This window comes from Aquarana catesbeiana, linkage group LG07 (assembly GCF_042186555.1).
Source record: "Aquarana catesbeiana isolate 2022-GZ linkage group LG07, ASM4218655v1, whole genome shotgun sequence".
In the NCBI taxonomy this organism is placed as follows: domain Eukaryota; kingdom Metazoa; phylum Chordata; class Amphibia; order Anura; family Ranidae; genus Aquarana; species Aquarana catesbeiana.
The window spans coordinates 272974109-273046197 of record NC_133330.1 but is presented as its reverse complement, the minus strand read 5'-3'; the positions used below and the strand labels follow the sequence as shown (position 1 = coordinate 273046197).

The window sequence follows — 72089 nt, the reverse complement described above, 5'->3', positions numbered from 1 at the left end:
TTGAGATACCATGTTGCCACTTATGGCTGGCTATCTTCTCTTTCACCCAGTAGTGATGTGGGCATGGCTCAAAGTAAGTGTTTCGGCCATTTGTCAGAACCTTTGTCTTGAATGACGAAATGTCGGTAGGTCTCTTCATTTTGCCTATACAGACATTGCCTATGATGATCCACCCTAGATCCAAGCGCTGAGCAAATGGGGCATCTGGGGGTCCACTGACTTGTGTACCTTGTGAACTCTTAGTATGTCTCTTCCTAACAGAAGAAGGATCTGAGCATCTTTGTTAAGTGGTGGTATCTCATTTGCTACCTTCAGGTGAGGGTGGTGGAAAGCAGCAGCTGGAGTAGGGATTTCTTCCCTGTTAGCAGGTATCTGATTGCACTCAACAAGTGTAGGCAGGGGTAATTGCAAGTTACCTTTGAGAGAAGATACCATGAGTCCATGAGCCCGTCTTCCAGAAACCACTGTAGTTCCACTACAGGTACCCAAGTTGTAAGGATGAGCTTCGCCTTTTATTTCAAGTAGATTAAACAGCTCTGATTTTGCAAGCGATCTATTGCTCTGATCGTCTAAGATAGCATACGCCCTTAGAGTCTTTTCTGGTTGGTCCTCGTCGTATATATTCACTAAGCATATTTTAGCACAGGACTTATCACAGCGGTCTTCTCCACAAACTTCAGTGCAGGATGAAGAAATTATGGTAGAATTAGGGACTTGGTCTGTATTCTCCCCGCCATGGGTTAACCTGGGAGGAGAGTTAGCAGGTTGTGTAGAGCTGGGCTCAACCGGATGGAGGGCTTGCACATGCTCTTCAGAGCCACACTCTATGCACTTGATGGATACATTACAGTCCCTTGCAAAATGTTCTGTAGAAGCACAGCACCTGAAACATACCCTAAATGTCTTTAAAAGCTCCTTACGCTCTTCAAGAGGCTTTTTCCTAAAGCTGATACATTTTTTGAGGTGGTGTGGCTTCTTGTGAATGGGACACTCTCTGTGAGGGTTTTCAATTTTTCTACTCTGTTTGTCCGTGGCCACAACTGTGGTAGGAGTGGGAAGGATGCCAGTCTTTTTCATGGACTGGTACTCTGGTACTCATGAACTGGAGACTGGTACTCTTAGGAAAGGGTGAGAAGAGACTGTACTCACTGTAGGAAAAGCTTGGATCATTCTTGGTCTTTGCAATGTTCCTGATGAATTCGCAGAAGAAAGAGAATGGAGGGAAGGAAACCTTGTTCTCTTTTTTGTATGATGACCCTAATGCAGACCATTTCTCTTGTAAACCATACAGGGGCTTGGAGACTATTGGGTTTACCCCTTTTGCAGTGTCAAGGTAACTGAGTCCAGGTAGTTTTGGGTCTGCCTTGGCTAGCTGAAGCTCGAGGAGAAGGTCACTCAGTCTCTGGAACTCCTTGTTGTTCTTCCAGATATCTTTGGGAAAGTTTCCAGACGCATAAACAAGGCATTTTCTATAGCTTCTGGACTGCCATAACTTTGCTCTAGTCGATCCCATGCAGCTGTGAGGCCTGCTGTAGGATTGTTCATGAAAACCGATCTTAATGGCTTAACACGTGCTGCACATAGAGGACCAAGCCATCTGATTAGTAGATCCAATTCTTCAACAGCTGTAATGCCAAGATCACTGATTGCAGTTCTGAAAGCACATTTCCAACTTCTGTAGTTCTCAGGTTGGTCATCAAAACTTGTAAGACCAGTCTTTGTGAGCTCTCTGCGAAGTATGTACCTCACAAACTCTGCTGTCTCAGTTATCTCTGCCTATATGCGAGATGTTGTTGGCTGAATGGTGCTGATTGCACTATCTTTGACATTGTTGTTAAAGGACACAGGGAAATATGGTGCAGCAGATGCTTTCAGGTGAGTTGCTTGCTTGAAGTCAGTGGTACATTGGTTCAAGGCTGTACCGGTGACCGGAAATTGATGACTTGCTTGCAGCTTGCTCTGATGCTCTGTGACGTAAGAAGGAAGGTTAGGTAGGTAGGCAGGCAGGAAATGCATTGGAGTGATTTTGCGTGCAGGAAGTTGCTGGAACCTCTTTAACCACTTGACGACCGCCGCACGACGATATACGTCCACAGAGCGGCACGGGCAGGCAAAAGGACATACATATACGTCCTTGCCTTCCTGCGGGTGGGGGGTCCGATCGATCCCCCCAATGCCAGCGGAGGTCGCCTTTGGTCTGGCAGCGATCAGAGATGAGGGGGGGGCCATCCGATCGTGCCCCCCCCCCGCGATCGCTCCCAGCCAATGAGATTCTTCCCCTGCCTCTGTGTAGTACACAGAAGCAGAGGATGTGATGTCATCTCTCCTCGGCTCGGCAGTTTCCGTTCCGGCGCCGAGGAGAGAAGTCTGAAATGTGAGTGCACCAAACATACACACACAGTAGAACATGCCAGGCACACATTACATCCCCCTTTACCCCCCGATCCTCCCCCGATCACCCCTCCCCCCCCTGTCACACTGACACCAAGCAGTTTTTTTTTTTGTGATTACTGCATGGTGTCAGTTTGTGACAGTTACTGTGTTAGGGCAGTTACTGTTAGCCCCCTTTAGGTCTAGGGTACCCCCCTAACTCCCCTAATAAAGTTTTAACCCCTTGATCACCCCCTGTCGCCAGTGTCGCTAAGCGATCATTTTTCTGATCGTTGTATTACGTCACAGGGACGTAAATATTTAGGTTCGCCGTCAGCGTTTTATAGCGACAGGGACCCCCATATACTACCTAATAAATGTTTTAACCCCTTGATTGCCCCCTAGTTAACCCTTTCACCACTGATCACCGTATAACCGTTACAGGTGACGCTGGTTAGTTCATTTATTTTTTATAGTGTCAGGGCACCCGCCGCTTATTACCGAATAAAGGTTTAGCCCCCTGATCGCCCGGCGGTGATATGCTTCGCCCCAGGCAGCTTCAGATTAGCGCCAGTACCGCTAACACCCAGGCACGCAGCATACGCCTCCCTTAGTGGTATAGTATCTGAACGGATCAATATCTGATCCGATCAGATCTATACTAGCGTCCCCAGCAGTTTAGGGTTCCCAAAAACGCAGTGTTAGCGGAATCAGCCCAGATAACTGCTAGCACCTGCGTTTTGCCCCTCCGCCTGGCCCAGCCCAGCCCACCCAAGTGCAGTATCGATCGATCACTGTCACTTACAAAACACTAAACACATAACTGCAGCGTTCGCAGAGTCAGGCCTGATCCCTGCGATCGCTAACATTTTTTTTGGTAGCGTTTTGGTGAACTGGCAAGCACCAGCCCCAGGCAGCGTCAGGTTAGCGCCAGTACCGCTAACACCCACGCACGCACCGTACACCTCCCTTAGTGGTATAGTATCTGAACGGATCAATATGTGATCCGATCAGATCTATACTGGCGTCCCCAGCAGTTTAGGGTTCCCAAAAACGCAGTGTTAGCGGGATCAGCCCAGATACCTGCTAGCACCAGTGTTTTGCCCCTCCGCCCGGCCCAGCCCACCCAAGTGCAGTATTGATCGATCACTGTCACTTACAAAACACTAAACGCATAACTGCAGCGTTCGAAGAGTCAGGCCTGATCCCTGCGATCGCTAACAGTTTTTTTGGTAGCGTTTTGGTGAACTGGCAAGCGCCAGCGGCCTAGTACACCCTGGTTGTAGTTAAACCAGCACTGCAGTAACACTTGGTGACGCGGCGGGTCCCATAAGTGCAGTTCAAGCTGGTGAGGTGGCAAGCACAAGTAGTGTCCCGCTGCCACCAAGAAGAAGACAAACACAGGCCCGTCGTGCCCATAGTGCCCTTCCTGCTTCATTCGCCAATCCTAATTGGGAACCCACCACTTCTGCAGCGCCCGTACTTCCCCCATTCACATCCCCAACCAAATGCAGTCGGCTGCATGAGAGGCATTTTCTTTATGTCCTCCCGAGTACCCCTACCCAACGAACCCCCCCAAAAAAGATGTTGTGTCTGTAGCAAGCGCGGATATAGGCGTGACGCCCGCTATTATTGTCCCTCCTGTCCTGACAATCCTGGTTTTTGCATTGGTGAATGTTTTGAACGCAACCATTCACTAGTTGAGTATTAGCATAGGGTACAGCATTGCAGAGACTAGGCACACTTTCACAGGGTCTCCCAAGATGCCATCGCATTTTGAGAGACCCGAACCTGGAACCGGTTACAGTTATAAAAGTTAGTTACAAAAAAAGTGTAAAAAAAAAAAAATATATATATATAAAATTAAAAAAATAGTTGTCGTTTTATTGTTCTCTCTCTCTCTATTCTCTCTCTCTATTGTTCTGCTCTTTTTTACTGTATTCTATTCTGCAATGTTTTATTGTTATTATGTTTTATCATGTTTGCTTTTCAGGTATGCAATTTTTTATACTTTACCGTTTACTGTGTTTTATTGTTAACCATTTTTTTGTCTTCAGGTACGCCATTCACGACTTTGAGTGGTTATACCAGAATGATGCCTGCAGGTTTAGGTATCATCTTGGTATCATTCTTTTCAGCCAGCGGTCGGCTTTCATGTAAAAGCAATCCTAGCGGCTAATTAGCCTCTAGATTGCTTTTACAAGCCGTGGGAGGGAATGCCCCCCCCCCCCCACCATCTTCCATGTTTTTCTCTGGCTCTCCTGTCTCAACAGGGAACCTGAGAATGCATCCGGTGATTCAGCCAGCTGACCATAGAGCTGATCAGAGACCAGAGTGGCTCCAAACATCTCTATGGCCTAAGAAACCGGAAGCTACGAGCATTTCATGACTTAGATTTCGCTGGATGTAAACAGCGCCATTGGGAAATTGGGAAAGCATTTTATCACACCGATCTTGGTGTAGTCAGATGCTTTGAGGGCAGAGGAGAGATCTAGGGTCTAATAGACCCCAATTTTTTCAAAAAAGAGTACCTGTCACTACCTATTGCTATCATAGGGGATATTTACATTCCCTGAGAGAACAATAAAAATGATTAAAAAAAAAATGAAAGGAACAGTTTAAAAATAAGATAAAAAAGCAAAAAAATAATAAAGAAAAAAACAGCAATTGCACCATGCATGTGAGGTATCACCGCGAAGGTCAGATCGAGGGCAGTAATTTTAGCAGTAGACCTCCTCTGTAAATCTAAAGTGGTAACCTGTAAAGGCTTTTAAAGGCTTTTAAAAATGTATTTATTTTGTTGCCACTGCACGTTTGTGCGCAATTGTAAAGCATGTCATGTTTGGTATCCATGTACTCGGCCTAAGATCATCTTTTTTATTCCATCAAACATTTGGGCAATATAGTGTGTTTTAGTGCATTAAAATTTTAAAAAGTGTGTTTTTTCCCCAAAAAATGCGTTTGAAAAATCGCTGCGCAAATACTGTGTGAAAAAAAAAAATGAAACACCCACCATTTTAATATGTAGGGCATTTGCTTTAAAAAAATATATAATGTTTGGGGGTTCAAAGTAATTTTCTTGCAAAAAAAATAATAATTTTTTCATGTAAACAAAAAGTGTCAGAAAGAGCTTTGTCTTCAAGTGGTTAGAAGAGTAGGTGATGTGTGACATAAGCTTCTAAATGTTGTGCATAAAATGCCAGGACAGTTCAAAACCCCCCCAAATGACCCCATTTTGGAAAGTAGACACCCCAAGCTATTTGCTGAGAGTCATGTCGAGTCCATGGAATATTTTATATTGTGACACAAGTTGCGGGAAAGAGACAATTTTTTTTTTTTTTTTTTTGCACAAAGTTGTCACTAAATGATATATTGCTCAAACATGCCATGGGAATATGTGAAATTATACCCCAAAATACATTCTGCTTCTTCTCCTGAGTACGGGGATACCACATGTGTGAAACTTTTTGGGAGCCTAGCCGCGTACGGGACCCCTAAAACCAAGCACTGCCTTCAGGCTTTCTAAGGGCGTAAATTTTTGATTTCACTCTTCACTGCCTATCACAGTTTCGGAGGCCATGGAATGCCCAGGTGGCACAAAACCCCCCCAAATGACCCCATTTTGGAAAGTAGACACCCCAAGCTATTTGCTGAGAGGTATAGTGAGTATTTTGCAGACCTCACTTTTTGTCACAAAGTTTTGAAAATTGAAAAAAGAAAAAAAAAAAAGTTTTTTCTTGTCTTTCTTCATTTTCAAAAACAAATGAGAGCTGCAAAAGAAAAAGTGTCACTTTCCCGCAACTTGTGTCAAAATATAAAATATTCCATGGACTCAACATGCCTCTCCGCAAATAGCTTGGGGTGTCTACTTTCCAAAATGGGGTCATTTGGGGGGGGGGGGGGGGTTGTGCCATCTGGGCATTTTATGGCCTTCAAAACTGTGATAGGTGTGAGCAATATATCATTTAGTGACAACTTTTTGTAAATATTTTTTTTTTTTGTCATTATTCAATCACTTGGGACAAAAAAAATAAATATTCAATGGGTTCAACATGCCTCTCAGCAATTTCCTTGGGGTGTCTACTTTCCAAAATGGGGTCATTTGGGGGAGTTTTGTACTGCCCTGCCATTTTAGCACCTCGAGAAATGACATAGGCAGTCATAAACTAAAAGCTGTGTAAATTCCAGAAAATGTACCCTAGTTTGTAGACGCTATAACTTTTGCGCAAACCAATAAATATACGCTTATTGACATTTTTTTTACCAAAGACATGTGGCCGAATACATTTTGGCCTAAATGTATGACTAAAATTGAGTTTATTGGATTTTTTTTATAACAAACAGTAGAAAATATCATTTTTTTTCAAAATTTTCGGTATTTTTCCGTTTATATCGCAAAAAATAAAAACGGCAGAGGTGATCGAATACCATCAAAAGAAAGCTCTATTTGTGGGAAGAAAAGGACGCAAATTTCGTTTGGGTACAGTATTGCATGACCGCGCAATTAGCAGTTAAAGCGACGCAGTGCCAAATTGGAAAAAGTCCTCTGGTCCTTAGGCAGCATAATGGTCCGGGGCTGAAGTGGTTAACTTGAAGCTGTGAAGCAGTCTCTATGTTGTCAGAAGCATTGGAGACGATGGAGTGTACACTGCAGATGCTTAGGACATAGTCTTTAGTGCGTTTAGGGGATCTTCCATATCTGCTAAGTTTAGGTTGATGCTGTCTCTCACTTGCACCTTCGTCTGCACTGATAGCTTGCTCTAGGACCCTTAGCTTTGCCATAGATGCATCATGTTTATACTGTTCATTTAAGATTTCTATAGTTGCTCTTTGACGTGCTGTGTGAGCCTCCAAGTTCTCCAACTCTGCTCTTTGATGTGCCTTCTGAGCTTCCAACTCTGCTCTCCTTTCTGCATATGCAACCTGCACCTTGCTGGCTTCTGCTTCAGCGTGGGCACTAATAAGTCGCTCACTGAGTGTTGAGTATCTTGAACTATGACTTCTAGAAGACTTTTTAGAATGTCTGGTGGAACAGATCTGTGAGATGCAGTGTCCTGTAGCAGCTCTAACTTTGCTTCTGCCTTTAATTTGGTTTGCTGGATAAAACTGTCTCTTTCTAGATTAAGAGCCCTGAAACTCTTTAATTCCTCCAGTGAAACTTCTGTGTTCATATTTTGTAAGACATTAATAAATTTGTTACTGGTAGACTGATAGAGCTCATATGAAACAGAAAGTTGTTTAATGGCGCCCTCTAGTGTCAGTAGTTCACATTCAACAGACACTGTATTAGATTCAGAAACAATCTTCTCCCAAAATAGTTTCAAGCTATTAAACCATTCAGTTCCTAAAGTTTCATAATTCTCCGTTACTTTCCAAGTTGGTTTGACTGAGCGTTTGGGTAACTCAGTTGGCTCAGGATCTTGTGCTGGGGTTGTTGTGTGTTCACATTCAGAGCTGTGGTAACTCATGGCGGATAATGTCTGAGTAATAAGCAGGCAGGATCTGTGTGCTGTAATATGACCCCATGCAGCCTGGACTCAGGTTATCAGGCTTCCACATGCTGTTGACTCATTTGTTCTTGCAATGAGGGCAGTAAATCTTGTCTGTATCAGTACTGTCATGCAGAAATCTTGTTCTGACTCAACTACAAAGTCATAAACTTTATCTCCAGCTTCATATAGGGCTTACATGATCTGGTGTTCTATGTATCCCTTGCATCAATTCAGACAGCTTAACTCAATGAATAACTCACTGTATGGAGAGACAGATGATGAATCCTTTTGAATGTTCCGTTTAATGATGGATATTCATAGGTAGAAAAACATGGTGTTGTAAGTCACATGTAAAGATGTTACAGCAATGATGGTATACTGAGCAATGAACCAGAGAGAGGAAGGGGAGGCGGGTATACAGAACTATGGTGGGAGAGAGAATTCAGTTAGACAGAAGGAAACAGAGATTAAAGACACAGAACAATAATAATTACATACTGTAACACAACAGTCAATATAAGGGCTAATTCACAACAGACGCTGGAGACAGACAGGAGACAAGGCATTTTGCCTTGTCATGCAGTGGGACTGCGCTGGAATAGTCACCCATTGCAGGCCCACCTGCAATGAATGAATGAACTCTAAGGATTTTCTAGCAGGGGTTGTTATCTATTAAATGAATTACGATAAATTAAATTTGCCACTCATAAACAGGAGGATGTTCTCCAGGAGGCCTTCTACACAGAGGAACAATATTTGACAGCACTCAGTCTGGGGATTCAGTGAGCTCTTTATTAAGCTGGCCAATGAACCGGGCATCTATTAGCGACTATAGTCACAGCACAGCAACAACTTCTTTTAGACACATTTTTACATAATTTCATTGCAAGGTACATAAGAAATGGGACACTGATCTACAGTAGGTTCCTATGAACCAAAACAATTTGAAGAAAATCTCTAAAAAGCAAGAGACTGTTCATTGATTGGAGAAAGTGTGCCTAAAATGGATGTCTGACCAAGCAGGGTGATGTGTGCAGCTGAAACACGCAGCGACCCCACGGGGGCACTGCTACATTTTGGAGGTCCCACCGAGATCCACCGTCACGGTTAACCTGCTGCCTGTCTAGGGAATTAACTAGGGAAAAAGACTGTGTGTTTGCCTGCAATTCAGCTTTTACAAGTGCCGTTGTCAATAGCAACCATCCAGGATTGTCAATATTGTTGTTCCTGCTACCCAGTCCACCCAACCAGTGCTGGGGAGGACACTTGTACCTATCCTGTGATTCAGTGACTGTAAAATATGTGCCGTCACCCGTGGCAACCACGGCGGGAGATCGCGCCCATGGATTACAAATATGTCCAGCGCTCTGTTCGGTGTGGACATTTCCGACTGGATTACAGGAAACTTGAACTTTGCTCCAAACTCCTGCTTAAAGAAAGTAAAGTGTGTGTGAGAATGTCTACTGTTACCCTGTTCCTGCCCACCGTTTTTGGAGCCTGTCATTCGAGGAGGGGCTCCTCCTATCAGGAGCAAAAAAGGGACTGTTCACAAATTGTACATATGTGTTTTGTTGTGTTTGTTCTGTTTTTAGGTTAGTAGTTGCCTTCTGACCTAACAATACAAGCAGAAATATATATATGTGGTAGTGTGATTTTCTCTGCTGGAAGGATCATAACCCCCTTTCATTGGTGATGTACAGTGTACAGGTAGCATGTAAGTGTAGGATGTTATGAGTTATGTCTTCTTTTAGGATCTACAGGGATAGGGCGGCTATCCATCTCCATCATTTCCAGAGGACAAGAATTCTGTGAGCAAAGTATTTTTCCTGAGGAAGAAATGCTCTGGCTCAAAAGTGTTTCATGTGTCTAGCTGCAGGGACCTGTAGCTAGGGTTGTATATCGGTGATGTACAGTGTATATAATTGAGAAAAATGTACATATTTATTTTTTTACATAACTTATTTGTGACATAGCCTTGTCCAAGTTGTTTTCCTTCCCCCATCCACCTTATTACATGGGATGCCCTTTTCTATTTTTTTTTCTTAGCTGGGGACCAGCTGTATTCTGGTGGGGGTTGAGTGTAGCACCTTCTACCTTAGGTAGTAGGGGTGCGCATCTTCACTGGCCTCACGATTCGATTCGATTACGATTATCAGGTCCACGATTCACGATGCATCACGATTACTGCGCGCGGTTTTCATCCAAAAAAATTAAGTAGTCAGAAGAACTCCATTTTTTAAATTTTATCTGTTCTTAAAAAAAAGACAACACTCCTTGCATGTAGCAAAGTGTACACAGTGCAGACAACTTAAAGAGGAGCTCCAGACTGCCCCCAAATGACTACAGAAGATGGTCAGAGACTGCAGACATAGTACAGGAGATGATCAGAGACTGCAGACATAATACAGGAGATGATCAGAGACTGCAGACATAATACAGGAGATGATCAGAGACTGCAGACATGATACAGGAGATGATCAGAGACTGCAGACATAATACAGGAGATGATCAGAGACTGCAGACATAATACAGGAGATGATCAGAGACTGCAGACATAGTACAGGAGATGATCAGAGACTGCAGACATAATACAGGAGATGATCAGAGACTGCAGACATGCTGGACATGGTAAGGGAGGTGCCAGACTGTCCTATCCAAGATGAATAATACCCCGCCCCCCTCACCACTAACCTGTCCCCATATAATACTATTACCATAGCGCTCCCCTGCCCCGTGTCACCACGGACCAATTCCCATCCTTCTTCCCCCACCTCTACACAGGGAACATGCAGATAGGGCAATAAAACAAAAAATTGTGTGCAGAGCTTTGTGGTGATAATAAATGCACAAAAAAGTCTTATTTATTCAAAGTAATTCCAGTGCTGAGTGTTCTCTGCTGTGTTCAAATCATTCACCAGAAATCAGGAATGGCACAGCAGAGAACACTCAGCACTGGAATTACTTTGAATAAATAAGACTTTTTTGTGCTTTTATTATCACCACAAAGCTCTGCACACAATTTTTTGTTTTATTGCCCTATCTGCATGTTCACTGTGTAGAGGTGGGGGAAGAGCAGAGGTGTCCTCCATGCGGCCCCCTTACCTGGCTTGACATGCCGCGGCTCCACTCTCCTCCTCGGAGCTCCATGCTCCACAAGCCAGCCACCGCCACTCTTAGCAGCAGCAGCTCCAGCCACCAGCGCTCCATGTCCCCGCGAACATGCATACAGCGTCGCTCCCCGCAGGGCAGCAGGGGGATGACGTAAGTCAGAGGCAGCATGAAGGAAAAGCCGGCGCGGCTTACTTCTGCGGCTCTTCGGCGGCTTTAGGCTCCCTTCGGTCGCGGAGGCGGGGCATAACGTGGCGCGAGGATGACGTCATCCTCAATCGATGCCTTAAAGCTATAGCATCGATGCCGCATCGTGGACGGTCGGATGCCGATGCATCGATTCGGCGATTAATTTCAGCAGCCCTATTAGGTAGGTAGGTGCTAGAGTAGTGTTTTTGTGAGTACTGCCAATGCAGGTAAATTTAGGCAGGCTTAGCTTAGTTTGTTTTTGATCTGGGGGCAGGGGAGTGGTTTTAATGTAGCAGCAGGTGACTGAAATGTGCCTCAGCTCTCTGGCGCCTCCTCTGTTTCCAGTGAGAAGGTTCTGGAAAAGAGGCAGGGCAGAGGGATGGAGTGACATGGGGTGTATTTGGGAGCCCTGACCAATCCCCAACTAGGATTGGCAGCGGGCAGGCCTCCTATATATATCTTTATCTATATATACCCATGGTCAATCTGTTGTGGGAGGAGTTGTCGGTGGAAGAACTGAATGATGGCGTGTTAGGTTGTGGTGGCCCTTGAGGGACCCCCTTTCTGGGGGGGTGACATTGGGCCTGGAGCTCGGGACCTGGGAGGGAGCCTCTCTATACACGGTCATTGAGAGGTGTCCAGGAACAGGAGTAGGAGGAAGACAGTGGGGAGCAAGGCCAGCAAAGTCACTCAGGAGGGATCCATGCCGGGGTCAGTGAGTGAGAAGCACAGTGAGAAGCTCTGGGAGAAACATGCCAGGATTGGATGTGGAGCCAGAAGGAGAGACTGTGGTGTTGTTGAAGTCAAGTCGCTGCAGCCAGGAGGGTTGGCAGGATTTGCACCGGACTTGCTGGGATCAGTAGTCCACCAAGTATCAGTTAGCACAACTATCCGTTGATGGTTGCTAACACAGAGGGGACTGCAGACCTCCGCCTGCAAATGGCTACTACATACCTCCCAACATTTTGAGATGGGAATGAGGGACACCTACTAACAAACGTATGTAGGCATAGGACATGATCCCTGCTACACCCCCTTAAAGGAGAATTGACCAAAAAAAGGGTTAATTAAATCCACAAGGACTTTTTTTACCACTACTATTCCTTTATATTGGCTTTTAAAATGTACAAATGCAGCAATTTAGAAATTGGATGAAAGGGTTAGCACTGGAAACACTTTTTGAAAGATAAAACATGCATTTTATATACAACTATCAGACCAAAATGAGGGACAAATGAGGGGGAAAGAGGGACAGAGGGACATTGCTCCAAATCAGGGACAGTCCATCGAAATCAGGGACAGAATTGGACAGTAAAAGGAAAGCAAGTGATCTCAAGTAGTTTGCAGGAGGAGATGTGAAGTAGCAGAGACTGTCAATTTAGATTCAACTACCTTTATTTCCACTAAGAAAGATTCATCATTTGGGCATCCCATGTCCCTTTTCCCCATCCAAGTTTAATCCCTTAATAAAAACAACAAAAACAAGCAAGAGACTGTTCATTGACTGGAGAAAGTGTGCCTAAAATGGATGTTTGACTGAGCAGGGTGATGCGTGGAGCTGAAACACAATCTACCGTGCTTAGGTTCCACTACATCCCAAATGGCTTATATGAGAACCCCACCTGTTCAAATCCAAAAGAGACCTTCTCCATATACTATGGTGTTGCCCAAAATGAATTAAATATTAGGAAGATGTTCTACTTACAGTCAAATTTTTCATGTGACCATTGGACCCTGGAATTTGTATTCTGGGCCTCTCAGATTATATCTGCAAAGGGATACAATTTTGGCTCTTAAAAGAGCACTGTTCCAGGCCCTTAAACTACTCTTCATATACTGAAAAGCAACAACATCTCCGTCCTTAATGGAATGGATTTAAACTGAAGAAAATTATTTTAACTCACTACAGAACCCCCCAAATATTAAAAAATAAATACATTTGAGGCCACAGAACAGACAACACAGGTTTATTTGCTCTTTACATAATTTTCTTTGTTGGCTACACCTTAACCTGGGTACATTCCCAACCCTACACTACTACATTATTTAGCAAACATACACTTTATAAATGACCGAACACTCCCCGGTACGATCACCTCCTGCTTTTTACTACAACCCCAATTCCATAAAAGTTGGGACACTGTGTAAAATATACATAAAAACAGAATGCAATGAATTGCATATCTCATAAACCCATATTTTATTCACAATAGAAAACATCGAAAAACGGGGTTAAAAGAGGGACCAAAGCAAGGACCTCTCCAATAGCGTCCTGCCTCTTTTACAAGAAAAAAATGGACTATTGCGGTACCAGAAGGAAGAGACCTAGTTAAAAAGTATAAATTTATTTCAAAACATGATAAAAAGTCCTACAAGGGACATTGATTGTACATAGATTGGACATACAATAATTATTTTACAGCATAGTTGATACTTAGTTGGTATAACTAGTGCCCACACAGATACATGGACAGAAATTGTATGGTGTGATACTTGCAGACGTGACCTCTACGTTTCGCGGTCACAGCCGCTTCTTCAGGAGGCGTCTGATAGTATATAGTCTGAGAATGGAGAACAATACAGTATCAACATAACAAAATACAAACATGATTTTACAGAGAATACACAATTAATATTGGAGAGCATAATTTAAGATATTGAGGTTTTAGAAATTGCACTCACCAAACTATAACCAAAGAGGTTTTCTGGAGCGATATTGTGAGACGCCCTCACGAGGCGTTCCCCCGGGGGCGGGCCAGGGAGGCAAATTAAGGTAGTACTGTTGTGAAAAAAATCAGTAAAAATAGAATTTTTATATAAAAACTAGTCTGGCTGGTTGAGGGATCACCCGGGAGTGTCAAAGTGAGGGTACAGGAAAACAGGGAAGGTACCAAAGAGGAGGGAGGAAAAGGGGGGGGGGGGGAGAGGGGGGGGAAAGGGGGAGGAGGGAGGACATGAGGGAGAAAAGAAAAAACAAAACAAAAAGGGGGGAGAGGGGGGAGAAGAGGAGGGGAAAAATGGGGGGAAAAAAGGGGGGGGGGGAAGGGGGAAACAAGGAAGGGAGGGGGGGAGAGGAAAAGAGGACGGGAACTGGGGATAAGGGGGAGAGTGAAGAGAGGGAAGGGAGAGAGGGAGGGGGGGGGGGAAGGGAGGAAGGTGGTGGGGAGGAAGGAAAAGAGAGAATAGGGGAGGGAAGGAAAAGGGGGGGAAAAAGTGAGAGGGGGGGGAGGGAAGGGGGGAAGGGAGGGGAAGGGAAAGTGGGATAGGGAAAGGAAGAAAAAGAAAATAAGGAGGGGAAGGGGGAAAAAGGGAGGGAGTGAGGGGTGTGGAATGCAACAGATATCCCTATATACCTAGTGACAAGATTGGGAACCACACAGAGCTGATAGGGAAGAAGTTGATAATGATAAGGAAATTTTACCTATTATTGTATATAATATATAATGAAGCCCAGATCTGAAGGCTGCCGACACCCAGACTGGCGTGGTTATAGCCGTCAGTGGCTGAAGCGCCACACCGTACCTTCACAAGGAATCACTGTAGGAGGTATATAGGTCCATACGGGAGATATTACAACATTTATAAACATAGATGGCCAAGCATTCCATGTCCAGCAGGAGAGGGGGATACCACATAAAGATAATGGAACTCCCCATCCTGCATGAAGAATGTGAGGTAAATACTTACAGAGATTCCTGGTGGTATCGGTGCGGTGCTGGGTGTCCGTCCACGACTGTCGGCAGCTAAATCTGGGCATCTTAAATGCCTCCAACCCGGAAGTTTCGACGGCGGAAGAGCCGCCGCATATACTTCCGGGTCCGATCCTCCACTGTTGCGCAGGCGCGGGCAGTGGCCCAGCGCAGGCGCACAGCTCAAAATCGGCCAGTGCCTAAGCACTGGTCGAGAACGAAGCGGCGGCTGGGTTCCAATTAGCCCAGCCCACCGCCGGAGGAGCGCAAGCCCGCCACAGGGGGAGAATTAACTCCTCACATCCCCCCAGAGCAGAGTGGCAGGTGCAATTAAATAATGGCTTGAATGCACATAATATCACAAAAGGGTAAGCTGGGAGAGGAGAGCGGTGTATAGCTCCACAGCGGCGGGGGGGGGGGAAAGAAAGGTCCCCGCAGCTGCAGAGATGCACATCGCAGCCTGTCCCAGAAGAATGTACAACAATTGTAATCTGGATAAACATGACCTTAATTAATAAAGTACACAGTCCACTGGATTATTAAAGACAGCCACAAAGAGAAAACATTAAAAAGAAAAACAATGAATTGAAATTTCTTTTATAAGTATAGTGATATACACTATATATGAAGAGTCTGCTGGTATATAGTCCTAAGAAGAAACCTGAAATCTGGGGAGTCCAAAGGATTTTCCTGAGAGTGGTATTTAATGTGGTTTTATTATTTATTATTGGGTCACAACAGGGACTGGGGGGGGGACAAAGGGACAAATTATAACGAAGTTATTCAAGAAAGTATTTATATGAATGTGTCTCATTGATGCCGGGAGGACCACATGCATTAAGTCGCTCAATCCACAGGGATTCACGTCTTAGAATTTCGCGGTCCCAATTGCCCCCACGGGGGTCTTCAGGGACGACGTCTAATACAGTAAACCGGATATATTCCAGATTGAAACGATGGTGAATGCCAATATGGCGGCCTACGGTAGTAAGCTTGCCATTCGTGGAGGCGTATAGGTGGTCCCCCAGTCTCTGCCGTAGCTCTCTAATTGTTTTCCCCACATAAAAGGCGCTGCACGCGCAAGTCATCAGGTAGATGACTCCACGCGTGCCACAATGAGCCGAGTGTTTGGGGAAAAACATTTCGCCATTAGGAAGTAAGAAGTGTTGTCCTTCTTGAATCCAGGGGCAATGTGGACACCTCCCACATTTGTATGTGCCTCTGGGTTCCGGAGGACCAGGGGAAGGAACCCTATAGTGACTGTGTGTTAGTCTATCCCTTAGAGAGGTGGCCCTTTTGAAGACCAAATCGGGGGTGGGTTTGATGTATTTTTTGAGGGTGTGATGGTCAGTTAGAATATGCCAGTGATTTGACAATATTTTTCGTAGTTGTTGGTGGTGAGTGGAAAATTTGGTAATGATCTTGGTCATGTAAGGTTGTTTAGGGCGTGGAGGGCCATATAGTAGTGTTTGTCGGTCTAAGGCTAGAGCCTTATTAAAAGCTTTTCTCAGCACGGTACGTTTATAGCCTCTCGCCAACAATCGTGTGCGGAGGGCATTAGCCTGTTTGTAGAAATCCCCGTCCTCTGTGCAGTTCCTTCTCAGTCTAAGATACTGAGCAAAAGGAATACTGCGAACCAGAGGACGGGGATGAAGACTAGAAGCGTGCAGCAAAGTATTTCCGGCAGTAGGTTTACGATAAAGGTCAGTGGTTAGGTGACCAGTAGAATCCTTAGTAATCAAAACGTCTAGGAATGGAATACTTAATTTGTCGCAGGAAAAAGTAAAATGGAGATTGAAAGAATTAATATTTAACTCTGCAATGAATGTCTGTAAAAGTTGCTCGGTGCCTATCCAGATGACGAGAAGGTCATCAATGAATCTAAACCATCCTAAGACATAGTCCAAGAATGGTTCCAAAAGGTCATCACTGAAAACCATTCGTTCCCATCCACCAAGGTATAAATTCGCGTATGAAGGGGCACAAGATGTGCCCATTGCAACGCCTTGGATTTGAAGGTATATTTGATCCATAAAAGAAAAATAATTCTTAGTCAAAATAAATTCTAAGAGTTTTAAGATGAAAGTATTGGTGGGCCAGGTGTGATGGTCCTGTTCCATCAGAAAGGAGCCAGCCATCCGGACGCCCTGCTCGTGGGGGATGCTCGAATACAGAGCCTCGACATCGATAGCCACGAGGAGGGCGTCCGGAGGGATCTGGATCCCCTCGATGTGTTTCAACAGATCAGTTGTATCCTTGATGTAAGAAGGTAATCTCATAACATGAGGTAGAAGAAAGGTATCCACCAATTTACTAGCGTTTTCCGTTAATGAACCCTTCCCAGAGACGATAGGTCGACCTGGAGGTGCAGATAGATTCTTGTGGGTTTTTGGTAAAGCATAAAATGTGGGGATACGTGGGTATTGTACATTGATGAATTTATAGGTATCATCATCGATGAGGCCCTCAAGGAAGGCCCCACCGATGAGTCCCCTAAATTCATCAATGGTTTGTTGAATGAAGTGGTTTTCAATGGGTCGGTACCAATTGGGATTGGAAAGAATATTGAGACACATGGTCTGGTATTGATGATGAGTCATCAATACCAGATTTCCACCTTTATCAGATTGCTTTATGACTAAATTGGTATTTTTTTGTAATTTAGTGACCGCTCGAAATTGTTGTCGGGTCAGGTTCGAGGGTGATGTTTGCCATCGTTCCTTTTTAAGAGATAAAATGCATTCATGCAAAAAAGATAGAAAACATATCAAATGTTTAAACTGAGAAAAGGTACTATTTTAAAAATTTAAATAAGGTAATTTTGAAATTGTTGGCAGCATCATGTCAAGTTGGGACGGGGCCATGTTTACTACGGTGTAGCATCCCCTCTTCTTTTAACAACACTCTGTAGACTTCTAGGAACTGAGACCATTTGCCAAGGTTTTTCCAGAGGAATGTTGTCCCATTCTTTCCTGATACAGGATTCTAACTGCTCAACAGTCTGTGGTCATCTTCGTTGTATTTTTCATTTCAAGATGCGCCAAATAGTCCCAATTGGGGAAAGGTCTGGACTGCAGGCAGGCCAGTTAAGCACCCGGTTTCTTCTACTATGAAGCCATGCTGTTGTAATAGTATGCGGTTTAGCAATGTCCTGCTGAAATATGCAATACCTTCACTAAAAAAGACATTGTCTGAATGGGAGCATATTCTGCTCAAAAACCTAGATATATTAAAGGGGCCCTTCCAGATGTGCAAGCTGCCCATTCCATATGCACTTATTCCCCCCCCCCCATACTATCAGAGATGCAGGCTTTTAAACTGAGCACTGATAACAAGCCAGAAGGTTTCTCTCCGCTTTAGTCCGGAGGACTAAAGGACAATGCTTAAAGGACAATGGGCTAAATGCCCATTGCATCTGGCCTTATACTGCATTGTGATACATTTTGCATGTACTGTTATTACATGTCCTTCAATAAATAAAAATTTAAGCCACCAGTACCCACTCAAAACAGAGTTGGCCCTTAGCAAATGGCAAAAATTGCAGCAAAGACAAATCATGTGGTTCCGCCAGTTTAAAAATCCAGAGACAAATACTGGGTTTGCCTTTGTTGACCTCCCCAGCTGAAAATGCTAGTTACCTGGCAGCAATGCTGAGCTAGTGATTTTAAGGAAACCTTTACTAAATTAAATATGGGGGCTGCCACTGCTGACTTCAGTCTTAAAATGCTTGTTCCCAGGCTGTCATGCTGATCCAACGACTTCCATACTTTCTGAGCCACTCACCCAAGCCAGAACATACATATCAAGAAAGTCAGAATTCCTAATCCGCATAATTAAAGCTGTAATTATGTATATGCCATTAACATACCCAAACCCATGCTCTGCGCAACACTAGGGATGAGCCGAACACCCCCCCCCCCCCCCCCCGGTTCGGTTCGCAGCAGAACATGCGAACAGGCAAAAAATTTGTTCGAACGCGCAAACACCGTTAAAGTCTATGGGACACGAACGTGAAAAATCAAAAGTGCTAACTTTAAAGGCTTATATGCAAGTTATTGCCATAAAAAGTGCTTGGGGACCCGGTTCCTGCCCCAGGGGACATGTATCAATGCAAAAAAAAAGTTTTAAAAATGGACATTTTTTCGGGAGCAGTGATTTTAATAATGTTTAAAGTGAAACAATAAAAATGAAATATTCCTTTAAATATCATGCATGGGGGGTGTCTATAGTATGCCTGTAAAGTGGCGCAGTTTTCCCGTGTTTAGAACAATACCACAGCAAAATGACATTTCTAAAGGAAAAAAGTCATTTAAAACTGCTTGCGGCTGTAATGTATTGTTGAGTCCCGGCATAATAGATGAAAATCATTGAACAAAACGGCATGGGTCCCCCCCAGTCCATTACCAGGCCCCTAGGGTCTGGTATGGATATTAAGAGGAACCCTGCACCCAAATTTTAAACAAAAATGGCGTGGGGGTCCCCCAGGCACTATATACTCTGAAGAAAATTGGGCCTTATGTGTTAGTGGTACCAGAACACTGTAAGCCCTCACAGTTACTCTTGGTGAGTGCAGGAACGGGCCCTGCTGTGAAATACTATATCAAAAATTGTAATTACATGTCCCTGTTAAACAAAGGCAGAAAAATTGGGCCTTTGGTGGTGGTGGTACCAGAACACTGTAAGCCCTCACAGTTAATCTTGTTGGGCGCAGGAACGGGCCCTGCTGTGAAATAATATATCAATATTTGGAATTACATGCCCCTGTTAAACAGGGGCAGAAAAATTGGGCCTTGGGTGGTGGTGCCACAACACTGTAACCACTCACAGATACTTTTGTTGGGTGCAGGAACGGGCCCTGCTTTGAAATATTAGTTAAAAAATTGTAATCATATGCCCCTGTTAAACAGGGCAGAAAAATTGGGCCTTGGGTGGTGGTGGTGCCACAATACTGTAACCCCTCACAGATACTCTTGTTGGGCTCAGGAACGGGCCCTGCTGTGAAATAATAGATCAAAAATTGTAATTACATGCCCCTGTTAAACAGGCAGAAAAATTGGGCCTTGGGTGGTGGTGGTGGTGCTACAACACTGTAACCCCTCACAGATACTCTTGTTGGGTGCAGGAACGGGCCCTTCATTGAAATATTGGATCAAAAATTTTAATTACATGCCCCTGTCAAACAGGGGCAAAAAAATTGGGCCTTGGGTGGCAGTTCCACAACACTGTAACCCCTCACAGATACTCTTGTTGGGTGCAGGAACGGGCACTGTGTTGAAATATTATATCAAAAATTGTAATTACATGCCCCTGTTAAACAGGGGCAGAAAAATTGGGCCTTGGGTGGTGGTGGTGGTACCACAACACTGTAACGCCTCACAGATACTCTTGTTGGGAGCAGGAACCGGCCCTGCGTTGAAATATTAGATCAAAAAAATTTAATTACATGCCCCTGTTAAATAGGGGCAAAAAAATTGGGCCTTGGGTGGTGGTGGTGGTGCCCCAAACCAAAAATATTGTTGGAAGCTAGCACCATCAAGATTTAGGAGGTATAGGATAGTCAGCATAGGCAGTCTTTAAGGGATCCCATATCCATGGAAAATTCAATTGCTTACATCAGCATCAGGTGCTTGATAGCTGCTGATCCAAGACTGATTCATTTTTATGAATGTGAGCCTATCAACGGAGTCTGTGGACAGGCGCACTCTATGATCCGTTACAAACCCCCCATCAGCACTGAATGTGTGTTCAGAAAGAATGCTGGATGCAGGACAGGCCAGTAGCTCAATTGCATATTGAGAAAGTTCTGGCCAGTGGTCTATCCTAAAGACCCAGTAACCCAGTGGATGCTCTGTTGGAAAGGTCTCCAAGTCTGTTCTTGCCCCTAGATATTCCTGCACCATGTAAAGAAGACACTGGCGATGGTTACTTGAACCATTCAGACCTGAGGACTGAAAAATTGTTTAAAGGCATGGGTCACCCGGCCACCTTCTCCACCAGTCTTACTCTGGCTGAACGAAGCCTCAGCAACACGTTGTCCAGCAAAAGGAAATTGTAACCTCCCAGGGTCTGGAAATGCATTGCACAAACCTTTCTTCAAGTGCTCCTGAAGATGTTTCATCCTCTGCTCCTTCTGCGAAGGCAGGATGAGTTATGCAACCTTACCCTTGTAACATGGATCAAGAAGGGTTGCCAGCCAGTAATAATCCCTCTCCTTGATACCACAAATCCTAGGGTCACAGGATTTGCAGAATCAGGGAGGCCATGCAGCGTAAGTTTGCAGAGGAATTCAAATCTGAGTCCTCTGGGTCAATAAGGATCACATGATCTATAACAACCTCCTCCCAGCCATATACAACTCCTTGGGTTTCTGGGGACTGAAAACCATCCCTTGAAGATTGCTGCTGAGTGTTATCCTCCACGTCCATGCTGACACAATCCTCCTCCTCCTTCTCCTCTCCTTCCTGTGTGTATCTGAATAAAGGGGGCCTTGAGAGGTAAGGAAGTCTCTTCTTCCTCCTGCTGTTCTGCCTCAAGTGCCCTGTCCATTATTCCACAAACCGCATGCTCCAACAGAAAGACTAGAGGGACAGTGTCACTGATGCATGCATTGTCGCTGCTCACCATTCTTGTGGCCTCCTCAAATGGTGACAGGACAGTGCATGCATCCTTGATCAGTAGCCACTGGCGTGGCGAAAAGAAGCCAAGCTCCCCTGACCCTGTCCTGGTTCCATACTCACACAGGTACTCATTGATGGCCCTCTGCTGCGTGTGCAGCTGCTGCAGCATTGTCAACGTTGAGTTTCACCTGGTGGGCATATCACAAATGAGGTGGTTGATGAGCAGGCTGCATTCCCTTTGAATGTCAGCTAGCCGAGCACTGGCATTGTATGACCGGCGGAAATTACAGACTTTTCTGGCCTGCCTCAGGAGATCTTATAAGCCTGGGTACCTGCTCAAGAACCGCTGCACCACAAAATTCAAGACGTGTGCCGAACATGTTTCAAGTGTCCCTGTCGGAGGGCGGAGAGATGGATGGTGCCATTGTCACATACAACCATTCCTGGATGAAGCTGGCGTGGCATCAACCACCTCTGAGCCTGCCCCTGTAGAGCTGACAGAATCTTTGCTCCAGTGTGGCTCCTGTCTCCTAAGTAGACCAACTCAAGCACCGCATGGCATCTTTTTGCCTGACTGCTTGCGTATCCCCTTGAACGCTTACAGAGCACCAATGGTTCAGAGGACAAATCTGCAGAAGAGGCCATAGAGGAAGAAGAAGAGGAGGGAGTGGAGGAGAGAGCTGTGACAGAATCACCACTAGCATTTTGGAGGCGTGGTGGCGAAACAAGCTCCAACAATACTGAACCCTGTCCTGCATCCTTCCCAGCTGCCAGCATAGTTACCCAGTGTGCCGTGAAGGAAAGGTAACGTCCCTGCTCATGCCTGCTGGACCATGAGTCAGCGGTAACATGCACCTTACTGCTGACCGTCCTGTCCATCAAGGCCAAAACATTGCCTTCCACATGCCGGTAGAGAGCTGGAATGGTCTTCCGTGAAAAGAAATGGCGTTTTGGAACCTACCACTGAGGTACAGCACATTTCACAAATACACGAAAGGGGGCAGAGTCTACTAGCTGAAAAAAGACAGCAGTTGCAGTGCTAGCAATTTGGCCAAGCTAGCATTCAGATGCTTAGCATGTGGATGGCTGGGATCGAATTTCTTTTTATGGTTCAGCAACTGGGGTAAGGAAATTTGCCTGCTAAAATCAGATAGTGATTTACTGCAAGCAGATTGGCTGCAAGTACTTGGGACACCTATTGCTATACCTTCATTCCTCTCAGTGCAGGTTTTTGAGAATACTGGAGGTATAGTGGGGTTAGAGATGCCAGATGAGGAGCAAGAAGTCTGCCTTTTTCTTCGATGTGGGTCTTTCAAGTGCTGTTGCTAACGGACCGCAAGGAGGTCGTCATATGTCTGGTCAAGCATATGGTGCCTAAGCGGCTGCTGTTCTGGCCACACTTGATCCTCTTCAGACATAGGTTGCAAAAAGCAACGGTGCGATCTGCTGCACACTTGTCGAAAAAGGTCCACACCAAGGAACTTTTAAAAGTCAGCGCGGAGTCAGCAGCGCCCTGCACCTGTGGAGCTCTGCGGTGTGATGCAATAGGGTGGCTGCCCTTAAGCTGCCCCCTAGAGGACATCCTGCCTTGTTGGAGTTGTGCCTCCTCCTCTCTTCTCTCAGGCACCCAAGTAGAGTCAGTGACCTCATCATCCCCTTCCTCCTTGTCACTGGAGTAAATTTGGCAGTATGCTGCAGCTGGGGAAACATAACTACCAGTTTCTTGTCCTTCTTGGGCACCCCCTCTCTCTAGGCTCACATTACTCCCTTCCTCAACCTGGGAACCAACATCGGAGCCTTCAAATCGCTGCGCATCCTCCAGCAGCATGTACCCGACACTGTGGTCGAATAGTTCTGGGGATTCCTCTGTGCACGATGGTGGGGCTACGGAAGGAGTGACTGTGGACAAGGAGCCTGTGGAATAGGCAGATTTGGCAGCTGCATTGGAAAGCAAACTACTCTGAGCCTGGGTGACAGAGGATGAGGATGGCTTTGTTATCCACTCCACCAACTCTTCTGCATGTTCCAGCTCAATAACACGGCCAGCAGCAGAAAAAAAGGACAAGCGTTCCCCAACGGCCACCTGCAGAGGATGCACTATGTCCACGACCAGCACTGTTGACTGTAGACACAGAGGCTGCTTGTCCTCTTTTAGTGGCCTGTGAGCGTCTGCCTCTCCTTGGTGGCCTTCCGGACATGATGTATATTTTGTTTTGCAACACCACACTACACAGTATTAGATACTGTGTACACCACCAGAAGTGTAGTAGAAACTCTACACACTGTATTAGATACTGTGCACATCGCCTGCACTGTATTAGCAACTGTACTACGGCTGCACTGTATTTTATACTGTGTACACCACCAAAAGTGTAGTAGACACTGTACACAATGTATTAGATACTGTGTATACTGCCCGCACTGTATTAGCAACTGTACTACGGATGCACTGTATTGTGTACTGTGTACACCACCAGAAGTGTAGTAGAAACTGTACACAGTGTATTAGATACTGTGTATACCACCAGAAAAGTAGTAGAAACTGTACTACGGCTGCACTGTATTGTGTACTGTGTATACCACCAGAAATGTAGTAGAAACTGTACACCACGGAATGCACTGTAGATATAGGCTACACTGGATGCAGAGTATATATATATATATATATATATATATATATATATATATATATATATATATACGAGTATGTATGTACAGTATCTCACAAAAGTGAGTAAACCCCATTTTTGAAAATATTTTATTATATCTTTTCATGTGACAACACTGAAGAAATTACACTTTGCTACAATGTAAAGTAGTGAGTGTACAGCTTGTATAACAAACTGTTGTAATTCCTACACCGTTCACCTAATTTGGATGTAAATACCCTCAAATTAAAACTGAAAGTCTGCAGTTAAAGCACATCTTGTTTATTTCATTTCAAATCCATTGTGGTGGTGTATAAAGCCAAAAAGATTACAATTGTGTTGATGTCCCAATATTTATGGACCTGACTGTATATATATTAAATACACTGCCACTAACTGAATAACCTGCCTGCTTAATCTAAATCAAGCTATCTCTCCGCCCACACCAACAACATTACACAGGGCCGCCGTGTAGGCAGCCTTATATAGTGTGAGGCGTGGACTTAGTCACCCTGAGCCATGGTTGGCCAAAGGCACCCTGCATTTGGCCAATTATGGCTCTCTTAGCAGAGGGCGCTGGGATTGGCCAAAGCATGCAGGTCAGGTGCATGTTTTCGCCAATCATCATACAGCAATGCACTCGAAGTGCATTATGGGGCGCTCGAATTTGCCGCAAACGCCCCATAATGTTCGCTCTTCGGTGAATGGGCAAACACCCGATGTTCGAGTGGAATGTACTGTATGTTCGACCCAAACATCAAGCTCATCCCTACTCAAGACCCACACCTTTCATTACTCACGGACTATTCTGACTTTTCATCAGAAATATAGAAAATATAAGTAACACTCCAAATCTCCAATCATGTATGCACCTGAAACCAACCTTGACGTGTTGAAGGGACCTCCCCTATCTTTGTGAGCAAGCCATCAGTGGTGAAACGCATCAAGGTTGGTTTCAGGTGTAGACCTGATTGTATGCAGCCTAACCCCTAGGCGGGGGCACTGTGCTTTCAGGAGTTTCAGATGCTGTGAGGTGGGGCAGGGTTTATGATCATATTCGCCGTGACTAGCTGTCGCATAATCAGAAAGCTCCCGATCGCAAGTAGCGATAATGAGCTTTTTGTTAGCCACCGGTAACTGTGCTGTGCAGAGCGTGCACTCTCTGCACAGCTGTATTTACATTCTGGTATGCAAATATGCGGCCGCTTGGTGTCAAGGCCCACCCACCAAGAGGTCGCATATTTGCATACTGTTGATGCCAAGAGGTTAAATACAAGAGGAGCTTCGTTTTGGAGTGGAACTTATATTTTCTATATTTAAATATATGTCATACCTGAAGGGTCACTGTAGAAGTGGAAAATCTCTGTAGTAGTCATGATAATGTCATAATTGCTACTACAGTGATCTGGATCCTGTGCAAAGCAGCTACCTTGTTACAGAGTAACCACAAGGGTTTGCTTGTTTGGCACAGACACCATTCACAGAATGCCTTGTACTTTTCTCACTGAATCCTGCGTTCTTTAATCTGGTAAGGTGGAGATCGTGGTGTCACCTTCCTGCCACTTCATCTCATTCAACCAGACAACACTATGCACTTATTGAGACCCTGAAGACAGCGACTACTACAGTGATCATCCGATTTCGCAGCCTTCCCCCAGGTATAGAATATGTATACTTGTGCCAAGCTGGACCATTGTAACTACAATGAATCCATACCTGGAATTCAGTCACACCCTTCTAATGTTGGACATACACTTTTTCTGATAGAGATTTGTTTAGACAGAACCTTTACAAATAAAAATGTTATTAATTAAAATAAAAACACAAAACACAATAAATGGATTGAACTGGCCGTGGCCCTTTATTATTGGCAATAAATATTGAACCAAAAAGTATATATAAATAAATATATATATATATATATATATATATATATATATATATATATATATATATATATATATATATATATATATAATAAATTCCAATATTATTTAATAAATATGTAAATGAATATCATCAAATACCAAAATATACAACTATTTTTACTCATCCATTACAGCTCAAGTAAATACAAAACAACCATTAAAATGTCCCCTTTCTAAAAGAAAGGGACTTGAAATGCCACATAACAAGAACCGCGACATGGGAGGGAGGGCGGGACAATCTTCTTCTCTTGCTGTCCCCGCTGTCAAACTGATGACGCAGTAAAAACCTTATATAGTGGGTTATTTACTAAAGGCAAATCAACTTTGCACTGCAAGTGCACTTGAAAGTGAAGTCACTGTATATGCGAAGGGGACATGCAAGAAAAAAAAAAAAGGCATTTTAGCTTGCACATGAGTGGATGATAAAATCAGCAGAGCTTCCACTCATTTCAGATCTACACCTTATATTTAGAGCGACTGCACTTTCAAGTGCACTTGCAGTGCAAAGTGGATTTGCCTTTTGTAAATAACCCCCAAAGTCTCTTAAGCTGAGCAGAAAAATGTTAGTTTGACATTTAAATATTTTAACCAATTATATACAATATGCAAATTAGGTATAGTTATATATTGAATGACACTAGCCTATCATGTCTGTCACAGTCCCATAGGTGTGGTAGTTCAAATTGCTTTCCCTCCCCCACCTTATATGGGACTGTAGACAGAACCTTTACAAATAAAAATGTTATTAATTAAAATAAAAACACAAAACACAAAAAATGGATTGAACTGGCCACGGCCCTTTATTGTTGGCAATAAATATTGAACCAATAAGTATATATAAATATATATATATACAATAAATTCCAATATTATTTAATAAATATGTAAATAAATACCATCAAATACGAAAATCTACAATTATTACAACCATTACATCTCAAGTAAATACAAAACAACCATTAAAATGTCCACACGCCAGGCTCACTATTCACATATAGTGGGCCTGGCACCCCACCCGAACCGAGGCCAGCTCAACAATCTGTAAACCCAGATTGAAAATATCCAGAGCAACTTCAGAAAGATCAACATTATCTGAGTGGAAAAAAACAGGTAAATCACCCTTGAGATCAACATGGCGATAAGAAACACCATTAACAGAAGGCATAACTACTAGCTATAGTCCCATTAATACATTTAAGAATGTTATTGCAATGTTGAAGCTCTGGCAATAAAGACCACCGAAGATGAGGAACGATTTCCGAAAAAACAAGGATAGTATGAGGCAGAATAGCATGTAACTGTGCTTGCAAGGAAAATAAAAAACAGCATTTTAGCTTGCACATGATTGGATGATAAAATCAGCAGAGCTTCCCCTCATTTCAGATCTTCCCATCAGATCTACAGCGACTGTACTTCCAAGTGCACTTGTAGTGCAAAGTGGATTTGCCTTTAGTAAATAAACCCCTAGGGCTTTTTCAGGAGTTTACAGGCATATGCTCATTACAGGCAGAAAAAAACACCCCACCAAACTCATGTTTTTGGGAGGAGTTTTAGAGCAGAAAAGACGCCTAAAGTGTCCAAAAAAAAAAAAAAATTAGCTGAGGGGAGGGTTTGTGAAATAAAAACTTATGCTCCAAAAATAAGCTCAATAAAAATGCAAAAAAGCACAAACTTCTTCACGCTCAAATGCCTGTAAAAGGCTGTAGTGTGCATGAGGTCTGATTTTCGAGCACAACCAGGCATTCCGGATCGTGGGGGGGAATTGGTGCGATTAGGTTACAGTCAAAAGTCAGGGTCTGTACAGGATTTTTTTTTTTTAATTAGCATCAGTGTCGGTGTGTTTTAGGTAGGAAAAGAAAAAGCAAAATGCTCACTATTGTTTCTGGGCTGTACTACGGGTACGAACAACAACTAACATATACATTTGTGATATCACTGCAATCGTCAGGAGCAGGAGAATTTATTTTGGGTTGATCTTTGGTTGGTAGTTGTGGTAGTAACAAGAAATATACAGCTACATTTAAAAAAAATATTTTTTTTTTTTTTACTATCCACTTAAAGACCGAGCCTCTTTCTGAGATTTGTTGTTTACAAGTTAAAAACAGTTTTTTTTTGCTAGAAAATTACTTAGAACCTCAAACATTATATTTTTTTTTTAACACCCTAGAGAATAAAATGGCGGTCGTTGCAATACTTTCTGTCACACCGTATTTGCGCAGCGGTCTTACAAGCGCACTTTTTAAATATAAGAAACAAGACAACAGTAAAGTTAGCCCAATTTTTTTTTTTTATTGTGAAAGATAATGTTACACCGAGTAAATTGATTCCACATTTGCGCCCGCTTGTGGAATGGCGACAAACTTTTACCCTTAAAAATCTCCATAGGCGACGTTTACAAAATTCTACAGGTTGCATGTTTTGAGTTACAGAGGATGTCTAGGGCTAGAATTATTGCTTTTGCTCTATCGATCGTGGCGATACCTCACATGTGTGGTTTGAACACTGTTTTCATATGCGGGCGCTACTCACGAATGCATTTGCTTCTGTACGGGAGCTCGAAGGGACGGGGCGCATTTAACATTTTTTTTTTTTTTTCTCATTTATTTTACCTTTTATTTTTTATTTTTACACGTTCTTTTTAAAAAAATTGTGTCACTTTTATTCCTATTACAAGGAATGCAAACATCCCTTGTAATAGAAGAAAAGCATGACAGGACCTCTTAAATAAGAGATCTGGGGTCAAAAAGACTTCAGATCTCATATTTACACTAAAATGCAATAAAAAATAAAAATAAAAAAATTGGTCATTTGAAAAAACTAAAGAAAAAAAATGGCCCTTTAAGAGCTATGGGCAGAAGTGACGTTTTGACATGGCTTCCGCCCTGCAATGGTATGGAGACGGGTGGGGGCCATCTTCCCCTCACTTGTCTCCATCCCACACCCGGAAGAGGACCCAATCGCCTCTGCCGCTGCCGATGGCTCCAGTAAGCGGCTGAGGGCCCTCTCCCACTGCCGATAAAAGTGATCTCGCGGCGAATCCGCCGCAGAGACCACTATTATCGGAAACCAGACTGCCCTCTGAAGAAGACGATACCGGGATTATGGCAGCTAGCTGCCTTCATAACAACGATATCCTCCTTCAAAGTACCGACGTATATTGGCGTGCGGCAGTCCGGAAGTGGCTATTTTGGGTCAGTTTTCCTTTGATAATAAAAAAAAATCAAGAGATATCTATTACCATTTCCAACCAAAAGAAAGCCCAATTTGTCATGAAAAAACGCAGTATAATCCACCTGGATGCACAAAGTAGTTGTGATGATATGTACCGTTTTACTAACACATGTCAAAGTTGCAAAATTGTGCTTAGGTATGTAGATTTGTTTTACTCTTAGGCGTGGAGGGTTTAAAATAGCGCAGTGCTGAATAGCACAAAAATGTCCTGGCCAAACCATTTCCTGCTCGTAGGATGACATCCTGCACTTTAAGTTGTGACATCTGAATGATGGGTGCAGCTGCAGGCATCATTCAGATATCATTTGTTTCTGCTGGCGAATTCCTGCACTGTAAAAACAATCATAGTGGCTGTTCAGTCCTTTGATTATTCTTACAGGTGGGGAGGGGACGTCCCCCCCTCCCGCACTTCTACCGGCTCGCCTGTGCAATCGGCGAGCTGGAGAATGAATCGGCCGTTTACCATAGAGCTGACTGTGGACCAGGTCGTCCCCGGTCATCTCTATGACCTTCGCGGGCCGGGTGCAACATTATGACGTCACTTCCGGTCTCGGGAGATGTAAACACTACCCTGTATTCGGCTGGAAAGGCTGAGATCTTTTTTTTTGTTTTGTTTTTTTATCTCAGACTTTCCAGCTTAGAGGAGAGATGTGGGGACTTATAGACCCCACATCTCTCTGCAAAGAGGACCTGTCATGCCCTATTCTTATCACAAGGGATGTTTACATTCCTTGTAATAGGAATTATTATTGTTATACAGGATTTATACAGCACCGACAGTTAGCGCAGCGCTTTACAACATGAGGGCAGACAGTAGTTACAATACAATTCAATACAGGAGGAAGCAGAGGGCCCTACTCATTAGAGCTTACAATCTAAGAGGGAGTCTCAAGTGATATGAAAGAGTAATATCTGTGGGGGATGAGCTGATGAAGAAAATAAAAGAACAGTTATTAGGTGGAGGCAGAATAGGCTTCTCCGAAAAGTTTTCAGTGATTGCCTAAAAGTAGATAGATTTGGAGATAGTCTGACAGTTTGGGGTAGGGTGTTCCAGAGGATGGGAGAGGCTCGGGAGAAGTGCTGGAGGCAAATATGGGAGGAGGTGATGAGGGAGTTAGAGAGCAGGAGGTCTTGGGAGGAATGAAGAATAGATAGGAATAAAAGTAAAAATTAATAATTTAAAAGGGAAAGCGTCAAAAAAAAAAAAATAAAACAATAAAGAAAAAGTTTTTTAAAGTGCCCCCGTCCCCACAAAGCGAACACATACGGTTGGTTGCAGACGCATATGTAAAGGGCGTACAAACCACACATGTGAGTTATCGCCTGCAAACGCTAACGCAAGTCAATTATTTCCAGCCCTAGACCTCCTCTGTATCTCTAAACTGGTAACCTGTAAAAATTTTAAGTGTCGCCTATGGAGATTTTTAAGCATCGAAGTTTGGCACCATTCCACGAGTGTTCATGGTTTTAAAGAGTGGCATGTTAGGTATCTATTTACTCGGCTTAACATCATCTTTCACATTATAAAAAAAATTGGACTAACCTTAGTGCTTTTTTTTAATTCATGAAAATGTTTTTTTTTTTTTTTCACAAAAAATGCACAAAAAATGTTGATTACACTTTATTGTGACCACTGCTACAGCAGGGCAGCCAGGCGACACGCATTTTCAGCAGGTGCAGCCTGTATATTCCTGTCTACATAGAAATGTGTATTGCACAGAGGTGATAGGAGCCCCCAGCTTATGTAATATGTTCTCACACAGACCAATGCCATGATTTAGCACTTATTGTACTAGGAATGCCCACAATAACTGACACCCAGCCCCCCCACCCTCCATGTTCTCTGGATGTTTCCCAATGCCCCCTTCTCTCCCCCAGCCTGTGCCCCCTCTTCTCCTCGGTGCACCCCCTCCTCTCCCCTGTCCCCCTCTCCTTTGTCCTCCTCCTCTTCTTGTTTTTCTCGGTCTAGGAGAGGTGTGCGCCCCTTTCTCGAGACGGGACCGCCCCTTCCCAGTCCGCGGCCAATGGAACGGCGCCATTAGCGTGGCTAGCATGGCATGTAGCGATCACGTTTGCCAGCGGCCAATCAGCCTGCTGCGGGCGGGCCCTGCACTCCTCAATATATGTACAGGGCTAAGTAGCCAGCAGCACAGCTGAGAATGGGAGCTTCTAAGTGACACCTAGCAACAGAACTGGGAACACCCACTGAGCCTGGACTGTCATTGTCATCTCCATCCTCCTCTGACACAGGTAAGCACACATCTCCATACTTTATTATATACAATCTATATCAGTCTAGGCTTATTTCCCCATCAGTGATTGGTCAGCTTCTATAGAACTACAAGTCTCAGCATTCCCAGAGAGGATGCTGCACATGTGCCTTGCCTGGATCAGGTATAGGAGCCATCCAGAGAGCTCAGTGTGTTCTGTATTCTCATCTCTCCCAGGGATCAGGTCTGCTCACAAATGTATACAATGTATACAATGTACAGTGTAGGGTCCATTCACATTGGATGCATTTGTGACTGTATTTCTTTCCACTGCATGTTCAGCCTAAAATCCAGGTTATTCTATGGACATAGTTCACACCATTACAACGCAGCGCAGAGGAAGAAAAAAGTACAGCAAGCAGCATTTTTCGGCACCGCAAATGGACAGAAAAAAACGCACGCAAACGCATATAAACACATCGCAGTGCACAAACAACAAAAAGCCCAAAGGACAAACGCTTATGGGACAAGCGTATGTAAACGGGCATTAAAAAGCACATCAAACGCATGCCAAGCGCGCAGGCAAAAAATTTGCAGTTTATGGTGTGGATGAGCCTGTAATGTCCAGGGGTGGTATTATAGATACTAATATTTTAGAAGAATCACCAGGGACATCCAAACCCCGACCCTCCAATTACAGGACCAAAGAACATCGTACAGGACATTATTTTGGGGATATTGTATGTTATAGTTGTCTGATTTTTAAATGTCATGAGAGTGATGACGCATGATAATGATTCACCCCAGTGTGTAAAAATGAGGGGTGTCCTTAAATATCAGTAATAGTCATATTTCCAACAATTGTCCATGGACATCTGGAATAGTTGGGGACAATAGATTGATCAGTCAATTGACAGATCGATAAAGAGAGAGAGAGAGATTGATCAATCAATAGATAGTAGATAGAGAGACTAGTCAATCAATAGATAGATAGATATTGATTGATAGAGATAGATTGCTAGATAGAGATTGATAGATCAATATTGATAGACTGAGAGATAGATAATGATAGATAGATTGATAGATAGAGATTGATAGATCAATATTGATAGACTGAGAGATAGATAATGATAGATAGATTGATAGATAGAGATTGATAGATTGCTAGATAGAGATTGATAGATCAATATTGATAGACTGAGAGATAGATAATGATAGATTGATAGATAGAGATTGATAGATTGCTAGATAGAGATTGATAGATCAATATTGCTAGATTCAGAGATAGATAATGATAGATAGATTGATGAATAGATATTGATAGATAGATATTGATAGTCATAGATAAATAGAGAGATAGATTGAGAGATAGATATTGAGAGATAGATATTGATTAATAGATACAGATAGATAGATCAATAAACAGATCAATAGGAAGACTGTTATTTTATTCTGCCGGTTATTGTGACAATTACACTAAGCCCCCCAATCACACCTGAGCTGAGCGTAATTCAGGCGTTTTAGAAGCATTTTTTGCATGTTTTTGTGGGCTTAGATGTGCTTTTTTATATGTTTTTCCAGCGCAAAAAAGCGCACTGTTTTTCACATTTACAGACACTTCTGTTAGAGGCTAAAAAAAAAAAAAAAAACATGTAATACAGCTCCACATATAAAGCAAAGGTACCTTTTGAAGCTTGGTGAGGCTGAGTGCAGAAATGTGAACAGCCACAGTGGGATTCTTGATGTTGAGTGTTGTCATGCATAGGAAAATGTGCAAAAAAAGCACAACAGAACACTCAGATGCAAATAAGGGTTAAATTGTGTGTTGCCATAACGCATGGCAATGCATCTGTGCTATGTGTGGCGTGTTGCGGTTGAGGGGGGCACCAATTCAGGGTACAGTAGAGTGCAGCACATACTGTGCGTTGTGGTGTGCTGCGTTTTAAAAAAAATGGGCATGAACTTTTTTTTTTTTTTTTTGTCCATTGTAAAGCTTTGGCAACCTCTTCCTAATGAATGGACAAAACACATTATCACAGAAACATGTATTAACGGCTCACTTTAATGTGAATGGGCCCCCAGACAATGGCACCTGTTTTGTTCCGCTGCTGTGCGTTTTCGGACACGCAGTGACTGACACGGTCCATCTGTTTGTCATATTATTGTCCTGCACCTGCTTCCTCATGTTTATCTTTAGTCTGTGTATCTGCACGTTAATCTGACGGCTATTTTATTTCACTGATACATAAAAACAGATTGTCACAAGGTTGCATAAGTGGCGTCAATTTCGGCGGTGAACGAAAACCCATAGCAACCAATCACAAACCAACCGCTGATAGCTGACTTGGGGTCAATGCACATCATTTGACTTTGGCTCCATACCTCTTATATTGGGTATTGGGTACGGGTGACGTTGGATCCCCCCGGTCTGTCCTGTATAGGTGGTCTCCTGCTCCTATTCTCTATTATGTAATGTTTATCAGTGTCTCATGGTTGCTCCTTCTTTAACATGACATGTTGTTTTTCTGATGTCTCCAACCTCAATGTATTCTTCTGTTTCTATGGAGTGTATCTCCCTATGGAAGGGTACAGCTGCCCGTGCCTCATTCATTTGTATGTGCCTGTGGTGGGGGCAGCCATTTTGAGCAATGTTTTCCTAACTTTGATTTGCAATTCAAAACAACACTAGCTGCATAAGCAAAATTAAATTTTCCTGTGTGCTTTTACTAATTTTGAAGGAGACTTTTATTATCACATGAGAGAATATTCTTCTTTTTGACTCTTTTTGACGTTGGTAACCAAAACATGTGCCATAAAGATTGGCTTCTTTAGTCCTTACTAACCCATAGTGATTCTACTAGTAATATGTGGGCTGAAAGTGGAAGTAAACCCTCCTATTGTTTTTAGCCAAGGAAGCTGCCATCTTGGCCTCTGTTTGATCTACAACTGCCATGGTGCTGCACATGTGATCAGTTATGACACCAGCCATTGGATGGTTTGACAGTTTGGTGGAGAGCACAACCAATGGGAGTGTTACATTCCTGGGATGTGCCGGAAATGTAACTGTTTTTTAAAACTGTTAAATGGATGAGTTTACTTCCACTTTAAAGTTAGCTTAGTTCACAAAGTAGAACCTACCTCTGTGTTCAAGTGACAGGTTCTCTTTAAAGGAACTCTGACGTGACTGATCATGTCTGTGGCATAAACAGCTTAAATAGACCTACAGTTGCAGCTAGCCTCTGGTCGTCTGGCATCATAACAGTTAGGTACATTCAGCTTGGCTACGTGATCACCCTTAACCTCCTAGTATGCACCCCAAGGAAGAGGGGGGGGGCAAAAAATGTCTGCCATCGGGGGGGGGGGGGGGGGATTTAAGTGGCTTCCTCCATTGGAAATGATAAAAGTCACATATTTGGCAGAAGAGATGGTGAGCCTCCACCTCATTCATGAACGTGTCCAGAACAGCCTTTCTCAACCCTTTTGGCACATAGGAGCACCTGAAATAACATTCAGGTCCTTTGGAACCCTCTCAACATAATTAATATGTCCACAAATTACGATACATTACCATGGTGGTCAGAGAGAAAAATGCCCCTTCCAATAGGTATCAGTGGGAAGGATATTCCATATATCAGGTGTCAGTAGGAAGAATGTCCCTCACATTGAGTGTCAGTGGGAAGAATGTTCGTACATTGGGTGCCAGAGGGAAGAATGTCCCTTACATTGGGTACCAGAGGGAAGAATGTCCCTTACATTGGGTGCCAGAGGGAAGAATGTCCCTTACATTGGGTGCCAGAGGGAAGAATGTCCCTTACATTGAGTGCCAGAGGGAAGAACATCCCTTGCATTGGGTGCCAGAAGGAAGAATATCCTAATATTGGGGCCAGAGGGAAGACTGTCCCTTACTTTGGGCGCCAGAGGGATGAATGGCCTTACATTGGGTGCCAGAGGGAAGAATGTCCCTTACATTAAATATCTAGGGAAAAAGTGTGCTTACATTAGGTGTCAGTGGGAAGAATGTCCCTTACATTGGTGGACCGGTGGAAGAATGCTCCTTACTTTGGGTGTCAGTAGGAAAAGTGCTCCTTACATTGGGGGTCAGTGTCAATAATGCCCCTTACATTAGGTGTCGATGGGAAAAATGTCCACACATTGGAAAAATGAGGGAAGAATGTTCCTTACTTTAGGTGTTAGTAGGAAGAATGTTCTCACATTTGTTGTCAGAGGGAAAAATGTCCCTTACTGTGGGCATCAGTGGTAAGAATGTCCCTTACATTGGTGGTCAATGGGAAGAATGTCCCTTACATTGGGTGCCAGAAGGAAGAATTTCCTTACATTGGGGGCCAGAGGGAAGACTGTCCCTTACTTTGGGTGCCAGAGGGATGAATTGCCTTACATTGAGTGAAAGTAGGAACAATGCTCCTTACATTGGGGGTCAGTGTGAATAATGCCCCTTACATTTGGTGTCAGAGGGAAAAATGTCCCTTACTTTGGGCATCGGTGATAAGAATGTGTCACCGTACTACTTACAGTGAGCCCAGAGGCGAGCAGCTGACATGGGATCGTCCAGGGCGTGGAGTCTAAGGGCAAGCCGGTATTCTGCCAGGAACCCCCTCACGAGGGTTTGGGCTTAGCTGCGTGCTGACCCGAGGTCACGACCCCCGGTTCACCCTGCTTGCTAGGGAAGTACCAGAAGACACTGTCAGACAAGGATGGATGGATGAAGCAAAGGAGAGCCGGATAGCAAGCCAAGGTCAGGGCGGGCTGCAGACAACGTAATCAGAACAAGCAGAGTCGGTACACAAGAGATCATTTCACGAGAGGTCAGGTTAAGGCAGGTTTCACGAAGGGAGCTCAGAAACAAATGTTGCTCAAGCAACCAGAACTGGTCTGAGAGGGATTTAAATAGAGAAGCACAAGAGGGGCTGGAACAGGAAGTAGCAGGAAGGAATTATATATTAGGCAACGGCACAATGGTGTAGTGGAAAGCCCTTTCGCCTAGCAGTAAGAAGGGTCGCTGGTTCGGATCCCAACCACGACACTACCTACCTGGAGTTTGCATGTTCTCCCTGTGCCTGCGTGGGTTTCCTCCGGGTACTCCTGTTTCCTCCCACACTCCAAAGACATGCTGGTAGGTTAAATGGATCCTGTCTAAATTGTCCCTAGTATGTATGAATTTGAGTTAGGGACCTTAGATTGTAATCTCCTTGAGGGTAGGGACTGATGTGAATGTACAATGTATATGTAAAGTGCTGCGTAAATTGATGGCGCTATATAAGTACCTGAAATAAATAAATAAATAGGCAACAGGTGAAGCCGGTGACACCCATAGCTGCAGAGTGCAGCAGAGCTGAATACAAGCTAGTGGAACAACAGGTGCTAACCAGCCTACAGCAGTAAAGGTGAGACACAGATCAGCTCCGCAGTTGATCTGTGACAGAATGTCCCTTACATTGGTGATCAATGGGAAGAGTGTCCCTTACATTGGGTGCCAGAGGGAACAACATCCCTTACATTGGGTGCCAGAAGGAAGAATATCCTTACATTGGGAGCCAGAGGGAAGACTGTCCCTTACATTTGGTGCCAGAGGGATGGATGGCCTTACAATGGGTGCCAGAGGGAAGAATGTCCCTTATATTGGGTGACAGAGGGAAGAATGCCCCTTACATTGGGTGCCAGAGGGAAGAATGTCCCTTACATTGGGGGCCAGAGGGAAGAACATCCCTTACATTGGGTGCCATAAGGAAGAATGTCCTAATATTGGGGGCCAGAGGGAAGACTGTCCCTTACTTTGGGTGCCAGATTGATGAATAGCCTTACATTGGGCGCCAGAGGGAAGAATGTCCCTTACATTGGGTGCCAGAGGGAAGAATGTCCCTTACATTAAATATCTAGGGGAAAAGTGTGCTTACATTAGGTGTCAGTCGGAAGAATGTCCCTTATATTGGTGGACCGGTGGAAGAATGCTCCTTACATTGAGTGTCAGTGGGAACAATGCACCTTACATTAGGGGGTCAGTGTGAATAATGCCCCTTACATTAGGTGTCAGTGGGAAGAATGTCCATACATTGGAAAAATTAGGGAAGAATGTCCCTTACTTTAGGCGTCAGTAGGAAGAATGTCCTCACATTTGTTGTCAGAGGGAAAAATGTCCCTTACTTTGGGCATCAGTGGTAAGAATGTCCCTTACATTGAGTTCCAGAGGGAAGAATGTACCTTACATTAGATGTCAATGAGAAAAATGTAATTATATTGGATGTCAGTGGCAAGAATGTCTTTACATTGAGTGTTGGTGGGAAGAATGCTACTTACATTGATGGTCAGTGGGAAGAATGTCCCTTACATTGGTGGACCGGTGGAAGAATGTCCTTACATTGGGTGTCAGTGTGAAGAATGCTCCTTACATTGGGTGTCTGTGGGAGAATGTCCCTTATATTCATTGTCAGTTGGAAGAATGTCCATACATTGGATATCACAGGGAAGAATGTTCCTTTAGGTGTCAGTGGGAAGAATATCCCTTACATTGGTGGTCATTGGTAAGAATGCACTTTACATTAGTGGCTAGTGGGAAGAATGTTCCTTACATTGGTAGTCAGTGGGGGGAATGCCCTCTTTACAGATAGCTTAAAAACATAATTGAAGTCGATGGTAACCTGAGAGGCAGAACTTACTCAAAGAACCCAAGAAACCTCTGGAGGAACCCTAGTTGAGAAAGGATAGTCTAGAAGAGGAAATGTGTGTGTGTGTTTATGTGTTGCCCATAGCAAGCATCTTGTTGATTTACTAAGGGCAAATAGACTGTGCACTGTGCAAGTGCAGTTACACTCTTCAAAGTGCAGTTGTTCCAGAGCTTAGTAAATGAGGTAAAGCTTCACTTCGCAAAGAATACCCAATCACATGCCTAAAAATTAAAAAAGCAGCATTTTTACTTGCACATGGATCATGGACGTCAGCAGAGCTCCCTGTCGTTTACTAAGCTCTGGAGCAACTGCACTTTATAGAGTACTACTGCATTTGCAAAGTGCACAGTCTATTTGGCTTTAGTAAATCAACTCCAAAGTTGATTTAGTGCACTTTAGGAATATAATAAGTATAGATCTGGTTGCTACTGGCAATACAAAACAGTTACGTCAGAGAATTGCATACAGGGGTTATGTACTGTATATATATCTGCATTGCACACCAAAAGTGGAGTCCCCAAACTTGGAGTTCATGAGGCAACTGGTGGATGGCGTCACAGCAGACAGAAGAAAATATGCTGCTGGCACACCTCAATTTAATTGCAATGAAACCGCCTTTATTGACTGACGATAGTTCAGCATGTCATACAGGAAATGTGCAGATATGGAGCCAGCTGATCAAAGTTGTGTGTATAACTCTATTGCACACCAAAGCTGGAGTCCCCGAGCATGGAGGGCATGAAGCAAGTAGTGGATGGTGCCACAGCAAGCAGAAAAAAATATGTTGCCAGCATAGTTCAGCACTTTTTTGTATAACAAGCTGAGCAGTCGTTAATAAAACTGGTTTATTGTGGTGTGCTGACAACATCATTACTTCCTGACACAGAAGTGATTCATCATTAATAAGCTTAAGGAAATATAATACTGCCATTCAGGATTTGCATTACATTCGGTAAACAAAAGTAACCTGACTGGTTGCCATGAACAACAACCTCTCTTTTCTTTTCTTCCTTTTTTTTTTTTTTTTTTTTTTTTCGCAAAAATGCGGTTTATTTAAAAATTGTATAAAAATGTAATACTTTCATGGATAGCAGCTCCATTTTTGCTCCAAATGACTCTGAATCTGATAATGGCTCCCATCACTCAATCTGTCTTAACATGCCAAATGCATCAGTGTTTGCTGCTGGCCTTATCTATATAATAAAAAGAGCTGCCACACTATCAGTGATCTCTATCAGATTGTGGAGGAAAGCTGGAGCTCTAATTAATTCCACATTGCTTATTCTGCTCCTTCCCACTGTGGACCTCTCTGGAAAGCCTTGCATTGTTCTTAAAGAATCATCGCTACTCAGCTTGTCAGACTGCTAGAATACTAATACTTCCACCAGCGTTAACTACTTGTTTGCTTTTATTTTCTGTGCAGTGTCTGATTAACCTGCAGCCATGGCACTGTCAGCCAGCTCAACGCTATGCAAGGAAGTGAAGAAGACCTACATGGAGTTGCCACAAGGAGATAAGGTCCAGGCTATGTATATATGGATAGATGGGACAGGAGAAGGTCTACGTTGCAAGACTCGGACACTGGACAGCGAACCCAAGTCTATTGAAGGTAAATGCAGCTCTTCAAACCAAGCTTTCCGCCCTTCAATGCATAGCACCCCCTACAATCCAAAGCTGGTACTACAAAATGGATTGTCAAAGTGTACCTGTCATTGCCTGCTCCACAGTGAGGGCAATTTTGCTGAGAATAGAATTTGTGGATTTTGCATAATGCTAGTGATATGATTATGGCAGATCTGTCACTAGTTTCTGGTAAACTGATAAACTTTTAGTGCTTGCTCACATTATCTACTTTGAGCTGCATTGATCTCTATAGTATATCAACACAAGCTTAACACAAGGGCACATAGAAAACACAATGCTGTGTTGATGTGGGTTGCAGTGCATAGACTTGAACGGGGGGGGGGGGTTAGTAAACCTGCATAGTGCAAAATCTGGTGCAGCTCTGCATAGAAACGAATCAACTTCCAGTTTTTTTTTTCCGTCAAAGCTTAAGGCCCCTTTCACATGTGCGGATCCATATTCAGCCATCCGGTTGCTCTGCAGGGATCGCTCCGTTGATCCCCGCTGAGCGGGCGGATGACAAGTCCGTCTCTACACACGGACCTGTCAGATCTCTGCTCTCCTCTAAGGGGGGATCGGATGATTACAGACCAACCACCTGTCCGTTTTAACCCGATTTGCCAGACGTATGGAAAATAGAGTTTCCATCCGTCTGGATTTTGCGGAGCAGATCGGGGCGGATCGGATGTCAGCGGACATGTCACCGCCGATATCCCTCGCTCCATAGAGATGTATGGAACGACCGTTCAGGTCCGCTGAAAAAACTGACAGACGGATCTGAACGTGAGAAAGGGCCCTAAATGAGCAAGCCTGAAATTAATACCATGTTTTGTATTAAAATAACAAACACGGCTACACTTACCTGTTCTAGAAAAAAGTATCCCCTATGTCAGCAGCTACATATACTGTAGTTACTGACGTTTAACCACTTCAGCCCCGAGCCTCTTTCTGAGATTTGGTATTTACAAGTTAAAAATGTTTCTTTTTTGCTAGAAAATTACTTAGAACCCCCAAACATTATATATATTTTTTTCCAACACCCTAGAGAATAAAATGGCGGTCGTTGCAATACTTTCTGTCACACCGTATTTGCGCAGCAGTCTTACAAGCGCACTTTTTTTGGAAAAAAATACACTTTTTTTAATTAAAAAATAAGACAACAGTAAAGTTAGCCCATTTTTTTTATATTGTGAAAGATAATGTTATGCCGAGTAAATTGATACCCAACGTGTCACGCTTCAAAATTGCGCCCGCTCGTGGAATGGCGACAAACTTTTACCCTTAAAAATCTCCATAGGCGATGTTTAAAAAATTCTACAGGTTGCATGTCTTGAGTTACAGAGAAGGTCTAGTACAAGAATTATTGCTCTCGCTCTAACGATTGCGGCGATACCTCACGTGTGTGGTTTGAACACCGTTTTCATATGCGGGGGCTGCTCACGTATGCATTCGCTTCTGCACACGAGGTCGGCGGGACGTGTTTAAATTTTTTTTTTTTCTTATTTATTTTACCTTTTATTTTTTATTTTTACATTGTTCTTTAAAAAAAAAATGTGTCACTTTTATTCCTATTACAAGGAATGTAAACATCCCTTGTAATAGAAAAAAAGCATGACAGGACCTCTTGAATATGAGATCTGGAGTCAAAAAGACCTCAGATGTCATATTTGCACTAAAATGCAATTAAAAAAAAAAATGTTGTTTGAAAATAATCACATAAAAAAAAAAAAAAAAAAAAAGTCTTTTTAAGCACTATAGCTGGAAGTGACATTTTGACGTTGCTTCCGCCCTGCAATGGTATGGAGACAGGTGGGGGCCCTCTTCCCCTCACTCGTCTCCATACCTAACCGGAGACAGGACCCGATTGTCTCCGCCGCTGGCACCGGAGCGCGGCGGGAGGGCCCATGTGAATCTGCCGCAGAGACCACTTTTATCTGAAAGCGGACCGCCCGCTGAAGAAGAGGATACCGGGGTTATGGTAGCTAGCTGCTGCCATAACAACGATATCCCTCTTCAAAATAACGACGTATAACGACGGCGGGCGGTCCATAAGTGTAAGTATGAGGACCCTTACTTGTCCTGAAATCCAGCGATGTCGACACCCCAGCTGATGTTTCCATGTGTCCTCGGGTGCTGCCGTCACCATTGTCTGTAAGGGAAACTGCCAGTGAAGCCTTGCGGCTTCACAACCGGTTCCCTACTGCACATGCGATAAGCACACTGCGCTTTCTGAATGGCGCGGGGAAAGGAAGAGGGGGGCCAAACTTCCAAGTCATCTCCCTGCGGTGAGATTTCTTGGAAGTGGGAACAGGTACGTGTCAAAAGCAGGTACCCGCCCCCCCCGAAAGGTGCCGAATGTGGCACCGGAGGAGGGGAGGAGTCAGAGAAGCGCAGCTTCCACTTTTGGTTGGACCTCTGCTTTAAGGCTGTACAACCACTTTAAAGAAGGTAAACAGTGCCTTGCATTGTAATGCCGCATACACACGGTTGGATTTTCCGACGGAAAATGTTCAATGGGAGCTTTTTGTCGTAAGTGCCGACCGTGTGTAGGCTTCATCGGGCATTTTCTATCGGAATTTCCGTCGCACAAAATTTGAGAGCTGGTTCACAAATTTTCCGACAACAAAATCCGTTGTCGTAAATTCCGATCGTGTGTACACAATTCCGACGCTCAAAGTTCCACGCATGCTCGGAATCAAGCAGAAGAGCCGCAATGGCTATTGAACTTCATTTTTCTCGGCTCGTCGTACGTGTTGTACGTCATCGCGTTCTTGACGTTCGGAATTTCCGACCAAATTTCTGTGACCGTGTGTATGCAAGACAAGTTTGAGCCAACATCCGTCGGAAAAAAAACATGGATTTTGTTGTCGGAATGTCCGATCGTGTGTACGGGGCATACCAGTGCAAAACACCACCCCTGCACAACTAACACCAACCTCCACAGGTTTTAAAGCTTAGTGATGGATGTTTCACCTTTATTTTTTAAACAGCAACATAGTTGGTTGAACTTTACAAAAGTATGTTGATTCTTTTGTATCCCAAAGGAGCTTATAGTCCAATGTCCTTACTACAGACATATACACATGCACCTGTTACAATTCATTTTGGTGGAGGCTGCTGGCCAGAAATCTGTTGCAACACAAGGAAACCTACATGTTTAATGCCCCCTTTATCACATGCTACAATTTTAACACAATGTTGGAAAGTCACAGCTTGACCAGCTGCAGTAAAGGGAACTGATTTTCACTACTTATATGCTGCATTCATTTGTCAGCTACATTTGGAGGAAGATTGGGATAGTGCAGTGAGTCAAATAGGAAAGGTCGGGTTATCCCAAAATTGCAAGGGAGAGATTGGCTTGTCTATGGGAGAACTAACACATTAGCAGCTAAATCATACACAAGCATAAACCGCAGCTATAAAATACTGATGTAAACATTTTAACAAATCATCAGACTTTAGGTGTGTACAGTAAATGTTTCAACGGCTCTCATTATTTGCAGACTTGCCAGAATGGAACTTTGATGGCTCTAGCACCTATCAATCTGAGGGATCAAACAGTGACATGTTTCTGATCCCGGTGGCCATGTTTAGAGATCCTTTCCGGAAAGACCCCAACAAACTGGTGATGTGCGAAGTACTAAAGTACAACAGGAAAATAGCAGGTAAGCTTAATATTTCTTCCTTAGAATAAACCCTCATACACCTTCAACCTTCAGACACTTAATTCAGTAATGGCTCTGTTGCTTTTTTTATATATTTTATTCTAAGCAGCATTTATATTATTATTATACAGGATTTATATAATGCCAACAGTTTGAACAGTGCTTTACAAAATAAAGGGAGACAATACAAGTACAATACAAGTCAAGACAAAAGGGTTAGGAGGGCCCTGCTCATGAAAGCTTACAATCTAAAGGGAAGAACAGAGGATTCAAAAGAAATTAACTGTGGGGAAGATGAGTTGTTCAAGATAGTAAAATTCAGATGTTAGGTAGAGATGGCATAGGCTTCCCTGAAGAGATGAGTTTTCAGGGATCGCCTAAAGGCAGCCAGAATATCAGCTAGCCATGAAGGTGGAGGTAAGGAGTTCCAGAGGATGAGAGAGGCTCTGGAGAAATCCTGGAGGTGAGCATGGGAGGAGCTGACAAGAAAGCTAGCGAGCAGGAGGTCTTGAGAAGAGCAAAGAGGATGGTTTGGGTGATATTTTGAGATGAGGATGGTGATGTAGCTGGGGCAGAGTTGTGGATGGCTTTGTAAGTCATTGTTAATGTTTTGAATTGTTTTCACTTGGTGATCGGGAGCCAAGGGAGGGATTGGCAAACAGAGGCAGCGAACACAGGGCGTTAGGTAAGATGGTTCAGTCTTGGGCATATTTATATATTGAATCTGATATTCAGCAAGCATTCTCTACAGGGGAATCTTCCAGGCACATGTCTTTTAAATGAGACTGATTGATTCTCCACTAAAGAACGTTTGGTGAAAACCACAATCCACTGCTTTCTTAAAAAGACCCCCCTGAAGCATCAGGTTATGGATTACTATATAATTGGAATTTAGAGGATGCACCACCATTGCACGATTCCTCCTTTGTTCCAAAACCATTTTAAAAAGTCACCATTTTCTTCAGTTCTGCATTAATGGTCTTGGCTGCATTTGAAATATTTTGTTTCATTACTGTAGAGTCTTAAAATCCCAGCTTTATCCGTTTTTGGACATCTGGCGGTCCAGATTGTGTTCTGTGCCACTAACCCAAGCGTTGTGTGTTGTCTGTTGTGCTCAACAGATGGGTTAAGCAACTCATAGAGGTGGAAGAGTATTACAGCTCAGAAAAAGGATGTGAGCTTTTTAAATTACAGAGTACATAGTACAAAGAAAACTAGTGTACAGTAACACCAAAGAACCAATCAAGAACTAACTTTCTGTAATCTCCCCACTTTAAACTGTGTTGGTTTTGATTGGTTGCCACAGATCCATACCCCTGATTTTTGCACTGATTGTCACATAATCTGATTACTGTAATCCCAAAGGTGCCCTGTACACATACTGACTGTCTGAGATTCCTGATTCTCAAGGATAGCAGATATCTACTCAGATACAAAATTTACAGTTAAGGGGCCCAAGCTCAGGCTAAAGCTAAATTGTTCATTCCAGTTTGTGTATGGATGGTCACTCTATAAAGGTACAAATTAGAGGACGGTCAATTGCCATCTGACCACGGTAAGGCCTGTGTTGACTTTTGTTCGCATCAATTGGGTTTTGCCTTCCCATTATAGTTTATAAGAAGGCAAAATCTACTTGGAGATGGTCAGCTGCAGGTCTGAAGGAAGTAAATAGCGGGGTTAAAAGCAACTGTTATTGATTCTGAATGATCTCACAAATGTGTCAAATTGATGCCATCAACATGACCCAAAACTCATTGACAGAAGTCCTTAGGCATCTTGATCATATATAGGGATGGCACAGGTGTACTGTAGGCATCTTCAGACCCAGCTTATCAGGGGGCACTGTACAAGGTTTTTTAAGTCTGTCTATTGGCTTCTCCCCTTACCAAGCCAGGGATGGCGGTATCTTCTAGTGCCCCATAGACATTATATAGTACAGTATTCATTTTAGATGATATGGTCTGCCAGTCCCTAAGGCTTAAGATTGTACCATTGATTAAAATTGAACTTCCAGGCAAATACAATAACAAAATGCATATATATTGGATCCATATTATCTGTAAAAGTCCAATGATTCACCTGCTGATCAGTTGTGTACAATCACGGCCCAGAGCTCTGTGTTAATAATCAGCACACAGCTCTGTACATAGGGAACGATCTTTCCGTTTCTCATCCCATTAATAGGCAGCACACCTTACACATATTACACATAGGCACACATTTAACTCCTTCATCACCCTAAATGTTAACCCCTTCCCTGCCAGTGTCATTAGTACAGTGATAGTGTATAGTATTATCACTGATCACTATATTAATGTCACTGGCGATGTCAGTGGCAGTTAGCCAGTTGCCCCCAGTGTCAGTTAGTGTCACATTATTAAAAAAATCCTGTATATCCACCATAGTTTGAAGTTGCTATAACTTACATGAAAACCAATCAATATACACTTATTGGATTTTTTTTAATCAAAGACATGTAGCAGAATACATTTTGACCAATACATTTTATTGAATATGTTTTAAATATATATTTTTTACATTTTCAGTGTTTTTTCGTTTATAGTGCAAAAAAAAATGGTGGTGGTCAAATACCACCAAAAGAAAGCTCTATTTTATGTGAAAAAATGTTGTTTGGGTACGGCGTTGCATGACTGCGTAATTATCAGTTAAAGTAGTGCAGTGCTAAATAGCAGAAAGTGGCCTGATCATGAAGGGGGTAAATTCTTCCAGAGCTCAAGTAGTTAATATAAAGTGTGTGGTAATACAGGTTCCTACAATAAGTATTAAAGCTTGCAGGAGAATTAATTACTGGAGGGAAAAGCTTCAATCTTGTGATTCTTGATACAAAAGCATACTTTTGAATGGTCACAATAAATGAACATGCAAAAATCTGGGTTTCTTGTAGAAAGCAATAAGTTTGCTCTTACATAATGTGTTCTTTTTATTCCTGGAAAATAAGATTAAAGAACTATGTATGTCTTCTGCTTCTAGCAATTGAGACATATCTGCATACCAGACATTGTCCTTCAGGCCAGCTGTGACCTTAATGTTTAAGGGGTAAACTAAAATAGAATAAAGTCAATTAAATAGTATAAATAAATGTTTAATAAAACATATACATGTTGTTCATGTTGCTCATTACAGACTTTATTTGCAAGTCTCATGCAGAATGAACTGATCAAATGTAAGAACATATTTTTCAGCCATACTGTCTGCACTGACCTAGATATCTTAGCCTCAGGTCAAACTAGGTGCTGTGTAGGCAATGATGAGTTCTTAGAATTCTTTATACGAAGCACAGAAGTCCTGGGCTTGAGTCCCATTGTACTCTTTATACAAAGCACAGAGGTCCTGGGCTTGAGTCCCATCACACTCTTTATTTTATATGAAGCACAGAAGTCCTGGGCTTGAGTCCCATCACACTCTTTATTTTATATGAAGCACAGAAGTCCTGGACTTGACTCCTATCACACTCTTTATGTGAAGCATAGAAGTCCTGGACTTGACTCCCATCACACTCTTTATACGAAGCACAGAAATCCTGAGCTTGACTCCCATCACACTCTTTATACGAAGCACAGAAGTCCTGGGCTTGACTCCAATTACACTCTTTATGTGAAGCACAGAAATCCTGGGCTTGTCTCACATTACACTCTTTATACGAAGTGCAGAGGTCCTGAGCTTGACTCACATTACATTCTTTATACGAAGTGCAAAGGTCCTGAGCTTGACTCCCATCACATTGTTTATACACAGCACAAAGGTCCTGAGCTTGACTCCCATCACATTGTTTATACACAGCACAAAGGTCCTGAGCTTGACTCCCATCACACTCTTTATATGAAGAACAGAGGTCCTGAGCTTGACTCCCATCACATTCTTTATATGAAGAACAGAGGTCCTGAGCTTGACTCCCATCACACTCTTTATATGAAGAACAGAGGTCCTGAGCTTGACTCCCATCACACTCTTTATATGAAGAACAGAGGTCCTGAGCTTGATTCCCATCACACTCTTTAAATGAAGCACAGAGGTCCTGAGCTTGATTCCCATCACACTCTTTATATGAAGCACAGAGGTCCTGAGCTTGATTCCCATCACACTCCTTATACAAAGCACAGATTACCTGGGCTTAACTATTCTTTATGTGAAGCACAGAAGTCCTGGGCTGGACTCCCATTACACTCTTTATACAAAGAACAGAAGTGGTTGTACAATTTCCTTGTGTCTGCCTTGGTTTACTTGAAGTGCTGTGGTTTTCATCAAAACATGCCGGTATTTTAAAGCCTAGTACACACGGATCGAATGTCCGGCAACATCGGGCAGTTCAATAAAAACCCGACCGACATTCAGCCCGTGTGTATGGCAGTCGGTGCTGAAAAACCAGCAGCTGACCTGCTAAGAGCACTGTTCAGAGTGTTCTGGTTGGGGGGGGGGGGGCGTCCCCCTGCCAGAAGACAATAGTTTCACTGTACTAACGTCAGATTGTTAGTACAGCGGCTCTGACCTGAGCTGTCAGGTTTTTTTTTGTTCCTGAACAAAAAAAATCTGATAGTGTGTACTAGGTTTAACTCAGACTTCTGACCAAATTGGCTATAGTTTGTGTCGGGGACATCTGATTGCGAGCTTTTTCAGGGCACGGACTGAGGTGATAGGAAATTAAAGAAAAGGGGTTCTAATATGTTTTGTTTTCTCCAATAAAGCAGAGGGTTGGTAAGGAGCCACCAAGCAACCAACATCTTTAAAAAAGAAAAATGGTTATGCATACTGATTGATTGATGGGGTGATATTGTACTCTGATTGGATGTGGTAGATAATGGCTAAGCAGGGCATCTGTTATCTGATTGGTGGTTTCAAAATATAATGGACAATGCAATATAGGCTTCAGGCACCATTTGTAAAAATATAGGAGACGACCTTTGTGTTAGAGGAAGCATAGAGCATGTTTGTCCTTTGACAACAGCAGAAATACTTACATGAACTGGCTACCAGCTGTAACATCCTTGCCAAGTTCAGACCTAGTGGGATCATTTATGTCAAAGAATGTTTCATTTAACATTTCAAATAAATTCTAACTTGGCATTTAGTTCTTCCTTCTGAATATTAAAGCACAGAAATTTTGGTAATCATATTTATTTGAAATGGTATTCTTCTTTGCCATGTCTGACCACAAGGCTGAGTTTGTTCCTGTTTCAAGCTCAAATTTCCGCCAGCGGCAAAATCTAATTTTCTGTGGAACGTTTCCATTGCAGGTGTTTCTCAGAAATACTCAAGTTTATTATGAAAGTCACACATATCTTTTTTAATGACCTCTCAGCAGATATGAGAAATGTCAATCACGAGACATAACTTATTAACCATATTGCATTCAGAAATACACATGGGGTTGATTTACTGAAGGTAAATAGACTGTGCACTTTGCAAGGGCAGTTGCTCCAGATCTTAGTGTATGAGTTGAAGCTTCACTTTACAAAGAATACCCAATCACATGCAAGGAAACATTTTTAAAAAACAGCATTTTGCTTGCACATAATTGGATGATGGAAGTCAGCAGAGCTTCCCCTCATTTACTAAGCTCTGGAGCAACTGCAAAGTGCATAGCCTATTTGCCTTTAGTAAATCAACCCCATAGTGTAAGCCCTGTAATACAGAGCAATAACAATAGACGCAATCAGAAGTATTTTCACAGTTGTGTCAAAACATCACCTGAACATTTTAAATTTCTGAGTATGGCTGTATTGATTATTTCAGCTAGCATGCCCTGCTAATTCCTGACATTTCCTTCTGCAGAAACAAATCTGCGAAAAACATGTAAGCAGATCATGGATATGGCGGCTGATGAACATCCATGGTTTGGCATGGAACAGGAATACACCTTGCTTGGAGTGGATGGACATCCCTTTGGCTGGCCTTCTAATGGCTTCCCAGGACCTCAAGGTAAATTTGCGTAAATATTTTTTTTTTCAATTGTTTAAAGAAGAATGAGCAAGTTGGTGGCTATGGGCAGCATTTTTTTTAAATGATATAGTATTTAATATAATTGTAACAGAAATGGCTGCAGCACACTTTGTAGCAAATTGCAGTGTTTGCAGGAGGACAGTGATCTGTAGATGACAAAATGGGGTCTCAACATTGTGTGTTATTGCAGTTAGTCTGTTGCTAACATTTGCTTAAAGCGTCACTAAAACGAACATCATAAAAAACTATCAGTAAATACTGTATTACATACGCTACATACTCACTCAGTCATGTTAGGATTTGTTTTCTGTATTCTGCAAAAAAACCTGGTTGACCCTGCTGCGCGCTATCTCCACCTTCTGTCCATGTCCCCAAATTTAGCTAGGGATTTTGCAGTTGTGGTGGCGACTCTGCACATGCTCAGTTTTCAGTGAGTGTTTATGCTGAGCATTTCCTCCCTATCACATCTGAGCAGCCCATGTGACTATAGAGTCACACATGTGGGCGTATACACAGTAGTAAATGACAGACCACTTCCTTCCTCCTTCTCCTCCATGCCCACAGAGGGCTAGAAGCTCCTCCTGCTTATGTTTACCTGTAGACAGGCTGGGAGAGAGCTGGTCATGTGACAACTGTACATTGATTAGGAAAAAGGTACAGTAAAACCTTGGATTGTGAGCATAATTTGTTCCAGAAACATGTTTGTAATCCAAAGCACTTGTATATCAAAGCAAATTTCCCCATAAGAAATAATGGAAACTCAAATGATTCGTTTTACAACCATTTATTCATAGGTCCTTCAGTTTATACTCCATATAAAAAGATTATAGCCATGTGATAGGTTGTGTAACCATAAAATGTCCATCCACAAATGGAAGCCTCCACAAGAGGATTAGAAGCAAAATCCAGCAGGAGCTACAGAGTATAAAAGAGAAGAGAGGCGCCTCTAAGTGTAGCAATATGTTGCTAAATGTTGTACCTTCATTAAATGTAACCATATTGCTACACTAAGGCCCCTTTCACACTGGGGCGGTGGGGGCGTCGGCGGTACAACAGCGCTATTTTTAGCGCTGCTGTACCGTCGTTCTTGCAGCGGTATTCGGCCGCTAGCGGTGCGGTTTTAACCCCCGCTGGCGGCCGAAAAAGGGTTAAAATCCCTTGTACAGCGCGGCTATAGCCGCGGTATTGCCGCGGTATAGCCGCGCTGTCCCATTGATTTCAATGGGCAGGAGCGGTGAAGGAGCGGTTTGCAGGACTTTTTTCACCGTCCTGCCTGCGCTTCAGTGTGAAAGCCCTCGGGCTTTCACACTGAACAAACAGCGGAGGCTGTTTAGGGGCGGTTTGCAGGCGGTATTTTTAGCGCAATACCGCCTGCAAACCGCCCCAGTGTGAAAGGGGTCTTAGAGGTGCCTCCCTTCTCTTTTATACTCAGTTGTTACATGAGGCTACTTGTATATCAAGACATCGCTTGTATATCAAGTCAAAATTTATTAAAAAATGTTGCTTGTCTTGCAAAACACTCTCAAACCAAGTTACTCTCAAACCAAGGTTTTACTGTACTTGGATTTTATTTTATTAAAATAATTCCAGTGCCATCATCCACATACAGAAATAGAAGGGACAATGTAAATTAAACTATGCGGGTTATTTACTAAAAAGCAAATCCACTTTGCACTTGGAAGTGCACTTGGAAGTGCAGTCAATTTAGATCCGATGGGGACATGCAAGGAGAATAAAAAAAAGCATTTTAGCTTGCACATGATTGAATGATAAAATCAGCAGAGCTTCCCCTCATTTCAGATCTACCCCTCAGATTTACAGCGACTGCATTTCCAAGTGCACTTTCAGTGCACTTGTAGTGCAAAGTGGATTTGCCTTTCGTAAATAGCCCCCAGTGTGTGTTTAATATCACTTTAAAACATATGTAGTAGTTTTGGACTGCCAATACAGTTTAACCTAGTTGTTTAGTTCAGATATAATGATCTTATTATATTGTCAGATATGTTTTGTACATCCAGTGGGCATATTTCTGTAATTCAGTGTTAAAAGTGTTGTAAGTAAGTAGTTATGTAATGTATAATTACCGTTAGAGCAGCTGTCTGGAAGCAATTTTCCACTCTTCTATCAGGATGATTCTGTTTAATGAGCTATGCCCATGCTATGGTCTCCTTTTCTTTGCATATTGACTTTTGCTTTATTAAAGAAGCCAGTGTGTGCCCTTAACGTAAATCATTCCACTTTTCTCTAGGTCCATATTACTGTGGAGTCGGGGCAGACAAAGCCTATGGGCGGGATGTTGTGGAGGCTCATTATCGGGCATGCCTATATGCCGGTGTGAAGATTGCAGGAACAAATGCTGAAGTGATGCCAGCACAGGTGAGACCATCGGAGGGGGGGACTCTACACTCTAATGTTTCAGATCTGTATTCCCTGTTTTGGACATTCTGTGGAAATAGGAGATATATAATTCAAGCATTACTACTTTGGGTAGCAGGCCTTATGGTTTGAGAGTCACACCTCTATTCCGTGTTCTGGTTGCTTTACTAAAAACAAAAAGGACTGTTCACTTTTCATGGGAAGTTGCACTTTTCAAGGGAATTTTCCCCTTGAACTTAGTCAATGTGGTGCAATTTCACTTTGTGTTTTGTTTTGTTTTGCAATCGTGTGCAAAGAAAATGTAAAAAAACAGCAACTTTGCTTTGCACGTGATTGGATGAGGGAAGTCAGCAGAACTTGCTTCCTCATTCATTAAGCTTTGGGGAAAATTCCCTTACAAAGTCTATTTGCCTTTAGTAAATCAACCTAATTATACTAAGTCACACACTGACCCATTCAAAACAAAAAAGACTGGGTACCACTGATAGTTTGCATATAAACATGTTTACTTTGCCCAAAAATCCTGCATCCCAGCCACCTATATCAAAGTTCTAGACTTTTGACAAGTAGAAGGCAAAATGCAGTCATGCATAATATTTGCTTATCAATAGTTAGATATCTTGGACAAAGGGGAATAATTAAAGCGGAACTAAAGACACAAATACTCACCTATGCGCCAACTGTCGCTAGGTCCCTCGCCAGTGCCATCATCTTCTACTCATGTTCTTCCAGTTGCCGGTTTTTGGCCGTTTTGATTGGTTGGAGCAGGATGATGTCACTTTTGCACATGCATGGGAGTGCAGTCATCCCGGCACAGTGAAAGTGTACCAGAATGTAAACTGAGCTGTGCTTGTGCATCTCAGTGTACATTCTGTAGGGGAATGCAAACAGGCAGATACTTGTATTTTATTGCAGAAGAGACACTGGGGGTTATTTACTAAAGGCATTTCCACTGTGCACTGCAAGTGCACTTGGAAGTGCAGTGTCTGTAGATCTGAGGGGGACATGCAAGGAAAATAAAAAAACAGCATTTTTGCTTGCACATGATTGGATGAAGGAAGTCAGCAGAGCTTTTGCTCATTTATAAAGCTCTGGAGCAACTGCAAAGTGCATAGTCAATTTGCTTTTAGTAAATTGACACCAGTATATCAGATACAATGAGGTTGATTTAACAAAAGGCAAACATACTGTGCACTTTGCAAGAGCAGTTGCTCTATTAGCTAAGTAAATGGGCAAATGCTCTGGTGACTTTCATCATCCAATCATGTGCAAGCAAAACAGCTGTTTTTTTTTTTTTTTATTTTCCTTGCACGTGATTGGGTATTCTTTGCAAAGTGAAGGTTTACCTCATTTACTAAGCTCTGGCGCTACAGCACTTTGCAAAGTGCACAGTCTATTTGCCTTTAGTAAATTAACCCCTCTGTATTGTGTACTGAAAAGGACAAAACTGGGCAAACATAGTTTAATAGCTTTTAACAGTGTAAATGTACAGTTTTATTTTGCACTCATACATGTGTGTGCAGCACACGTATGCACTGTCTTGGAACATTTTTTAGAAAAGTGAAAGCTCCATTTAGAGACATAATATCACATGCCTATAAATGTAATAATAAAACCTTTTTTCTTTACAGTGGGAGTTCCAGGTCGGCCCATGTGAAGGAATTGATATGGGAGACCATCTGTGGATCGCTCGCTTTATTCTGCATCGAGTCTGTGAGGACTTTGGAATCGTAGTTTCATTTGATCCTAAACCCATTACAGGAAACTGGAATGGAGCTGGTTGCCATACCAACTACAGCACACAGAAAATGCGAGAAGACGGAGGCCTTAAGTAAGTCAAGTCTTTGTAAATGAGGGTGCATGAATAAAGTAGCTTGAGCTTAGGTGCAAAGGAATTATAAGTGACATGGTGATATAAGAAATGGAGACATGTATTTAGGGGTGAATTCATTTTTAGCTTTGTAGCAAGTATATTATCAGTATCGCTCCCTATAGTAACCAGACAGCGGTTAGATTTTATGTTTTAGCTAGTACTAGAAAAACTACATTTGGATTGCATTAAGAAGAATTGCTTCATTAGATGGCATATTGAAGAAGCAGTCCAAGTAGCACAAACCAATATACAAAGAACAATATTTCATAGCAATCAATTAATCTAACAGAATTTATCTAAATCAAGATAAATTCAGGTTATTGCATTTTACAATTAAAAGAGAAGTATGGAGTTTCTCTCCCCCCCCCCCCCCGGAATCATACTAACCTAGGTGGATGCAGGTAAGTCCCCCATCAGCTCTAAGGCTGAGAACCCAGCAATCAAACACTGCCAATCGCTCGGTTCTTAAGGTTCTCTGAGCAGATCGCTGAGAGGCTGAGCTGGGTGCCGGTCCATGCATGTGGGCGGAGCCCAACTTCATTGTTGCGATCTTGCCCAAGCCTGGATAGGCTCTGTGACATCAGCCATCAGTGGGCTTTAGCCCGCTGTCTGCTGAAAACAGATCACAGGAGGATCACAGAACGAACTGCACTCCTGTGAGCCACAGGAGAAGTACAGCCAAACGAGCTTTGGCTGTACTTCTCCCCTAAAGAATATGCTAAGCCAACATTTCAAATTCTTGATATGTGTCTGCTGTACCACGTGCTTGTATGAAAAAGTCTTCTGTTTTCTTCGTATTACTTTTTTTGTGTGAAATAACTGGTGTTCCTGCCAATCCCTCTGCTTTCCTATTAAAAACTGACCACTCTAGGCACAAGAGCACAGCGTGGTCAGTTTTCTGGCTGTGCTGAGAACTCAGCCTGCTCTACTCCAACAATCAGACTTGTCCTGACACCCCCACCTGCACAGCCATTCACTGGGAAGTTCGGTGTGCTGCTGTTTCTCCTTCCTCACCTCTCTGAGCTCCTTTATGCAGCTGAGAACAGAGGTTATGTGATCACTTCTAAAAAAGAAAACAAAAAAGTTTTTACATTGTGTTTATATGTATACACCAAAGTTTTGCCTTTCATATCTATTTTAAACAGAAAGGGTTGTTTACAAGGTAAGGGTTCACATATGATTTAACTCTTTGCGCCTTGAAGTATTTTATGTTTGTTCAAGGTAGGTAGTATTTGAAATGCCATGACAATATATATATATATATATATATATATATATATATATATATATATTCTATATAGCAAAGATGCAGATTTTTCATTCACAATGTGCACAGCAGCAGGAGGCGACGGAGGGGATATCAGGCTTGATGAGAATTTGGTTTCATATTAGCTGTAAAGGGTTTCTTTTGCCTTTATAGTAGAACTAATTTTAATTTTGCCATAAAACCACTTTGATGGGAACAGCAATATATTATGTGTGTACTATGGGCTTGCATTAGGGCCTGTGTTGATTGGCTTCTGGCCTGTGTCTGATGGCATCAGTTTGACATGCTTATAAGATAATTTAGGTTTCATTGACAGGTGCATTAGGCTTGCTGTCAATCTCCTTCTAAACCTGCATTTCACCTGTTTCAAGCAGGATTTGCATTCTCATAGTCTTGTAAGGGAAGGCAAAACCTGTCCGATGTGAACAAAAGCCTGTCTACACAGGCCCTTACATTAACGGTGTTGTACATCTTAACCAGTAAGACTTTCAAAAAACTTCAGTCTCCAAGCCAACTGACCATTCCACTGACATTAATCAGTGTTTAGTGAGCAGCACACATGTTATACTGAAATTATAGACTCAGGGAGTGTATTATGTTAGATATGAAGGACACATCTCAATTCTTTATGATTCTCTTACAGGCATATTGAAGAGGCCATTGAATGCCTTAGTAAACGTCATGGTTACCACATTCGAATCTACGACCCCAAAGGGGGATCAGACAACGCACGCCGCTTAACTGGGCACCATGAAACTTCCGACATCAACGCATTCTCTGCTGGAGTGGCAAACCGCTCTGCAAGTATCCGTATTCCACGTCAGGTCGGGCAAGACCAGAAGGGATATTTGGAGGACCGCCGTCCATCGGCCAACTGTGACCCCTATGCTGTGACAGAAGCCATCATTCGGACCACCATTCTGAAAGAATGTGGAGACGAGCCTGTGGACTATAAAAACTAAAGGAAGAAATAGACAACGATCAAACCTTCTTTGTTAGCCAGTTCTGTTTCTTGTCTCTACACCTATGCCTAAGTCATGTCTAACTCCGTATCCTGAGATCACCTAGACATATTTAGTAAAGGGGGTAGAGTAGGATGTGGGATTTTTATCAATTCTTTATAGTCTGATTCTGTCATGAACTACCTCAGTTCATTCTTAAGACATCTTTGAAAGAAATGTTTAAAAAAAAAAAAAAAAGAAGATAAGTAGACTGAAAAACAAACTCATAGCAGGTACTTATGCCTTTTGCTCCCTCAAAAGTTGATATGAATCAGACATAAGAAACAGGACTGGCCCAATCTCTTTCATGCCAGTGGGGCCAAGACTTTAAAGCTAGTCAATGCAAAATGTAGTGAAGAGTAGAAGCAGCACTGGCTGGAAAAGTCTTTTACAGATCAAACTGATACACATCCTAATGGGCTCTGCTCTGGGTCAGAATCAACTGTAAGTTTGATCCAACTCAACGTCTCAAAAAAAAAAAAACACTACTCAAGACTAGGCATAGATCAAAAGAATTTCTTATCTTACTCGTTTATTCAATAAAGTAATGCAAAGTTCAGGAACCTATTGGCACTAATTACATTTCAGTTTTCCGTCATCAGACCATTGATTGCTCTTCATTGCTTTTGGTACTGTATTGCTTTACTGAATAAACCAATTGTGGACTTGCTTAATAAGGCAGTACAAGGTGTAGAAATCCATAGCAGCCAATCAGACTTCCATTTACTATAGTTACGATTAGTAAACAAATTGCTTCTGATTGGTTGATATGTGTCATTGCTCTTTGCAGATAATTGATGCTGTTGACATTGACTTATTGATTAAGCCCACTTTGTCGCTTAAAGGTACAGTAAGGTGATAGGGAAATAGAAAAGAGACAAAGGTGGGTGAGCCACTGAACTTCGCCTCACTGTGCCCTATGATAACCACTGATCTTAAAGAGGGGAATATCTTTTTACCCTTAAACTCCAACCAGGTAGTCAGTCATTTAACATGTTCTAGGCGTATCCTGTTATCCTGTGTAATATATACGTAAAGAACAGGATACAGTCTGATCCTTCAAGTGACCCCAAGGTCATTGTATCGGTCTAGATGTCTTTAAGGCTGTTTTTACATGGGTGTCTCCATCTTAGTAATGTCATTTGGGTCCATTGGTGTAATATTTTTCTATTTACATGTAATTTTAATCTACAGACATGGAGAGATGATGATCAGGAGATCTATAGTATATATCAAGGTGTTTGGAATATAATATAGTAATAATAATATAAATCTGTCAAGGTTATGTCGGTGCTAAATAGAATTGTGGGGGGAGAGCAATGCAAAAAAGATGGAACACTATATTTAAGTAAAGCATCTCAGCGGGAAGTAGAGTGGTGGTATTCTTTGAACCTTGACAGATCAGTGTTCTGGAATCATCATCGGACTAACTGAAGAAGAGTCCTGCTAAAATTAACTTGAAGACTGTCTTGACATGGCTCATGTGTAGAAGACAAGCGGGAACTTTCTCTCCTGTGGCATTCAGAATGGAAACAGGACATATGCACCAACCTGTGATGTTTTCAGTCCTGTTTTGTGCTTTTTTTTTGTCAGCCAAACTTTTATTGTCCTGTTTCTTTTGAATAAGGGATCTAACTTTTTTGGAATTTGTGATACTTGTATGTCAGTTTCTTTATTGTACAATGATGGATCATGTTTCGATGTACTCAGAAACGCATCCAAAGGTTTTGGAGTGGTAAGAGCTGGGCTAATATTTAATCTTTGCTCTTAGGGTATGTATAGTAGGTTGCTAGCTAATGTGCACTGATCACTTCTGTACCAGCAAATAATTATACTCAGTGCTCTGTGAAGAAAAAGAAGAATTTTATTTTTTTCCCCCCGTGAATCTCAGAATTTCTACGATTTATACGCACACACAGAATAAACCACTTACTCATCGTTCGTGAATGGGTCTCGGGTGTTAATGGCAGGGTAGAATTTACTGCTTCTGACTCGCATCTCATTCTGACATAGTCTGGTTTTTAAATAGATTTTGTTTTTTTTCTTTTTGTAATAAAAAAGCTAAATCTGAATATGTATTCTGTGGATTTATTGGTTTGTTTTTTTCTTTAGTTATCTAACAAGAAAGTTAAAATGAAAACAGCTAAATATGCAGATGACATAAATATATGGGAACCAGGGATGTGCAGTCAGGGGAGGCAGGTGAGGCAGAGCCTCCTCTGCCATGAGTTTAAGAAAAAAAAACAACAACAAAAAAAGATCGACTTTGAGGGTCGTAGCTCGGGCTCCTATCATCTATGGTTCTTTGTGCAGCCTATCAGAAGCTACATACAGAGTGGCCAGTTTAAATACAAGCTGGCACACTCTGTTTGCAGCAGACTGAGAGGATGAGCTCACAGTGCCTCTCGCTTCTTGTCAAAGGTACTGAGCTCAAGGGACAGCTTGGAGTCTCCGACCGATGGTAAAGTACCATTGGCCCAAGCTGTCCAATAAAAATGCTGCAGTGGAGGCTGTCCTCTCACTGCAGTGTCATAGAAGGGGGCATGTGTCTAGAAGACAAATACTCCCTTCCAGCCCAGCCCTCTTAGCTAGAAGGAAAAAACATGGGTTTATGGGTATAAGATTTACCCATAATCCCATGTTTTTCTCACACAGTTAAGAGGGAGAATGAGAATCTGCTGGTGCTGAAATGGTACAAGCTAAATCAGATATTATTATGTTATATGATAAAAATGTATTATTTATCTATTTACTGTGAAATTACTGGTTTAAAGTTATAACTTCAAACTCCAGTAATTTGTCCGTTAAGCCACCTGCTTGAGTACAGTTTTTGAAAATATAGTAAATTACCTTAAAAATAATATATAATAATTATTTGTATATTACTTACTTATGGTAATTAACCCCTTGCCACCCAGGCCAATTCTGACACTTCTCTCCTCCATGTAAAAATCATCATTTGTTTGCTAGAAAAGAGAACCCCCAAACATTATATATATTGTTTTAGCAGACACCCTAGGGAATAAAATTGTGGTCATTGCAACTTTTTATGTTACATTGTATTTGCGCAGCAATGTTTCAAACACATTTTTTTTTTGGAAAGAAACTTTCATGATTAAAAAAAAAATACATTAAAGTTAGCCTGATTTTTTTTTATACTATGAAAGATGAGGTTACGCCGAGTAAATAGATACCTAATATGTCATGCTTTACAATTGCGCACACTTGTGGAATGGCACCAAACTTCAGTACTTAAAAATCTCCATAGGTGACGCTTTAAATTTCTTTACAGGTTACATGTTTAGAGTTACAGAGGAGGGCTACTGCTAGAATTATTGCTCTCCCTCTAACGTTCGCAGCGTATGTAACCTGTGTGTATCTGGCTCTGATACTAGCCAGTGCCTCACCAGCTACTGACCTCACCACACGTCCCTGATGGGAGCTGTCTTACTTGCTGAAGGATTTATATTCCTGTCCATCCAGTCTTAAGATTAACACAGTTTTGGCACACAGCACAGCCCTGCCTGAATGGGCAGCAGACCTGATTTTTCTCTGTTGCAGTTAAAGAGGAGCTCCAGTCTCCCCCAGAAAAATTAAAAGTCAGCATCAGCGAATACTGTAGCTGCTGACTTTTAATATAAGGACACTTACCTGTCCAGAGATCCAATGTTGTCCTCAGCCGAGCCAATTCTCCACATGTGTGATGTCATCATGTGACCTGAAAAGCTCAGCTCAAGACAGGAAATGTTCTCACCAGCAATAGAGACCAAACTGAGCATGTGCAGGAGAACTACCCTTACTGTGTATTATCTGGTCTTGCCAAGAGAGATCCTACAGGAGGGGGCGGATCTGTCTATACAGGATAAATGAGCCTTTTTACACAATACAGAGGATTGTGATACAGTGAGTATAACAAGCATGCTATTCTGCATATACAGACACATTTTACTGTTGTGGATTTAGTAACACTTTAAGTAAGGGAACTGACGGAGGCTCCTTACCACGTGATCAGCTGTGACCAATCAGAGCTGATCACAGTGTGAACCAGGAAGTGCCGGTAAACGGCTTTCCTCAGTTTGTGCTGACAGGGAGAGCCGAACGGCGGCTCTCCCTGTTAGAGGGGGGTCTGCGTTGATCAGCACATCAGCACATTGATTATCAGCACAGCCCCATCAGATGTGCCACAAACGATGCCAATAAGTGCCCATCAGCTGCCAGCCAGTGCCCCATCAGAAACCCCTGTCAGTGATCACAACAGTTCCAATCAGTGCCTATCACAGTGCCAATCATTGCCCATCAATAAAACCTGTCAGTACCTCATCATCAGTGCCATCTATTAGTGTCCATCAGTGCTACCTGTCAGTGCCACCTATCAGTGTTGCATATCAGTGCCGCCTATCCCTGCCCATCAATTCTACATATCAGTGCCCATCAGTGCCACCTTATCAGTGCCGCCTCATTAATGCCCGTCAGTGAAGGAGAAAACTACGTTTTATAACAGAAACAAAGAAAAACATATTTTTTTCCCCAAAATTTGGGTCTTTTTTAGTTTGTTTAGCAAAAAATAAAAACCCCAGAGGTGATCAAATACCACCAAAAGAAAGCTCTATTTTTGGGAAGAAAATTATAAAAATGTAGTTTGGGTACAGTGTAGCATGACCGCGCAATTGTCATTCAAAGTGCGATAGCGCTGAAAGCTGAAAATTGTCCTGGGCAGGAAGGGGGTGAAAGTGCCCTGTAAGTGGTTAAATGCCCAGACCCAAGAAGGGATGTATTGAAGCAACCACTTCTTTCATTTATTCTTCCTTGACTCTATATGTACCACCTCCTACTTGGAATCCTTGGAGCCAATACAACTTTTCCTCCAAAGAACACAACCATTTCAGAAGGAGAAAGAAACAACTTCCTGATTAAAGAAGATCCATAGCTTTAACAATCCTTCACATGTACAATAATTCAGTAAAAGTTAAAATGTGTGGTCACACGTATCTTAAGAGAAAACAAAAGACAAAAAACTGCTCCTGTGGTTGCTTAGAAGCAAAGCAGGGTTCCACCTCCTGCCTCGTGCAGTGCTAAAAGTGACACTTACCCATAATGACAGGTAAGACTAAATACACAGAGACTATCTGAGACATAATGTCTGTAAATCATTAAATCTCTCAGCACTCAAAATAACTGAAATATTACTTCCAAATTAGCTTCTCCTAATGGCCCATTCATACTGTTGCACTGCGTTAGTGGATAGGTGTTATTTTAAGGCAGTCTATTCATTTGAATGGGTTGCCTAAGGCTGGCCATACATGGTCGAATTTCGAAAGAATTTTCTTTTGAAAATCAGACATTTTTTGCGGTTTGTGATCCGATGATGCCACTATTGATTTAAAAATTCGACCAACCAAGCCTTCAATTTCACCTCATGTTGCTATAGAAAAGAATTTTCGTGGCTGGGAATCTTCTTTTCTTTCCAGGAATTTTCTTTTCTTGCACATGCGCATTTCTTTTTCAATTACATTTCTCGCACGATTCTCCCATCATTGATTAGAAAATCGTTCGTTTTTCAAAAAACATGCCCGATTACTCAAATTCAATGGCTGCACGGAAATCGGCTCTTGGGGGGTGTTGCTATGATTCAGTTTGTGAATGAATGGTAAGCTGCTCAGCACAGAGCACTTCCCATTCATTCACTGTCCAGTGCAGCTGAGGCTGCAGATAAAGGGATTGGGGAATCTGTGTCCTCAGTCCCTTTCTCTGTCTCAAAAGTGAGATATTAGAGGTCTGTTTAGAACCCTGATATGTCACCAAAGCCCCCCCCCCAAACAGGGCTAGACAGTGCAGCTCATCAGTGCCACCTATCAGTGCCAGTGTCACCTATTAAACAGTGCCACCTATCAGTGCAGCTCATCAGTGCCATCTGTCAGTGCCAGTGTCACCTATCAGTGCACCTCATCAGTGCCACCTGTCAGTGCCAGTGTCACCTATTAGTGCCCATCAGTGCAGCTCATCAGTGCCACCTATCAGTGTTAGTGCTGCCTCATCAGTGCTGCCTTATCAGTGCCCATAAATGCAGCAAATCACTGCCCATCAGTGCAGGCCATCAATGCTGCCTATCAGTGCCCATCAGTGCTGCCTATCAGTGCAGCTCATTAGTGCTGCCTATCAGTGCCCATCAGTGCTGCCTATCAGTGAAGCTCATTAGTGCCGCCTATCAGTGCACATTAGTGCAGCTCATCAGTGCCAATCCATAATTTGTTAATTGAAAGATTAAAGAGCTTGACTTGTAGTTTTGTTAGCTGTTTTTTTGTTAAGGTTATCTGAAAGATGAGTTTCAAATGTTTTGACAGGGGCACAGTTTCAGTGCTTGCCATAGGCGCCATTTTCACTAGATACGTCTCTGCTGGAGGGCATTGCATGGGCTATGAGACACTGTTGGAGGTTGGGTGCACTGTAGGTGGGATAGGCTGGGGCACTCTGAGAGCTGAGAGCTCTCAGGGGGCCTGAGGGCACTGTGGGGGTTTGAAGGACACTGTGGACAGCTTTGGGAGGTTGAGGGCACCATACAAGCTGGAAGGTAGTGTGGTAGGTTAGTGGATCTGCAGCTGGCAGGAAGCCTAGAAGAAAGAAGGCTTCAGCCCGCCAGTGGGCCAGTGGGCCACAGCTTGGTGCTTGAGAACCACTGCTCTAGATGAACCTGTGCTGTGGATTTGATAGTAGTTTCTGTGGACCTAAATTCTAATTGCTGAAGGAGATCCTCTTTAAAGAACAACTCCAGGCAACAAGTGAAACCAATCAGTGAACTTTCCTAACCAGCAAATACTGCCACTCACATCAGAATTTCTCCAGAATGAACAGTAATCTGTTTTTCTTAATGGAAACCAATGTTACCAAGATTTTTAAATATTTGTCAGATATGTCTGTTTTATGAATTCAGAGCTGTGTAAGGCGTCATTTATACTTGTGGTAGGGGTTAGTAAAACCAGGTGGTTGAGCCATATTTTTCTCAGTTGACAAAAAAAAAGGAAAGTGTCTGTTTCAGACTTCCACGTACCTGACCGATGAGCCCGATATTGCAGGGGGAGGTCTCCCTTACGTGTCTGGTTCACGGCCCCTGGTAGTATGAACAGGAGGCACGGGAGCACAGAATGGTATGAGAGCCTGGTGGGTGACTTGCGGAAGTAAAGGCCCAAGATCCTGGTGCAGGTGGATTGGAGATCACTAGTCAGCTGGAGCACAGGCAGCAGATGCAGAGCAGGAGCAGAGCGGGCAGGTCCGGTCACAGGCAGAGTTGGCAACAGGCGGGCAGCACAGTACAAAGAAGCAGGCAGGTTCAGAGTCCAGGTCACAGGCAGAGTTGGCAACAGGCGAGCAGCGTAATACAAAGGAGCAGGCAGGTTCAGAATCCAGGTCACAGGCAGGGTTGGTAACAGGCGGGCAGCACAGTACAAAGGAGCAGGCAGGTTCAGAGTCCAGGTCACAGGCAGGGTTGGCAACAGGCGAGCAGCATAGTACAAAGGAGCAGGCAGGTTCAGAGTCCAGGTCACAGGCAGGGTTGGCAACAGGCGAGCAGCGTAGTACAAAGGAGCAGGCAGGTTCAGAGTTCAGGTCACAGGCAGGGTTGGCAACAGGCGAGCAGCGTAGTACAAAGGAGCAGGCAGGTTCAAGGTCAAGGGCAGGCTGGGGTCAGATGCTGGCAGAAGACAGGGAGTAATCCAAAGGACAAGCCGGGTAGTCAGGAGATCAAATGTTCAGACAGATTAACGGGGACACAGATACAGGGAGCTGCAGATCGGACAGCATCGAGCAAAGTGCACAGTTTAAATAGGGCAGTTGGCGCCAATCGCCGTGCGCGCTCCGATGCGCACTGGCGCGCGCCCACGCATACCTGCGCGCGCCCGTACAATGATGCACCCCAGGGCACCTGGTACTGAGTCTGTTCCGGGAGCTTCTTTGACAGTCTGTCACAATTTATCAATGAATAAACACCGGTCCATATAATGAAAGAGTTTTATACTAGGCACCTTATATTTTTAGTATAGTTTTCAGGGTTCTGCCTAATCCCTTATGTACCGCCATATGTTTTGGTAGATAACGATGAAGTAGCAGTAGTAGATGCTAATTTGGGGAGCCAGTAAGCCTGTTAATGGCTGTCAACCATTGCTTTTTCTAAACTCAAATAGGCTCATTGAAATTTCTTGCATATGCATACCGTGTTTAAAAGCATACCCCACTGCACATGATGTAAATGAGCCCTAACAAAAGAGAAAGCATGCTGCATTTTCTTCCACCAGAATACAAATTTGCACACCACAAATGCATGTAAATGGCAAAAAATGTACAACAAACACGACAAACGTGCCGCATGTAAACACATATGAAGAACTGTACACTGAACACTGAGACTTGAGGTGTAAACAAGCCCCTAATGTTACCCTGTTACCTTCACCTTTAAAACAAATCTTCAGTATGATGTTAAAGGTCAACTCCAAAAATACTACTGACAGGAAATATTGGTGTTAGATCTCCTTTTTGACAGGACACCTTCAGACCCTGGAAGCTTTTTTGCCCACACTTGCCTAAAGCCAGCCAAAGATTGAGCAATTTTCTTTCCTGCAACCTGTGGTTGCAGGGGGGAAAAAACACTTGATTCCCCCATCAAAACACTGAGCTATTGTTTTCTCCCGATGATGGGGTGGGGAAGGTGTGGAGAGTCGTCCCGGTTAAGAGAACACACAATGATAATTGCTAGCGGCTATAGCCACTGGCAATAATCGCATGAAAATCTGACTAGCTGGTTGTATCGAAGTTAATAGATCGGCCAACTTGAGTACAATTAGCTTGCCTATACATGGTTCGAATCTGGACCGGTCCCTGCTGAATCGGCCAAGATTTGAACAGTCTATGGCCAGCTTAATTATGTTTTTACTCCAGTGGAGAAAACTTCCTTGGGTTGATACAAATAAGGTGTTTTAACCTCCCTGGCGGTATGATTAGGTCAGATTTTTGCGTCTTAGAACGGTACATTGTTTTGCTTGGAAAATTGGCGTTTTATAGTGTAGGCCTATAATTCTTCAGAATAACTCATTTAAATCTGTCTAAAAAAGAGTCTAGTAGACATTCCGGGTATGATAAAGTTTGAAACACAAAATCATAAATTATAATATAATAAATAACTGTAAATAATTATAACAAATAATAATATAATAATAATAAAATGTATTCAATAATGTAATCAAATCAAAAACAAAGAAATTTGCTCAGTTGCAGAATTGTCGCTGTCGTTACTTTCAGTGTCTGATGATTAATTTCCCCATGAATCACTGTCACTCAAGTCTGCAAGTGATTCTAATTTATTATCAAACACACAGGTGCATACAATAAGGCCCAAAATGCACCGCTCAGCGCTATGGATGATTAATCCTCTTAGGTGTGTAGATGTCTATATTATAACTTATAGTCCTTTGATTCTAAATAGCAGCTACTTAAACTAAACAAAATATGAAAAACCAAATGATGAAAATAAAAAATGCAAAACCAATGCGATTTTAGAACAATAAAGCAGCGCTTATGTCACTATAAATTTCTTATGACATTTAAAAACAATTTCTTGTACACAAAGATAATAGGATAAATGAATGAACTAAAAAGTCAGTGGAAGCAGTTTCAAGTGAGGAAAACACAAGTTCTCTTAAGATGGAAAAAAAGGAGAAAGTTCATCAATCCATGCACCAAACCCCAGGTCTGTCACCACGTGAACCAAGACTCTTCCCTTTAGGGATAAACTCACCAGAAAACTGGTAAACGCAAGCGTTCAGAATATATATCTTTGTGCTTCCACTTCTCAAGGACATCCACTGATTATCTGTGTTTATATAAGGTAAGAGCAGCTCCAAAATAGCAGGGTCATGTGGAAAAAATAAGGTTCACATAGCGTAATCCCATGTAAACTTTTATTAAAATCTTTAACATGGCCCCCTTACAGAATAAATGTATACCAGATAAAAAGATATAAGAAGCATATAAGCAAACCGTACTGAAGCCGCCAACTGGCAGCAACGAGGGAACCCTTGCAGCAACGATTATACTGCTTAGGGTTGCCACCTCATCCCTTTAATCCAGGACACACATTAATTACACAGGTTCTGTGGCTGATTATGGCGGTAATTAAACTCACTTGGTGCCTTATCTGCAATAAATTAGCCTCAGAACCTGTGTAATTAATATGTGTCCTCAATTAAAGGGATGATGTGGCAACCCTATTACCGCCGCACTTGGTTACTTCCTGGTACCTCAGCTGTCGGTGACCCACAAATGTCACCTCCAGGTATCGTGGAGAGCACACACCAGGCGCGTTTCGTCACTTCCGACTTTGTCAAAGGGTGTGATCTCCACAATAGTATGACACCATTTAAACATCACGAGCGTGCAAACCTTGCAGCTGATTGGAGTAAAATTAACACCTCCCACCACTCAAGCATCGTACTTAAACTAATGCCACAGATGGGGAAGACATCCAATCTCGCTGAACAGGCAGCGCAACTCGCTCAAATGTTACAATCACCAAATCAGTCTATGTGAAATAATTACTAAAACACATCACCGCATGTTTGCACTTTGTCTAATTATGTTTTCGAATTGCTACTGCACACTCTGCTTTAACAATATGGTCACCATTTTTTATATGAAAAAAAGTGGCAATTCGGAAAAAGCACCATAAATATCATTTATTTAAAAATCATGAAATATTATGCAAATTGCTTCTACATGATAAGATGCTATTTACAAAAACATATTGAATAATTATTAATTACAAATATCAATGAATAATCGGAATATCTAAATTCCATAATAATACATGGGAGGCAACTTAAAATGATACAATACATATAAAATTATATATATAATTTCACCCATATATATAGCTGTCGATTAAAACTGTATGGACTAGACAAATTCATTAAATATTAGACTAGTCATGAAATATTGGTTCAAAAAAAGGTGTATAATCACTTGTCTTTATATAAACCGCAATTCACAAAGCGATATATATCAGACACTGCCATTCTAATCTAAATTTTTTATAATCAAATTCATCATGATATTAGTAGCGTCTCTTGAAAAAGAGATCGAACCGGCGGATTCCTCAAACCTGCAATGGTGCGATCCATTGCTGCTATTACAAATATAAATCACATAAAATTGCATAATACTATCTTCGCACATATCTGACCGAATAAACACCAACATATTGTTATTCTTAGAATATTCCATAGGCCGTCATCTAAACTACTATACTATATGGGTGCTGCGACTCAAACAAGTCGCGTGCAAATATCGCTTAACAATATTAAAATTGGCAACATCATATTAGGTTGTAGTATTATAGAAATATTTTTAGATTATATGGTTATACCTTATATTGCTACTACTAGCCAAGAACCAAATATGGACCATGACAGAAAAGATATTTAAAAAATAATTAAAAAATAAAGTTACAAGCATTATATTGAATTTGAAAAAGAGGAAAGAAGAAAAAGAATTTTTGATAATATATATCATTTATGCGTCACTAATGAAGCAATTGATATCCAAGTCTATATTGAGGCCTCTCGGTGAGAGAGTATCTGTGAGAAAAATCCACTGGGTCTCACGTTTAGATAGATCTCTCGCTATGTTGGATCCTCTCCAAGATGGCTTAAGCCACTCAATGCCCCAAAATTTGAGACCAGAGGGGTCTTGGTTATGTTTTAATTTAAAATGTAGACACATTGTGGTCTTTATGTTATAGATATGTTCGGCTATTCTTGGCTATTCTCACCCTCAACACTCTCTTGGTGCGGCCTATATATAGAAGCCCACATGGGCATTCCAAGGCGTACACCACATGAGTAGTGTTGCAGGTGATTAACTGCCTAATATCAAAACTTATTAGAAATAGAGAAATAGATTTGAAAGTACTAAGGCCTCTAATCGGTCTATTAACCTCCCAACAGGCTTTGCACTTTCTACATGCTTAAAAACCTTCCTTGTCAGTAAGACAATTTTCTCTGGGGACCTCTGTGATTTCTTCTACAATTTTATCTAAAAAAAAGTGGATTGTACCCTTTTGCCTTAAACCTCTCAGTCAGTACTTTTGATTGTAAGTCAAAATCATTTATTTGTGAACAATTTCTACTCACTCTCTTAATCTGACCCTTTGGGATGTTTTTAAGCCAAAGTGGATAGTGTCCGCTTTGAGTAGGGAGGTAACTATTGCGACCGTTGGCTTAAAAAACACCTTTGTGCCCAATTTGTTACCTTGGTGATATATGGTTAAATCCAAAATTTCTGCGCTACTCCTCTGTGAGGTGAGTTTAATATCATTTTTATTCACATTGAGTTGTATAATAAACTCTTGTAAGGACACTGTTGATCCTGCCCATACAAAAAATAAATCATCTATGTATCGATATAGAAGATTCACTCAACTCTACTCTTTTGGTGTTATGGACCACCTTGATCTCCCATTCTCCCAAAAACAAATTCGCAATGCTTGGTCCAAATTTGGCTCCCATTGCAACTCCTCTTCGCTGGGAAAAAAACTGGTTTCCGTACCAAAAATAATTATGGGATAAACAAAAATCAAGGGTATCTCTCAAGAACACTTTCTGATTATGAGGCAGATCGTCACATTGACTCAGTGCTCAATTCAAGGCCAAAAGGGCATCTTCATGTTGTATTATTGCATACAGAGATGAGACATCTGCAGTAACCAACAATACTTCATCTTTCCCTGTTAAGTCAATTTTTTCCAAACAGTTTAAAAGGTTCTTGGTGTCCCTCAAATACGATCTAGTTTTTATTACACTCTTCTGAAGAAAGTGATCCAAATATTGACCCATTCTGGATGCCCCTGCCCATATACTATTCACAATAGGTCTTGTTGGTGAATAGGGTCTTTATGTATCTTTGGAAGAGTGTAGATCATCGGAATCCGACAATTACTAGTTACCAAAAAAGCTCTTTCTTTATTAGATAGTACACTGGTATTAAATCCCTTATTTACAAGAATATTTAATTGGTTTCTATATTCAAAAGTAGGGTCGTGATCTAATTTTTGATAAGCCTCAGAATCTGCAAGCGTTTCCGAGATCTGACCATGGTAGAAGTCTTTAGACAAGATAACGACTCCACCGCCCTTATCCGCAGATCTTATTACGATCTCCTTTCTCTTTTCAAACATCTCAATGCCCTCTTGTATGTATCTAAAATTGACATTCTACTTTGGAGTCAGTTTATCAAGGTCTCGTAAAACCAAGCCTTTAAAAACCTCCACCTGATGGTTTGGCACATTGAGTGGATTAAACAGCCTTTTGTTACGAAGACCGCTGTTAATGACTCCAGACGGATTACTATTAGACTGTATAACATTCAGAGGACTTCCCAATAGGTATTTTTTGATATTAAGCTTCCTTATATATTTGTGAATATCAATGTACACACCAAATTTATTAATTGGCTTTTTCATGCCACATTTAGGACCCAAGTTTAATATATTAGTTTCCTTGCGTGTCAGGGTTACCACGCTTAGATTGTAGATACCCCCTAATCCACTTCCCTCCTTCTTTTTTGGGCCCTTCATCCCACGCTACATCCGTGTACTCTTCTTTCTTTGGGAGGTATTGCTGTACATAGTTCCTCTCACATTGTGGTTGATCTCTCCACTGTGGTTCTCTTTGCTGGGGTCTCATTTGGGTAGTTCTAGTTTACTATTGCTGTTTTCTAGTTGATCTAAAACCGCTTTTGACGTAAAGGGACACTTTTTGGTTGCCATGGACATTCTCAAGTTTCCAGGCAGAAAGAACAGTATATATAATATAAAACTGCATGCCTGGCACTGGACAAAGCATTAGGGACAAAGGGTAGGTGAAATTATTTGATACAGTAATGTAATATGTAATATTACAGTGTACTGTATGTATTATGTTTTTTTCACTTTTTGAATTTGGTGCCGGGCTCCGTCCCCATGCATCGCGACGCTCGCAAGGAACGGAGCCCAACATAGTGATAGATCGAGCGGAGTACACAGCCCGTACACACAGCGGTGAGACATCGCAGGATCCTAGGGACAAGGTAAGTGTGGCTTGGGGTTACCACTTTTGGTAATGAAAAGTCAACCCAAGCCACACTCGGGTTTACCGCCATTATCACAATATCACATTAACCTCCCTGATGGTATTCCCGAGCGTGGCTCGGGGTGGATTTTCAGCACCAAAAGCGGTAACCACGAGCTACACTCGGGATCGCATCGCAGGATCCAGGTACAGCAAACTTACCTTGTCCTCAGGATCCTGCGATGTCCTCCACGCTCTGTGTGCGAGACGTCCTCTACTCGATTCATCACAGCGCCGAGCTCCCTTCCTTGTGAGCGTTGTGACGCACGGGGGCGGAGAACGGCGCCAAATTCAAAAAGTATAAAACACAATACATATACAGTACACTGTAATCTTACAGATTACATTGCTGTATCAATATTATATATTATTATATATAATATTATAATATAATATTTTTTCACATCCCTTTTGTCCCTAGTGCTTTGTCCAGTACCCTGCATGCAGTTTTATATTATAAATACTGTTCTTTCTGCCTGGAAACTGGAGATTGTCCATAGCAACCAAAACCGTCCCTTTACATCAAAAGTGGTTTTAGACCAGCTAGAAACAGCGATAATAAATTAGAATCACTTGCAGAATTGAGCGATAGTTATTTGTGGAGAAATCCGTCATCAAACACTGAAAGTAATGACAGTGACAATTCTGCAACTGAGCAAATTTCAGTGTTTTTGATTTGATTACATTATTAAATAATTGTTATTATTATATTATTATTTGTTATAATTATTTATAGTTATTTATTATATTATAATTTATGATTTCGTGTTTCAAACTTTATCATACCTGGGATGTCTACTAGACTGTTGTTTGGACAGATTTAAGTGTGATATTCCTAAGAATTGCAGGCTTACAATATAAAACGCCAAATTTTCATGCAAAATAATTGTACCGCTTTCAGCATCAAAAATCTGAAATAATCATACCGCCAGGGAGGTTAACAGATTACCACAATATGGAAGTTGATAGATAACACCGTCCCTGCTGAACCGGCCGAGATTCGAATCATCTGTTGCAGGCCGGCTTAATAATGTTTTTACCTCAATGGAAAAAACTTTCTTGGGTTGATACAAATAAGGTGTTTTTATATCACATTAACAAATTACCATACCATATGGAAGTTGATAGATAAAACCGTACATGGTTCGAATCTCGGCCGGTCCATGCTGAACCGGCCAAGATTTGAATCGTCAATGACCGGATTAACAATGTTTTTACCCCAGTGGAGAAAACTTACATAGTTACATAGTAGGTGAGGTTGAAAAAAGACACAAGTCCATCAAGGTCAACCTATGTGTGTGATTATATGTAAGTATTACATTGTATATCTCTGTATGTTGTGGTCGTTCAGGTGCTTGGGTTAATACAAATAAGGTAATTTTATATCACATTAACAGATTACCACTATATGGAAGTTGATAGATAGCACGGCACATGGTTCAAATCTCGGCTTAACAATGTTTTTACTCCAGTGGAGAAAACTTGCTTGGGTTGATACGAATAAGGTGTTTTTATATCACATTAATAGATTACATTTACCACCATATGGAAGTTGATAGATAACACCGTAGTGTACCGTATGTACCTTGGTCCTCAGAAAGCATGAACTTATGCAAAAGGTGTTGGCCAATTCATAGAGGGAAAATAGTGCGGTATAAATGTTATAGATATATATATATATATATCTATATATATATAGATCTATATATATATAGATATATATATATATATATCTATATATATATATATCTATATATATATAGATATATATATATATAGATATATATATATCTATATATATATATCTATATATATATATATATAGATATAGATCTACATCTATATCTATATATATATAGATATAGATATAGATCTATATCTATATATATAGATATATATATATATATATATAGATATATATAACATTTATACATTTAAAACATATATGTTATATATTATATATATGGATATGGATTGGTGGTTATTGATGGATGCTTTTATGTACCAAACAAAATCA

At 42.2% G+C, this 72089-nt stretch overlaps 1 protein-coding gene across 1 annotated transcript; it reads left to right on the top strand.

Annotated features, from left to right (window-relative positions):
• The first annotated feature begins 31367 nt into the window (after nt 1-31367).
• GLUL (glutamate-ammonia ligase) lies at nt 31368-56148 on the top strand. Its single transcript, XM_073593352.1, has 7 exons — nt 31368-31522; nt 39586-39771; nt 43289-43450; nt 49241-49387; nt 51657-51784; nt 53416-53615; nt 55568-56148. Exons 2-7 carry the CDS (start codon nt 39606-39608, stop codon nt 55884-55886), a joined length of 1122 nt encoding a protein of 373 aa, XP_073449453.1. The 5' UTR covers nt 31368-31522; nt 39586-39605; the 3' UTR covers nt 55887-56148.
• The last annotated feature ends 15941 nt before the right edge of the window (nt 56149-72089 follow it).

Excerpts from the sequence above, each read along its gene's own strand:
- GLUL (XM_073593352.1), top strand. The coding sequence starts at position 39,606 with ATGGCACTGTCAGCCAGCTCAACGCTATGCAAGGAAGTGAAGAAGACC. Across the intron at positions 49,388-51,656 it reads TGGCTTCCCAGGACCTCAAG|GTCCATATTACTGTGGAGTC; the intron begins GTAAATTTGCGT and ends ACTTTTCTCTAG. Across the intron at positions 51,785-53,415 it reads CTGAAGTGATGCCAGCACAG|TGGGAGTTCCAGGTCGGCCC; the intron begins GTGAGACCATCG and ends TTTTCTTTACAG.